General features: G+C 45.6%; 2 pseudogenes; both read left to right on the top strand.

Annotated features, from left to right (window-relative positions):
* The first annotated feature begins 24,990 nt into the window (after positions 1-24,990).
* LOC136499716 (putative disease resistance RPP13-like protein 1) lies at positions 24,991-49,589 on the top strand (annotated as a pseudogene).
* Positions 49,590-55,164: 5,575 nt separating this feature from the next.
* Positions 55,165-55,932, top strand: LOC136499715 (D-amino-acid oxidase-like; annotated as a pseudogene).
* The last annotated feature ends 16,157 nt before the right edge of the window (positions 55,933-72,089 follow it).

Genomic DNA, 72,089 nt, shown 5'->3' with positions numbered 1-72,089 from the left:
TGAGTGACCTCTCTCAAACCCACAAGTTTTTCAAAATATTTTGCCTTAGGCTATAATTCTTTTTAAGAAAATAGGCAATACGAGGGCAATTTGAAGACAAACGACAAAACAACATTCATGCATATGCAATGCAATACTTGTAAGTAAATATAGTTGCTTGTCAAGTTTGATCCAAGGTTAAGCTTCTTCACACGCTTTTCGGCGGTTATCTTAACCATGTTAGACAAGCCCTATATGCATTACAAAACATTAAACATGTTGTATATTACAATGCAATGCAATGGACAACACAAGCTCATTTTTTAGTGAAGTTACTAAAATCAAGCACATTTAGCTCATTTCGCAATCTACAAAATGTTGCCTCATCTAGCGGTTTAGTGAAGATATCCGCCAATTGATCCTCGGTCCTTACACCTTCTAGTGATATATCATTTTTAGCAACATGATCTCTAAGAAAGTGATGGCGGATATCTATGTGCTTGGTGCGAGAGTGTTGAACTGGATTATTTGCAAGTTTTACCGCACTTTCATTGTCGCACAAAAGAGGTACTTTTTCTAGAACTACACCATAGTCTAGCAAAGTTTGTTTCATGTAAAGTATTTGTGCACAACAAGCACCCATGTCAATGTATTCTGCTTCGGCGGTGGACAAAGCCACACTATTTTGTTTCTTGGAGGACCAAGACACAAGTGATCTACCAAGCAAATGGATGTGCTCTTTCTATCAACTTTGCAACCGGCATAATCCAAATCGGAATAGCCAACTAATTCAAATATAGCTCCTTTGGGATACCAAAGGCCAATGCTTGGTGTGTGCTTAAGATACCTAAGGACTCTTTTTATGGCAATCAAATGAGTTTCCTTAGGATTAGCTTGAAATTTAGCACACATACACACACTAAACATGATGTCGGTCCTAGATGCGGTCAAATATAACAAGCTACCAATCATAGAGCGGTAGAGAGTTTGATCAATCAGGTTACCTCCTTCATCTAGGTCGAGATGTCCATTAGTTGCCATTAGTGTCTTGATTGGCTTACATTCATCCATCTTGAATCTCTTGAGAAGATCATTAGTATATTTCTCTTGAGAGATGAAAATCCCTTCTCTCATTTGCTTGACTTGAAAACCAAGAAAGAATGTAAGCTCTCCAATCATTGACATCTCGAACTCCTTTAACATCAATTCACCAAACTCTTTGTAAGACTCTTCATTTGATGATCTAGAGATGATATCATCAACATACACTTGACAAATGAAGATATGCCCATCAAGCTTCTTCATGAATAGTGTGGTGTCGACCTTCCCAATGGTGAAGCCCTTCCCAATGAGGAAGTCCCAAAGACGCTCATACCAAGCTCTTGGGACTTGCTTAAGCCCATATAATGCCTTGGACAACCTATAAACATGATTAGGATATCTAGGGTCTTCAAACCTGCAAGGTTGATCAACATAGACTAGTTCATTAATAAAGCCATTTAAAAATGCACTTTTCACATCCATTTGATAAAGTTTCATTTCATGATGTGATGCATATGCAAGGAGGATACAGATGGCTTCTAGTCTTGCAACCGGTGCAAAGGCCTCTCCAAAATCCAAACCTTCAACTTGAGAGAACCCCTTTGCAACTAATCTTGCCTTGTTCCTTACAACAATGCCTTGATCATCTTGCTTGTTGCGGAACACCCACTTTGTTCTAATGACTCTTGCACCTTGTGGTCGCTCTTCAAGAGTCCAAACTTCATTGCGGGTGAAGTTGTTCAACTCTTCATGTATTGCATTTATCCAATCCGGATGTTGAAGAGCTTCTTCTACCTTAGTAGGCTCAAAGCAAGAGACAAAAGAGTGATAAGCAATAAATGAAGCAAGTTTTTGTGATCGAGTCATTACACCCTTTGATGGACTCCCTATGATGAGATCTTGTGGATGATCTTGAAGTAGAGGTGTATTTCTTCTATTGACCACTTGAGGGGAGGTTGTGGAGCATCAACATCTTGTGTTTGTACCACCATTTGATCATGGGAGACATGAGTGTCTTTATTTTCTACTCTCCCATCTTTTTCACCATCTTGTGGCACACTTGATGAAGAAGGTGGATCAATCACTTATACATCATCTTCATCATCTTTAGGCTTGATGTCTCCAACCAGAATGTTCTTCATAGCCTCCCTCAATGGTTCATCACCTACATTATCAAGATTCTCATGTGCTCCTTGGGAGCCGTTACATTCATCAAATTCCACATCATATGTTTCTTCAACCAAGCCAGTGGCATGATTAAATACTCTATATGCTTTGGACTTTGATGAGTAACCAACAAGAAAACCAATATCACAACGTCTTTGAAACTTTCCTAGGTGTTGGTGCTTCTTGTAGATGTATCATTTGCAACCAAACACCCTAAAGAAGGAGACGTTTGGCTTCTTCCCATTGAGCAACTCATAAGGTGTCTTGCCAAGGAACTTTTGAAGGAATAGGCAGTTTGATGCATAGCATGTGGTGTTGATAGCTTCCACCCATATAGCTTTGGGGGTGTTGTACTCATCAAGCATTGTTCTTGCAAGAGTGATCAATGTCTGCTTTTTCCTCTCAACTACATCATTTTGTTGAGGAGTATATGTTGCAGAGACCTCATGCTTGATCCCAACTTTATCACAATAAGCTTCTATGTTTGTGTTGTCAAATTCCTTCCCATTGTCACTTCTTATCTTCTTAAGCTTCACTTCAAATTCATTTTGTGCTCTCTTAGCAAACTTCTTGAAGCAAGATGCAACTTCGGATTTGTCATGAAGAAAGAATACCCATGTATACCTTGAATAGTCATCAACAATCATAAGACAATAAAGATTTCCTCCCAAACTCTTGTATGTTGTTGGTCCAAATAAGTCCATGTGAAGGAGCTCTAACACTCTTGCGGTTGACATGAAAGCTTTTGTTGGATGAGTATTTGCAACTTGCTTGCCGGCTTGACATGCACTACAAAGCTTGTCCTTCTCAAACTTCACATCCTTCAACCCTCTCACCAAATCATTCTTCATAAGCTTCTTGAGTGAGCTCATCCCAACATGAGCAAGTCTTCTTTGCCATAGCCACCCAAGTGTTGTTTTGGTGAATAGGCATGTCTTCAAGTTTGCATCTTTGGAGGTGAAGTCCACTAGATATAGGTTGTTGTATCTAAATCCTTTGAATATCACATTATCATCATCCTTCTTGGATACAACAACCTTCTTCTCGGTAAACAAGCATTGGAAGCCAAGATCACACAATTGTCCAACGGATAGCAAGTTGAAACTCAATGAAGCAACATATAGCACATTGGAGATGGAATGATCATTTGATATAGCCACTTTGCCCAATCCTTTGACCTTGCCCTTTGAGTAATCTCCAAATGTGATTCTTTCTTGTCCATCTACTTCTTCATCTAGTGAGGTGAACATACGAGGATCACCGGTCATATGTTGTGTGCAACCACTATCAATAACCCAATGACTTCCACCGGTCTTGTAGTTCACCTACACATAAGAGATCAAGCTTTAGGAACCCAAACTTGTTGAGGGCCCTTCACCTTCTCAACAAGTGACTTTGCAACCCAAATTTTCTTTGGCCTATTTTTGTTGGGTGGTCCTAAGAACATCACTTTCATCTTTCCACTAGAATCCTTTCTAAGCATGTAGTGAGCATTGAAGGCAAAAGGTCTAGCATGCTTGGGCAAGGGTTGTGGTGGTGGAGTTTGGCACTCATGAGCAAAGTGGTCTTCTTGTCCACACTCAAAACATCTCTTTGGCTTTAGCTTGGACTTATGTTGTTGTTGAGCTTGAGCCTTCTTCACTTGATTTGCCAAGTACCCAATGCCACTTCTATCCATCTTCATGATGGTGTTCATTAGTAGTTCACTTTGAAGATCCTTGCCTCTAGTGAACTTGCTCAATCCAATCTTAAGATGCTCTTTCTCCAACTTAAGCTTCTTATTTTCTTCCTTAAGAGCATCATTGTTCTTCTCCTCCTTGAGCTTCTTGTTTTCTTCTTTGAGCTTCTCATTTTCAAGCATCAACTCACCATCATGATCAAGAGTTTCTAGCACAATGGTGTTGTGGCTTTTGATCTCTTCAAGTTCTTTCTTGAGCTTTGCATTGTCATTCTTGAGCTTGATAAACTCATCATAATCATTGGCCTCAACCACTTGCTTGCCCATGCTACTAGAACTTTGCTCAATGCTCTCAATAATCAAGTCATCACATGATGTAGCTATATCAATCTTAACAACAATCGTTAGTAGCATCATGTGGCTCATTGGATAAGAATTCTTGAGCAATAACAAGATTATCATGATTAACCTTAAGAGTAGTATATTCTTCTCTTAGCTTGTTGTGGCTAGTGATGAGCTCGTTATGTGTCCTCTCAAGTTTATCATCTTTTTCTTTAAGCTCTTTCTTAGAAGATTTGAGCTCCTTGAGTTTGGATGATATAGCATCATTTGCTTCTTTAAGCTCAACACTAGCCTTTTCCGCTATATCACATTTGGCTAAAAGAGAGTCATTTTTGGCTTCTAGCTTTTCATTTTTAGCTCTAGTTTTTATAATGATCTTAGTGTATTGTTTTAGCAATCTAGCAAGATCATCATAAGAAGGTGATTCATATTCATCATCATCACTATCGCTATCATCATCACTAGCATGCTCATCATCACTACTATCATCATTGTTAGATACCTTGCGATCACCCTTGGCCATAAGGCATAGGTGTGTAGAGGATGATGGCGGTGGTGGCGATGAAGATGATGAAGAGTTGATAACAATTGCGGCCACCTTCTAGTTGTCACTATCATCATCATATGAGGCACTAGATGAATCAATGTCTGTGAGCCAATCACCGACAATGTATGCCTTTCCACTCTTCTTCTTGTGGAAGTCCCTCTTCTTTCCATTTCTCTTCCTGTATGGCTTGTTCTTCTTCTTCTCTTCTTCTTCTTCATTACTTGAGTCATCTTTCTTGCCCTTGTATTTGTTCTTGAACTTGTCTTTCTTGGGCTTAGTGCATTGGTGTGCTAGATGACCAAGTTCTCCACAATTGAAGCAATCCATCTCAGAGATTGGCTTCCTTCTAGAGCTAGTGAAGAACTTTTTCTTCTTGCCATCAAACTTGATGCCACTCTTGTTGAGCTTCTTTAGCATCTTGGCGGTCTTCTTCACCATGAGAGCAAGACTTTCATCATCAACTTCATCACTTGAGCTCCCATACTCAAGTCTTGCTTTGCCCTTCTCTTGGCTAGCTTTGAATGCTAAGTCCTTATCTTTCTTCTTGGTAGAGGATGAGCCATCTTGTGGTGTGATGCGCATGTACATCTCATGAGCATTGATCTTTCCCAAGATTTGTGTCGGTGTAGCGGTGGAAAGATCACCTTGATGTAGCATGGTCATAATATGCCCATATTTGTCAATGGAGAGGACACTCAAGATCTTTCTTACAGCATCAGATGGTTGCATTTGAGTGAGTCCAAGCCCATTGACTTCCTCTACAAGAACATTCAAACGTGAATACGTTTCATTAGCACATTCTTTAGGAAGCATTTCAAAAGAGTTGAGCTTTTTCATGACAAGATGATAGCATTCCTCATGCTCACCCTTAGTTCCCTCATGGAGCGCACAAACGTCCGACCATGGTGCATGGGTGTCTTTGTGGTTCCTCACCCGATTGAACACAACTTTGCAAAGGCCTCTAAAGATGGTGTTTTGAGCCTTTGCATTCCACTTCTTGTAATTCACCTCATCGCCTTGTAGGTGAGTAGCATCCCAAGGTTTTGGGAAGCCTTGTGAGGCGGCTCTAAGAATACCAACATCTAGAGCTTCTAGATACGCCTCCATGCCAATTTTTCAATAAGGAAAATCATCTCTCTCAAAGATAGGAGGAGGTCCATCCTTGTGAGACATCTTGCTCTAGGCGGTTAAGCCTAAATACATGAGCACGAGGCTTCGATACCAATTGAAAGGATCAAGATGCCCAAGAGGGGGGGGGGTGAATTGGGCTAATTCTAAATTTCTTTGCAATAATTAAATCCTATGGTTAGCCCAACTAACCCCTTATGCCTAGAAAGTGTTTCTAATTGTTCTACTGCACAAAAGACTTGCAACCTAAGTTCCAATCCTACTCTAGCATGGCAATTCTATGAATGTAAAGACAAGAATTGAATTGCTCAAATTAAATGCTCAAAGTAAATAGAGAAGGAGGAATGCGGCGATGTTATGCCGAGGTATCGGAGAGTCGCCACTCCCCACTAGTCCTCATTGGAGCACCCGCGCAAGGGTGTAGCTCCCCCTTGATTCGTGCAAGGATCAAGTGCTCTCTATGGGTTGTTTCTTGGACACTCCGTCGCGGTGAATCACCCACAACTGCTCACAACTTGAGTTGGGTCATCCACAAGCTCTCCAGATCATCACCAAGCTCCCAATCACCACCAAGCCATCTAAGTGATGGCGATCACCAAGAGTAACAAGCATGAACTCTCACTTGACCACGACAAGCCTAATGAGAAGGGTGGATGCACACTTTGCTACTCTTGATCTTCACTAATGAGGGCCCTCTGAGCATTGATCTCACTTTCAAATGCTTTCACCTTGGTCAAATGAACTGACCGGACTCTGAGCCAGCGTCCAGTCACACCGGAGCCAACGTCCGGTCAGTATTTGACCATCCATTCACTTCCGACTCTTGATCATATGTGAATTAAGTTTGCTCCATTGGATCTAAGGACTATTTTGGAGCTACCTAGTGCTAGTTTTAGCAAGTGTGCACCACACCTAACTCACTAGACTCACCTAGGTCAAGCTACCCGTTCATACCCCCCTTAATAGTACGGCCAAAGAAAAAACAAAGTCCTAAACTGCTCTAAGTGTCTCTCCATCTCCAATCGACACTTAGAACTAGTCCATCCTTAACCTTGTCGTTCAACCTTTGAAAACCGAAACGATTTCCATCGTAGGGGCATGACAACCATAATTGCCCAATCGATCTCCATTACCGTGACCCAACTTAATTGCCTCTACAAAACACACGTTAGTCACAGTAATCACGTATTGTCATTAATCATTGAAACCCAACTAGGGGCCTAGATTCTTTCACCAAGAACCTGGTATGTTTGTTCCTGAAATAACACCTTTTGTTTGTTGATTTTATATTTGCATAAGGTTGAATGGTTTTTAGGTGAAGTGTGGATTACACTATATTTTTTGTTTTGGTTTTTAGGTTGACAACTTTGCAATTTCTGCTCTTTCAAGTTTTGTCCTCAATTGTGATGTATCAAAATTTAAGTGGAAGTTCCCTACAGATTACCCATGGCAGGATACATTGTATGTTTTTGATGAATGTCTGTTTTGCAAGTTTATTCCCTTGATCCATTTATGTTTTAGCAAGTTCTTTTTGCATAATGCATGTTTGTGTAATGGATGTTTGTTTTGTTTATTTTGTATATGCTTGTTTCATTGGCAGGTTTGATTACGGTCTTTATGCAGTTCTTTATATGGAGTTCTAGGATGGGCAAAAGTTGGGAGTTGAGTTTTCTTCAGTTCGTGATCTCAAAATTTTAGTCATTCATTGATAATTGTGAATTGGTGTGAATTTGTTTTATTTATTTTTTTGTCTTTTTTTAGCACATGATGGCTGATTACAAAAAAAATATGTTGGTGGGATGCTTCTTTTACCTCCCAGAAACAAAGTCTCAATAGAAGAATTTATCAAATAGACTTTTACGAAGATAATGTTTGTACTTTTAATTAGTATTGTGTACATAATTAATGTCTACTAGGCTGCCATGTCTCTAACACTGTACTTGTGCATATAACTGACTATAATGGATGTAATATGCTTATTTTAATAGATGTAATGTAGGTGGAGTTTTGTCTATTTTTTATTTGTGTGTGATTTTTTTCCTTAATTTATTTTTTATGAGAACTTAAAAGATTGTGCTTTCACTATTTCTTATGTGTTGTACATTATTTTGCAACAGTTGCTACAGTCAATTGGTCACTTGTTAGTTTCTCACTTGTATTGTTCAGCCTTGCAGTAGTAACAGCAGCTGTAAATGACTCATGTACTCGTTGTACTACATTAATTCATTTTAACTTTGTAGATCATTTAGTTTTGGTAACTTGTTTGTGTCCATAGAAAGTGATGCCTTTTTTGTCAGTTTCTAACGGTGGCTTGTAACTCGCTATGTTTTTTACTATTAACTGTATGGTTGAATTTGTTTGTACCTCTTTTATTTTTGTACGACATGCCGATTTATTATGTAATTGGTTATCTATTGTTTTTTAACTATATATTACATTCGGTTGTAACTCGTTCGTATCATAGATAACGCAGCATTTGGAAATATCAAAACTGATTGTAACTTTGTTTTTTGAACTGATTGTAACTTGATGTAACTGGATGTAATATTTTTATTTGTGTTGGTAATTGTCCATATTCTGTGTTTGTTGCTGAAATTTTTTCTTAAATTTTTGTTGTTTTGTATGATTTTGTTAACCATTTTTTTCTTTTTTAAGCATATTTTTGTCCACTTTTGAATTACTGTGAGTGGTTGTATTTTTGTGCGTCGTCTTCATTGCTACTTTTACGTGCTTGGGTGGCGCGTCGTAGTCCACGGTTCTTGTTTTGATTGTTTCCCTTTTGTCCCTATGTGTGGTTGGGCTATTTAAGTAGGGTTTGGGTTGCGCAGCTGTTGTTCTTATTCTACTTCACCTTCGTCCAACAACTCTCTTTTGCCATCATCCGTCTTTGTCTCCATGTTTCTTCTTGTTTAGCTTCCCTTGCCGTAGCAGTGGTGCTACGATAAGTGTTTGAAGGTTGGGTTTTTTGGTATATAGGCGTAGCTGTTGCTGCTCGATTTAGCTTGCTAGTAGAAGTTTTGCGATTTAGTTGGGGTGGCCGTTATTGGCAAGCATTGGCTCCTGATTACATTCATGTAGTCGAAGGATATGTGGTTTACAAGTGGTACGCTTCATCGGAGAACCAGGAATGCGGATGACTATGGTACCATCATATGATCAAAGGTGGATCTGATAAGCATGGCAAGATAGTTGTCTCCTAGAACAGCTATTGTGCTCTGTCGCTGCGGTTCACACTCGCTTTGGCTGCATGTCTCATGGTCAAGAGATGCAACGCATCATAAAACTTCCAGCAGCATCTCTGTGGGATTCTTTTTCTCCCATCTCATCGCACTCTTTTGGGGTACATCAGGAAGTTCTGCGAGGTTGTTCTTCGTCCTTGTCTTTTCAGAGTACGTCATGGTACTTTTCGGTGGTCATCAAGGTGCTCAAAACAGGAGAGGCTCTTAATGATTGCTGATCTTTTTGTTTTGCTGTGTACTCGATATGTCTTTGTTATTGTACATGCAGTAGCCTCTTTTTTATTTTGGTTTGTAAGTCGTTGGAATTTTGTAATGTAAATGTTTTGTACTTTCAGTAAAAACTGGTTCGTTTTGCTATGAGATGTAATACATTCGGTTGTAATTTGTAATGCGTTGATGCTGGTAGGGGCCATGTGTGCAGCGATATTTCTCTGCTGTAAAGGCTGTAACTGCGTGTTTTTTGGGCTATAAGCGCTTCTGTAACTCAAAAAAATAAAAACAAGCTGTAAACTGGAATTTTTTTGTGGTTTTTTGTAGCAGAGTTATTGTATGTAATTTTTCATACATTTTTTACTGTGTAGCACTATGTTTTTTTATTGTGATGTTTTGTTTTGTTGAATTGTTTTCTTTTCATTTTTGTATATTTTTTGTAAAGGTTTTTTTGTTGTTGGTTTGCATGTCTTGTTCAGCCTACCAGTAGCAGTAGCATCCATTGATAGTTATCTATTCATGTACTAGTTGTTTTTTATTTTATTTCATTTATTAATGAAAATTGAGATAGTTGCATTACTATTGCTGCATTACTTATTGGAGATTTGAGAAGATCCCCTTTTTGTCGATGTTTCTCATGTGTTATTCAATATTGCAGCATTATGAGCAATCAATGACTATTGCACGAATGTACTAAGTGTGTTTTCTTTTGTTTTTTTTAATTAGTACCAAAAAGTCGAGCTATTTTAAGCAGTGTCTTTGTTCACTATTGTGCCCACTACAATGTTTCTTTGTCCAAATAAAAAAATTTGCTTTCAGTTGTAGTGAAGGAAATGTGTTGAGGTAGTCATCCGTCTTCATTGGCATGGTGCTGCTAGGATCATGTAGGTGCATCGGTTGTTGCTGGATCTAGATGCTAGTTGAAGTTTTGTGATTGAGGTGTGATGGTTGTTGTGGTTTGTCAAAGCTTCTATGCTTTGGCAATTATTTGCTTCATCCGTGGTGCTACGATTTGGATGTGTATGTTACCTGTTATGCATCAATAGCGGTTCTGATGAGCACTGCCTGGAAGACATTTGATGCTAATTCGTACGTCTGATGTCGCAGCAGCTCGGACGGCGTGCCCCTGTTGCCTACTCGTCTCCTAGCAAACACTACACATTTCAACTCACTGTAACTATTGAATTTGTAAGTCTTAATATTTTTTTTAATTTCAACTATGCAGTAATCTCTTTGTAACTATTTTTTTTATTTTTGTTGTAACTTCATATGTAATTTAGAAAATTCAAACAAAAATAATAGAAAGGAAATCAAAATGATATCAATCAAAAAAAAATTAATGGCGCGCGCGTGTCACACCCAATTTTAAGGATAAAATTGAATGCATAAAACTCATGTGTGTCCAGGGATCAGTCACACACATAAGTTGACAAATTACAAAAAGTATCATCACGGTGTATCTTACATCACGATTAATACCATCACATAGTCTTACACAACATAGCGAAAGATAAAAAGGTAGCTCTCTCGTGGTAGCTCCAACACAGGGACGGTCAACTGGTTGACCGCAAGCCTAAAAGTCCTCTGGAAACTCCTCATATCCGTTGACATCTGTTACCCATCTGAGATTTTTATCTAAATATTAAAAGTAAACAAGCGTAAGTACTTCCCGTACTTAACAAGATAACATGGGGTTATGAAAGCTCAAAAAGGGTGACTCTGGTTTACTGCGGTTAGCGCTTTTAGTAAGTCAAGGTTTTATCATCAACTATTACCAGGTTATGCTTAAGCTCCAATTAAACCACATGACCAGATATCATAATCAATTGAATCATATTATCATCGTAGAACATCATAAATGAACAACAATAAATAACCATTTATTCTATGAGTTTTTTAGGCCGCTCATGACTGTGAGCACGACTATTATAACAGTTTGTAACACTCTGCAGAGGCTGTGCACATTCACCATGAGTCGTGATTCCCATATGCCCGGGTTAATTACTCCCATATCACTGCCAAGGTGAGCAGGCGGGGTACACTATAAAGTCATTTCATAGGTTTCGCTGACAAGTTAGGGCCGCTAGGTTTCCTCAGTAGGCAGATGTAGGAACCTCCCTTTCCTATGGCACAAATCCTTCACGGCTATACACATAAGAACAGGGGCAGTCCTATACCCAATGTGGCAAGCCCCTTTTGCGCCATAAAGGTAACCTCTAACAAGCTAGAAAAGGTCCTATTACTGAGCTAAAGTCAGAGCCATGTGACCCTCATGGTTGCACTATTAGTCCCAGCTTTTGCAGACAGATAAGTCCTTATGGAGGGCCGAGAGCATCATGATCAAAAGTCATTTGCTCCTTCGCCCTATAATTCAGTTGTTTAAAAGCAACTTTTACCTTTTCTTTCCATAGAATCATTGTTCAATATGTAGATCATGTATAGTTATGTTGATCACTAGCAACTACCCATATGCATATAACCCGTAGGAGACAAAGAAAACATGATATTCAACCACTAGGATGTCCTTACGGGTATCAAAATTAGACACATGCAAATGAGTAATTAATAAATGGTGAATAGGACATCAAGGTAGATTCCATGCTATACTTGCCTTGATTAACAAACTCCTGCTGGTCTTGCTCCTCGTCGAAGAACTCTTGGTCTCCAACGTTCTCCTCATTGTCTGAACTCGACCAACAAAGCAACATACAAGCATTCCAAAGGCATTCATGCAAAGCAAGCAAACCTATAGTTAGAATAGTACACCAGCAATATAGAAAACAAGATAAAATGTTTATGAAAAGATTCTATGTCTCGCTACGATCACGTCAACGCGAAGATCACAAAAAACGGAGCTAAAACACGAAAGTTATGAATTAAACGGGGTTTCCTATAGCAATTTATTTAATTAAATCTAACCTCAAAATTTAAATGTTGCAAACATGTTTGACAGTGGTATTAACATGTAGAGAACTTTATTACGAATCTAACGCAATTTGAACGGGTCGATTCAGAGCTAAAACGACGATTTTATAAGCAAAACAATGCAGTGGCATTTCTGTAAATAGAATGAACTATTTTTGAAATTAAATAAATCAAATCTAGGATATTTAAACCGGCCGAGGACTACGGGTTCAATTAGGCAAAACTTGGGGGTCTCTTTAGCAAAAAGACCCGCGAAGGGGTATCGGCCATCCTGGGCCATTGGATCACGGATGGACAGCTTAGATTAGAGCTGAGGGGGAGAGAGAGAGAAGGCCGGTGGCCAGAACAGGGCTTCGGCTGGAGGGGCACCATGGCTGGCGACGAGAAACTCACCGGCACACGTGGTTCAGGGTCTACAGGCCACGGTTCGATGAACCAAGGGCACCAGGGGAGAAAGGAGGTGAAAGCAACCTCTCCTAGGCCGAGAATGCTACCGGAGGACACAGTTGGCGAGGTGGTCACCATGGCCGGCGACACGAAGGTCCTTAGCGCACGCGGATTGGGCCCTGGAGGCCACGATTCAAGAAATTGAATGCACTGAGAGGAAAAGGGGATCAAGGCGGAGATCCTTACGGCGTCAATCAAGGCGAGGATGAACCGGGGACGGCGAATGGCGGGGAATGGCGGCTCAAGGACGACAGACCACGCGAAGGAATGGACACCAGTGGTTGCAGCTTTCGTGCGCTCGGGTGAGTGCGAGAGTGGAGCAGGGGAGGCAGTAGGGAGGGCGGTGACGGGGTCTGGACCTCCTTTATAGAGGCCGGGGCGTGGGGGAAGGAGTTCCCATGACGCGAGGTGGGCGCGGGCAGCGGTTCCGCCTTGACCGCGCATGGGACGTGGGAGGTGGGTGACAGCATAGACAAGTGGGCCCAGGCCATCAGTGGCAGAGAGGAGGGAGGGCGCAGCGGCGGTTGTTCGCCCGATTGGGCTGGCCCAAGAGGAAAATGGGAGGAGGGGAAAGGAGGGAGGCAAGCAGGGCAGCGGGAAATGGGCCAGCAGGCCGAAAATGAGGAAGGGAGGGGGAGGGAAAGAATTTCCTTTTCTTTTTTTCCAAATCAATTTCCAAATTCATTTCCAAATGATTTTTGAATCCTATTGAGATTAAATCAAAACCACTCAACATATTAAATAAAATGTTGCAGTATGAGTGCATCAACATGTATATATCCTTATGATTGATTTTAGTTTCACAAAATTATTATTTTCCTATATTTGAATGCACACATAATAACATAAATAAATCAAATTTAACTATTTTAAAAGAAAGTAAATTTTAGGGTGTTATAGCGTGGCCCACATGAGGGGGCTTTAGGATTGTGTGGGTCGCTCTTGCGGCCCACGTGTGTTGGAGGTTGATGTGTGCAGCGCTCGTTCAATGTGTATGCACGTACAGTAGTATATAGTTCCATGTGTTGTAATTGTTGTTTGGTGCCTGGTGTAATTTTTCTATTTTCTGGTTGTAATTGGTTAATTACTATTTTTATTATTATTTATTGTTTATCGAACACTGAGAAGAAAAAACCGTCAACCATTCCATTCACTTTTTGAGTGGTTGTATTTTGTGCCTCGTCTTTTATTGCTCCTGTTATACGCGTTGTGCTCGTATTTTTGTGTATCATGTTCATTGCTCTTGATATTACGCTCCTTGATGCACACATCTGACTGTTCATTTCATTTCCCCTCGTCCGCATAGTTGGGCTATATAAGGAGGGTCTCTGCGTGCTTCTGTTCTCCTCATTCCATCCCTTCTTGGTCCAACAACAACAAAAAATTCTTTGTAGATTCAGAAGTGAAGAAGAGACATAAATCTGTATAGGTAGTCAGCCATTTTTTATCGGCAAGGTTGTGCTAGGATTATGTAGGCGAATCGGTTGCTGCTGGATCTATGTTGAGCGTCTCCCTCGATTCGATTCACTTGCATGTCTCACTGTCAAGAGAGTCATCGCCTCACAAAACTTCTAGTAGCATCTCACTAGGATGCTTTTTCTTCCATTTCCTCACACCTTGCTGAGGTGCTGCTGGAAGTTCTATGATGTGGTGTCTCATGCTTGTTCTTTAGACCATGTCCTTTTTGTTGAGCTGCTTTCTATAGATGGACCAGATCTTCTCTGTTCAATATAGTGGGATTGGGGGTGTGGCCATCTAGATTGCATTCGCGAGTCGGAACTCCTTGTCGCCGAGGTGCTCAGGCCGCTAGCTCTAATAAAACCTCCAGAAGATCCTCTGGCGAATGGGCGAATGAGAAGTACGGTTCCACCATTGACCTCTATTCATCTGTATTGCATTCGCAAGCCAGAACTGCTCATCGTCAAGGTGCCCAGGTCCTTGGTCCAATGAAAGCTCTGGAAGATTCACCGACGCAAGGGCGAACTAGATTTTTGTTCTTGTAACTGGTTTTTTTATGTCGACTTTTAACTGTGTAGCAGTGTCTATTGTAACTGCGTGTTTTGTTGGGATGTAACTCCTGCTGTAACTCTGAATATTCAAACACTCTGTAACTCGATCGGTGTTTTAAATGTTAATTTCATTTTTTTCTTGTATCTGCTTGTTTTGGTGTGTTGTAATTTGATGTGTATCTGTGTTGTATCTCCAAAAGGGGGCCTGAGTGCAGCCATAGTTCTCGCTATAAGCTGATGTGTATCAATTTTTTTCCTTTGGTAACTACCAGCTTTCTTGTATTGTAAGTTGATGTGTATCAGTGCTGTAAGTCTGAATATTCAAACATGTTGCGTACTCGATCGGTGTTTTAAATGTTGATTTCATTTTATCTTGTAAATGCACGCTTTCTTTGTGTTGTAAGTTGCTGTGTATCTATGCGGTAACTTTGGATATTGAAACACACTGTAACTCGATCATTGGTTTAACAGATGATTTGATTTTTTGTTGTAACTACAGCTTTCTTGTGTTGTAAGTTGACGTGTATCTATGTTGTAACTCTAAAAATTGAAACATGTTGTAACTCGATTGACGGATTATAATGTTGTATTCAGTTTTATTATGTAACTGCATGTTTTGCTCCGTTGTGACTTTGTATGTATATGTGTTGTAAGTATGGTTGTAATTTTGGTTGGTAACTCTGAATAATTGAGACATGCTGTAACTGCATCTTTTACTCTGAATATTCAACCATGCTGTAGATTTTATTGTCTGTTAACTATTTGTTTTAATCGGTTTTTTGTAAGTCTATGGGGTGTAGTAATTTGCTTTGTAATTTTGAATTGTATTTTTTTATCCGTTTTGTTCCTCTCTACAACATTAAAAATGCAGGAGTCAATAATAATAATCGCGTGCGCGGTCCATAGGAGGGGGTTTTGATTGCGTGGGCCGCTCCCCCATGGGCCGCACATGAAGTGTTAATCCCACGCGGGCCTCTCTCGCAGCCCGCGACTCGTAAATACACAATGTTCTTGTAAGTGGTAGAGACGTTGTTTGTAACTGCATGTTATACCAAGCTGTAACTAGATATATTTATCTGTTCCCGGCCTGCGACATGCAAATACATAATTTTCTTGTAAGTGCTAGAGACTTTGTTTGTAACTGTATGTTATACACGGTTGTAACTCGGCGTGTTTATCTATGTGCAACTCAAAAAATAAAAACGACGATGTTGTTTTCTTTTCTGTAACTTTCTGTATTTTCAAATTTCTGAGTTGTAATTTGAGCTGTAATTTTGTCGTGTATTCTTTTTTCTTGCGTATCTATGCGCCACACACTAAAACACAAAAAACAAATAGGAAAAAAAGAATGTAGAAGAACATCAGAAGGAACAAAAAAAGAGAACAAAAAAGGCAACAATAGACACACAAATCAGTAATCGCGGACCACGCGAGTTGGTATAGGCGTGCGTGGGCCACTCCCATGGCCCACACGCGCTCGACAAGTCGCGCGCGGGCCGCTCCCGCGTCCCGCACACGCTGTCAGGGGGGTGTGCAGTCGATATATAGTCTGTGCGCACGCACAGAATAGTCACACCCTAGGTGTAGAATATTATTTTACACTGCAAGCCAAAATTGACCAGAAAAAAATACTGAGTACTACTGAATAATGTTTAGTATCATTCAATACTACACCCAGCACCACGAAATACTGAATAATACTAAAACGCAACTACTGAACGATACTGAATTCTGTTCAGTATAGCAGTTTGGTGTAGAATGTGTAGAATACTATTCTACACTAAACTGATACACATCAACTTATAGCGAGAACTATGGTTGTGCTCAGGCCCCCTTTTGAAGACACAACATAGATACACATCAAATTACAACACACCAAAACAAGCAGATACAAGAACAAATAAAATTAACATTTAAAGCACCGATCGAGTTATAGAGTGTTTGAATATTCAGAGTTACAACACGAGTTACATCCCAACAAAACACGCAGTTACAGCAGACACTGCTACATAGTTAAAAGTTGTCATAAAAAACCAGTTACAAAAACAAAAATCTAGTTCCTAGGAAATGATAGAGATACATCAAACATTAAGATCCATCTATAAAAAGCAAGCTACTTGACAAAAAAGGACCTCTCGTTCGCCCTTGCACCGGTGAATCTTCTAGAGCTTTCATTGGACCAAGGACCTAGGCACCTCGATGATGAGTAGTTCTGGCTCGCGAATGCAATACAGATGAATAGAGGTCAATGGTGGAACCGTACCTCTCGCTCGCACATCCGCCAGAGGATCTTCCGAAGCTTTTATTAGAGCCAGCGGCTCGAGCACCTCGGCGACAAGGAGTTCTGACTCGCAAATGCAATCCAAATGGCCACACCCCTAGTCCCGCTGCATTGAACAGAGAAGATGTGGTCCATCTATAGAAAGCATGCTGCTCAACGAAAAGGACCTAGTCCAAAGAACAAGCACGAGACACCATATCGCAGAACTTCCAGCAGCACCTCAGCAAGGTGTGAGGAAATGGAAGAAAAAGCATCCCAGTGAGATGCTACTAGAAGTTTTGCGAGGCGATGAATCTCTTGACAGTAAGACATGCAAGCGAATCGAATCGAGGGAGACGCTCAACATAGATCCAGCAGCAACCGATGCGCCTACATAATCCTAACACAACCTTGCCGATCAAAAACGGTTGACTACCTATACATATTTATGTCTCTTTTTCACTTCTGAATCTACAAGGAATTTTTTTTTGTTATACTGAACATAATTCAGTATCGTTCAGTAGTCGCATTTCAGTATTATTCAGTATTTCATGACGCTGGGTGTAGTATTGAGTGATACTGAACGTTGTTCAGTAGTACTTAGTATTTTTTTCATCTTTTTCAGGTCAATTTTGGCTTGTGGGTGTAGAACAGCGCTGCCGTATAACAACTAGGGTGTAGAATATTATTCTATACCAGGCTGTTAGACTGAATAGAATTAAGTACTATACAGTACTCACATTTCAGTATCGTTCAGTATTTTGTGGTCTTGGTGTAGTACTAAGTCATCCTAAACACTGTTCAGTAGTACTCAGTATTTTTTTCTACTCAGTTTTGGCTTACAGTGTAGAATAATATTCTACACCTAGAGTGTAGAATAGCCAAAACAACCATGATTGTAACCGAACAACCAAAACACGACGTACAAAAATGATTATAACTGCACAAAATTTGGCCAGTAACTACAACATAACACCCGTTGTAACCAGACACACCAAAACAACAATGAAAACAGTATGCGCCCGCGCCACAACCAAAAACATAAAACAAACAGGCACACGTGCGGCCCAACAAACAATGAAAAGCCCAAGTTGGGACGCGCGGGGAGGCGAGAGGCGAAGTGGCCTGCTGGCTCACACAACAGGGGATGTGTGCAGCGGACATACAGTTTGCGCGCGGGTGCAGGATATAATCTATATATATATACATATGCGTTATTCTACACCAAACTGTTATACTGAACAAAATTCAGTATCGTTCAGTGCTTGTGTTTTAGTATTATTCAGTATTTTGTGATCCTGTTGTAGTACTAAGTGATACTGAACATGGTTCAGTAGTACTCAGTATTTTTTCTGCTCAGTTTTGGCTTATGGTGTAGAGTAATATTCTACACCCTAGGTGTAGAATAGCGCTATTCTACACCCTAGGTGTATAATATTATTCTACACCGCAATCCAAAACTGACCTGAAAAAAATACTGAGTAGTACTGAACCGCGTTCAGTACTACACCCAGTACCTTGAAATACTAAAAAATATTGAAATACGACTACTAAATAGTACTGATTTTGTTTAGTATAACAGCTTGACGTAAAATAGTATTCTACACCTAGGGTGTAGAATAGCGCGTGTATATATACAAGGTCCTACTATTGAGAGCCTGGGGCTTCCAATAGCTAATGGAGAGCCCCAGCCAGCCACCCCACCTAGCTCAACTATTCAGGTCCACAAAGCTGACACACATGTGTAGGTGGGGGGCCCTGTGGACCCCGCTGATTCGAATGTATAAAATACCAGGTAAAGCTACGTAGAAAAGTTTTTGTCACAACGTTACATAGAAATCAGTAGATAGATGATTTTAAATTAATTTGTTACCACATATAAACCACTCGCACGAGCAGGACGTTCCAGCGAACACAACCTGACAAAGCTGGCTGACACAACCTGATAAAACTGACGTATGAATGCATGCACGCATCCAATCTAATCTCTTTGTTTTTTCATTATAATTCATCAACGAAGCATCTGATTCAAAAACGATTTTCACCATTGAACTCCTGACATTTTTTGCACTATTGAAGATCCATCCTGAATATTTTTTTAAAAAAGTTTAAAATTCATAAATTTGAAATTTGACTCATGGCACATGATGGCCGATTAGATGCATAGAATTAATGGTCAAGATGCGTAAAAAGGTTTTTGCGCCGACATTGCGTAGAAATTAGTAGTTGGATGAATAAAAATTAATTTTGTTACCGCGTAAAAACCTCTGCGCGAGATGGACATTTCACCTGACACAACCGTGATTGTCTCCACCAATATCATGCTTCCCACTATGGGGTGTATAAATAACATGGGAACAATGCATAAAACATGGACTAATTTGGAAAGTTTTTGGCGCCAATGATGCATAGAAATTAGTGGTTGGATAAATAAAAATTAGTTTTGTTACCATCTAAAAACCTCTCCGCGAGATAGAAATTCCACCTGACACAACCGTAATGCTCCACCAACATCATGCCTCCCACTATGGGGGTGTATAATTAATATTGGAACAATGCATAGAACATGGAGACCACAAACAGAAAACATGGAGACGACCTCACCATTTTCAAAAATTTGAAATTTGAATCATAGCATTACACGTGATGGCCGAGTAGATGCATAGAATCACTACTCAAGATGCGCTGAAAAGTTTTTGGCGGTGACATGCATAGAATTAATGGTTGAATGAATAAAAATTAATTTTGTTACTGTGTAAAAACCTTTTCATGAGATAGACATTCCACCTCACACAATTATAATTGCCTCTACCAACATCATGCTTCTCAATATGAGGATGTATAATTAACATGGGAACAATTCATAGAACATGGAGCTCGCACGCGTAAAACATGGAGACGATCTCGTCTTCTCCAAAATTTGAAATTTGAAAAATTGCACGTGATGGACGATCGGATTCATAGAATCAATGGTCAAGATGCGCAGAAATATTTTTGGCACCGACATTACATAGAAATTAGTAGTTGGATCAATAAAATTAATTTTGTTACCGCATAAAAGCCGCATAAAAATTGCTCCGACAATGTATAGAATTGTGTACTAATAATGTATAGAATTATGTAGATGCGTACAGATGACTGCTATCAAGATGTAGTATACAAATTTGTTGTAACAATGTATAGAATGCGTATCTGTGTAATAGTTTAGCCATGTATAGAAACTTATGCACACAAGCATACAAACACAAAATCAAAAGACAAAAAACAATGAAGAGGCATCGCTGTCGGTCGGGTTCATAAACCCGGGATCCCTCGGGGACCGGCTTCCCCGTAAAAGCTCGTCCCAAATAGACAGCACGCAACTCGTGGGCCGGCCCAAATACCTGAGCGACAGGGCGGAGGAGTGATCCATTCTTCGACCGGAAGGCCAGACAAAGGAGGGACAGCGCCCGTTCACCGACTCCGGCCCAACTCTCCGACCAGAGCACGCGCTTCGGTTTCCAGCCCGCCTCTGGACGGCCTCTCTGACCGGAAGGCCTGGCCAAAAACACCGCTTCCAACTCTAACCCCGCGCTCTTCGACCGGGGGATACACCAAGCACCTGCTCACTGTTCTTCTCCAACTGGCATAATCAGAGCCGACTGGAACCAACCGATCGGGGACGCCCGCTCGGAAGGGACCAGGGAACGAACGGAGAAAGCAAGGCAGGGCGAGCAAGTCAAACCACGATACCGAGACCATACCCTGTACACCTGTAGAAACCGTACTCTGCAGCTTCCCTGACATAAACAGTGTTATAGGCGCCGATATTTCCTCTACAGTATTGTGGGCGCCATTAACTCCCATACGGTAAGGCACCCCCCACATGCCTATGAGCATCGACAGTGTTGTAGGCGCAGGGATTTATCGTACCGAGTAAACATGGTGCAACTCTCCACATGCCTCTAGGCATCAACAGTATATGTAGGTACCGACGTCTACCACACCTGAAGAAGGCAACGCAACCTCCCACATGCATCTGATATTCTACGGTGACATCAACAGTGTTATGGCGCCTACCATTATCTTGTACCCACCGACATGGGCAATAAAGTTCAGTAGCATACGTACCCTCACCCTCTCACTTGTAAAGCCATCCCCTTTATCTATAAAAGGGGATGCGCTCCCTCCAACATAACTCAGTCTCTTTAGATTCATTAGATCGACCAAGTTCACTAGTCCACAACTGTAGAACCGCTAGGTTCAAACCTCAAGCACGCGCTTGAACACTTAGCTCCTAGTGGAGCTCCTGTCGCTCTCAGCCCTTCTGACCGGACACCCCATCTTTCTTCCTCTCATTTATAACCCCACTACAAACTTTGAGCACCTGTACTCAGGAATAAAGTCACCAACCGACTCAAACTGGACGTAGGGCACGTTGTCTGAACCAGTATAAACCCTGTGTCATTGAGTGCTATGCCACCTTCGATCACAACGTATGGCAAAACTACAAATATTTACGTGTTGATCACTTTCTGCACCGACACTGTCGTTGCTAGGGATGTTGGGGAAGGGGTTAGGGCCGGAGGTGCCACCACGGGCTGTGGTGGGGGAGGGGTGCTAGGAGGCCGGAGCTGCCACCGCGGGCTGTGGTGGTGAGGGGGCACTGGGATGCCAGAGCTCGCGCGGGGATACCGTGTCCCATCGCCGATTGTACGTTGCAGATCCGTGTGCAGCAATGAGCTCACCGCCGTCCACACCGCTGACTCATGACCCGTGACGCTGTCAAGGGGAGGGGACCCGCTGTAGGTCGGGAGAGGACCGTGCCACTGTGGGGAGGGCCCGAGAGGAGCTAGAGAGCTAGCGACGCAACCTACAACCAACCAAATCGATGGTGAGGGGCACACACGTGGAGAGAGGGTTGTCGCAGGGGAGGAGCGCATCACCTTGTCACTGGAGGAGGGTCGCGCCGCTATAGGTCGGGGGAGGGCTGAGGCCACGTCGTCGCCGGGCGGGGAGGGGCGGCGCCGCGCAGCCGCTGCTCGGGGAGGGCGCGGGGCCGCACCGTCACCTGACGGGGAGGGGCTTGGCCGCGCCGCCGCTGCTCAGGTAGGGGCGGGGCCGCGTCGTCGCTGGACGGGGGAGGGGTGGGCCGTGCCGTCGCCAGAGGGGAGGGGCGGGGCCACGCCGCCGCTGCTCAGGGAGGAGCGAACGCGACGCTCCAGGGACGGCGATCCGCGCTCTAGGTGTGGGGGCGGCAGGCGGCAGTGAGTGGCGCCCAGGGGAGGGTTGGTGGGGATTAGGGTTTGGGGTAATATATATAGGGCCTGGGTAGATCGGGCCTGGTGAGCCAACGGGTTGATAGGCTAGTTCGGTTGAGCTGATGGAGAGCTGGCTTGGTGAACCCAGACCAATCAGTTCGATGAAGCCCTCATCGAACTGATTGGTCTGGCTCCATCAAGCCGGACCAAAGCTCTCAATAACACACACATATATGTCCGTGGATTTCCTGTTACAGGGTGTAGCTACGCACGCGCTGATCGACGTTGGATGGGCTCCAAGATTCGTTTCCGTGTTTCGTTAAGTTAGGACCCCGCATTCGATAATTATGTAGTAAAGCCAGAGAACCTCTGCAAATCTTCTGGGCACCGTGTCAGCATTTGTACGGTGCTACTGCAAGGAAACAGCACGGAAACCAAATGGAGTGGCCTTCTACAGGAACTTTTAGTTTTTCAAAAAAAACAAATAAAACTACTGTGCGTCACCAAGCATCCGTAGCATTTATATTTTAGGTTAATTGGATATGTTCAATTATAATTTCACCGTTTTTAAACACATCATTACTACTTAAAAAACTATGTCACTGCCATTATAATTATTTTCTACTTTAAAATATGCCGTTATATACGCTGGAAGGTATATTGGGCCCACATTCAAGCGTCTTAAGGCCCACGTACTTTCATATGGGCGCTTTTGCCCCTTGCTAATTTCCCTCTATCCCCTCTATGACGCATCGGACCCACTCGTCATCCCTCTCCCATCTAAAATCGAACGCAGCTCTCTCCCTCTGTTTCTCTGATGCCGCCGCCGCCACTACACGTGTGCGCTGGCCTGCTGCCACAGCCAGCGAGCGCACCCGAGGGCGCTGCCGCGTCGCCACCGGGCGAGCAGGCGGCGACCCACGTCGGGCTAGTCGCACGCGCGGGGGGCTACTGCCGTGCTGCGCTACCGTCAGGCGAGCTGCCGCGTCAACGCCGGGCGAGCTAGCGGTCGGTAGCCGAGGCTAGCCGCACCGGAGCGCGCGGCGGGCCGCTGCGCCGCCGCCGCCAGGCCAAGCAGGCGGTTGGCCGCGAGGGGGTGAGCCGGCGCCGTCGCGAGCCGTCGCGAAGCCTGTGCTGTGCTGGGAACCGAGGCGAAGCCTGTGCGCTCGCGGATGGTGACCAGCGTGCCTGACTCGCTGGAGAAGAGCTCGTAAAGGAGCTCCCTCTCCCGGTACACTACATCGAGCATGTCGAGCAGCTTGCCGCGGCGGCCATGTCGTGCGTTAAGGAGAAGAACACCGCGACGACGATGTCGGAGAGCTAGAGCTTGGCGCGCGGAAGGGCTGCTCCGCGGCTGCGGAGCGTGGCGCGCACGCGGAGGCGGGGGAACCCGCCCGCGCTCTCGGCCGGTGGCGGCGCGGTGGGCTCGACTCGGCGGCCTGCCCGCGCACTCGGCCACCCGCGCGATTGTCTAGCGACGGAGACGGAGAAGATAGAGAGGATGGGAGGCTGTGGTGAAGAAGGCTAACTAGTGGGCCCCATGTGCCAGTGAGTGTGGGAGAGAAGAGGAAGAGGACAGTCTTGTCCATATGTATATACGTTACCCTCCATACACCTGACAGTGGGTCTAAGTCTCCTCGAGACGTATATAAAGGTGTATTTTAAATATGTGTGGTGCTAGCCTGGTTTCTTGAATAGTAATAGCAGTGGCACAGTTCTTAATAGTAATCGCGTGTTTAAAAAACGGTCAAATTATAATGGATCCAATTAACACTTGTATTTTAGTATCACCCATCCTCTTCCTCGATCTCCCAGCGGCTCGACGGCGTGCCCACGCTCACGCTCCGGCCCGCCTCTGACCTACGCCGACGATGACCGAGCTCCTCACCACCACGGCGATCGAGCTCTACCCCTGAGTTCCGGTTGTCGTGCCTCCTCCCCCCAATTCGGCGACCGAGCGGCGCCCCCTCTTCCCCTATGCCGGCTGATCTGGAGGCCGCGCCCGGCACACCTCTCGCACCGGTAGTTGAATGCCGGCGGCCTGCCTCCACCTGCGCGGGCGGCCAGTCGCCCTCTCTCCCTCCCATTCCAACTGCGCGGTTACACCCAGCACCACCCCATCTCCTCACCGCGCCCAGCACCATGCCATCTCCTCGCCTCGCCCAGCCTCTTCTTACGCCGGTCGTGCCCCACCCCGCCTCTTTTTGTCCCGTGCCGGAGGTGTCTCCCCGCCTCCCCTCATCTCGCGCCAGCTGCCCTGGCGCACCGACCCCTATCTCCTCCCGCGCGCTGTGGCCCCACACCACTTCCTCCTCTCATGCTAGATTTGCGCCGCCCTTTCTCTCCACCTCCTTCTCTAGCGGAACCGGCCCGTCTGGTGCAGGGCATCCACCCGGCGTCAAGGTGAGGTGGAGCAGCGGCGGCGGGGGGGGGGAGCTGCAGGCCCGCGGCGGGGGCGAGGAGAGCGGCGCGGATAGGGAAAGGGTGGAATGCGTGGAGGGAAGCCATCACGCGCCGCGCGGGCGGCGAGCCGATCTCTCCAGGCTCCGGTGTAGGGGTGGGCAGACAACGCAGGCGGAGGCTGAAGCGCGCCTGCGCCCGTGCCCCGCGGTAGCGGCCTAGCTGCGGCAGGCTGCGCCCTTGGAGGTCTCCACGACTCCACATCTGTCCATGCCCGCTAACGTGCCGCGCGCTGTCCTTTGCCTCTGCCTCGTTTATGGCACACACCGGCTCAGGCTGCCCGAGCGCCGAGCAGCAAGGAACCGAGGAGGTGCCGCCATGGGGGGCAATACGACGATTCTAGCAAGGGGCCACTCGCGTCGACGGCCACCGCGGAGGAGATTAAGCCGTGGCCAGCACACCTCGTTGGCCCGCCGATTCTGGCAAGGGCCTCTCGCATTGACAGCCAGCGCAGAGGAGATCCGGCGTGTGCCGTGGAGGTGGAGGTTGGATGCGACAAGATCCAAGGTGGTGGAGCAGTGGCGCCCGTATGTTTCTGACGCTTCCTCGACCTCCCCAATCTTCCTCGTCGCGAGGTCAAGTGCTGCACCAGGTCAGTCGCCGTCAGCCACACCCATTTGGAATTTCTCCCACTGCTTCAAATGGCACTGCCATCATCCATGTGTTCGTGTTCGCCCAGATCCGGTCCAAGACGCATCTAGGAGATTCGGGAGATTTAACTTTCTACCTACATTTTTACCAGCAAAGACAAAAAAAACAGATACAAAAATATCACTTTTGCTCACGTGACACGCCAGCCCTCGCGTCAACAGGGATCCAAGTCAGCGTACGGGCGTCAAATGTCTCTCCTACCCCTGCTTCGTCGGGACACACTCCTCAACATTTGACGGTGTCTTCTTCTTCAAGTTGGAGAGGAGCAGAGGATGAACGGGCTCCGACCGATTCCGGCGGCCAGGTGGCCGGCAACGGCGATGGAGGGGCTGCGAGGGCAGGGGCGTCCTGACCCACCCACGCCTGGGGGTGGCTCAGCCGGAGGTGGCCAAGGCGGCCCGGCCACGGCTGCTGGTGGCGGGTGCGGCCACGGCCCAGCGCTGGAAGCACTCTGGCGTGCTATAGCGGTGGTGAGCGTCATCAGCGCACGATGGAGCGGCTGCTAGCAGCCTCAGGGCAGGCGGAGGTGGGTCGCAGGGTAGGCGGAGGTGGGTCAGCTGCCTGTGGATGTGCACGTCGGCAACGACGGGGTCGCGGTGGTTCCCGGCGGCGAGGGCTCAGGCGAGCGTGCGCCATGGCAAGGTGGCTAAGCGGCGAAGCTGGAGGCGTGCTCGGCTCTGCCCGCAAGTGCGTGCAGTAGAGGGAACGGTGGTGGCTGAGCTTGAGGCTCGTGGCCATGGCAGCCGGTCCGCACGCAACCGGCTAGCTACGCACGCACGCAGTGGCAGCGGCGACGGCCCGATTTTGGGGTTGCTTCGGGGGTCTCCAGCTCGGGCGGAGAGGAGGACGAGGTGGAGGCGGTTGGGGTGGAGATGGCGTGGAGGGCGGGGAACGTAGCAGTGTAGCTCGGATGGGCCATGGCCATGGCGACTGTGCGTTCAAGCAGAGAGAGCAGGGGCAGGAGAGACATTTGACGCCCATATGCTGACTTGGATCCCTGCTGGCGCGAGGGCTGGCGTGCCATGTGAGCAAAAGTGGCATTTTTGTATCTGTTTTCCGTCTTTGCTGGTGAAAATATAGCGGCAACCGTTGAGATGCTATCTGAGGAGGTGCCAATCATTATAATGGTAAAAAGTGGAATCTCGCGGGAGATTCCACTACTCATGACTAGCTTGGATTTTGGTCCTAGTTTTTTTTTTTTTTTTTTTTTTTTTTTTTTTTTTTTTGCAGTGCCAATCTTCGTATCCCCACGTCCTTGCTCTCTCTGAACTGGCCATGGACAGGAACTTGTTTCCTCACTAGATCAGACATGGACAGAAGCTCAATCCTTCCATCAATGGTGTCCAAAACAAGAGATATGAGACTGCAGCGATCCAGTATGACGGAGCTCCAATCTACAAATGGTATTGATCTGAACTTTCGTTCTTAGCTGCTACTTCTTTATGATGGCTTCTTTTTTCAACTTTGAAACATGTAATCCACATGGTGTGCTGTGCTTAGTTTCCATCGAAGTAAGTAGCGACCACCATTTTGGTATTAGGAGTTGGTTACTGGTTTGTTTATGTTTTCTTTTTTTAATTCTTGCAAACATGTCCTTCCCAGATTTGTTCATGCAAGCAAGCAGTGGGCTTCATGAAGGCGTCAATTGTAATGTAGACAAGGCCCGATCTTTCGATAGCTACGATAGCGTCGATTGGTGGAGACTCGACGTTCACGATCTAGGCTTTAAACTAAGATTGATTCGGACCCCCGCAACCGTTACACCACTGTTTCGTTGGTTATCAACCACACGAACGCGATTGACCTCGCCGAGAAGGCTTTCCTGCAAGCGAATCGAGAACACAAGCAAGAACGAGATGAACGCAATTTGAAATTACAAATAAATACGAGGCTTATGATAACGAGGAGTTCAAGTCTTTATTCAAAAGAACTAATCACCACAGACGAACAAGATCAAGAACGGGGGGCCTGGTTCACAGCAAGCGGCCTTGGCGGCACAGTTGCAGGAAAACGACATCTGTTTCACGAGGAAATGAAGAATTAAAAAAACCCAAACCCTAAGGAGAGCGACGGCTGCTAATTATAGAGCCCTGGACGTCACCCCCTTGGACGCGCCCTCTAATGGGCTCTAAGACGATACACGGCCCAACGGACCAAAAGACGTTGTCGCAGCACCATGGCAGATTCTGGACGTTGACTTTTTTTTATGATTCATGTTGATTCCGAAGGGCTTTTGACGTGAGACCACTTGCATTGGCTTTCTTATCTAATTAGCTTTCTATCCATACGTGGATCGTTGAAAATGGAGTTCGGACGTGCCCGTGTAACCAGTTTTAAGACAGACTGGTCCTAGAACCCAAGATGGGCTCGAACTTGATTTGGGCCTCCACCTTTGTGACTCGAACTGGATGAGCTTCGGGCCTCCTCGCTGATCTCCTCGTCCTCTATCTCCAATTATGGTCGTATGCATGGAACTCATGTCCTTATCTTCTTGATGAAAAGCCGTCCTCGGTGTCAATTTTGCTTGAAGTCGATCTTGCACAACATGAGGACAAACGAGGTTTCTAAAATAATGGAAATGGACAATGTTGTGAGAAAGAATATGACCACATGTCCAGGTTTATAGCTTGTCTTGTCCAACAGACATATAGTCTGCTCGATTAAAATATATACGATCTTTGCCAATACTATCCTGCAAAAGATTAGTACTAACAAGAAACATATGCTCCCTTTCTTTCTTTGGATTCCACTTGTGTTCGAAAAACAAAACTACAGGAATATGGCATAACAACATTGTTGATTTTATTGTCCTCTAGTTGATCATTACTTTGTACAATAAAAGGAGAATTAGGATTTGTACAAATGTAAACTCGTTGTATCAAATATTGTCCTTGGTTGTTATATTTGCCAAAAAACATGGTATGTATGTCTAGAGAAACATGGCAAATCAGCATATGCATAAAGTTTCTCCTCTAAAGAACTAAGATTACACGGAATATCAAATTCAATATAACCCAAAGTATTTAAAGAAGAGAACAATTTCAGCTCATCAACTTCACTAGCATTATGAATAACAAGTCTATTTTCAGCACAAGTGTTCGATTTCAGCACACATATAGCATGATCATTCTTTAATGATTGCATGGGTATAACATAAATATCATCATGCAAGTCATCTTCATCACAAGGAACATCAAGCAAATCATCTTGTGACAAAGGTAAATCAAGCGAATGCTCCACTAAAATTTGTTCTATCATAACATAATTGGTGGAAAAATTCAGCACATCAAGAGAACTCTCACCTTCCGTGAGTTTAGCATCATGGGCATTACCTTTGCTCTCATGTTCAGCAGGAGTAATAGTTGATGGTTCTGAATTTTCACATGAGGCTATGAGCATCTCATTTTTCTGTCTCGTCATCCTCGCTCTTTTGTACATTGTCCTGCAAAAGGTTAGACATAGTAGGAGGAATAACTAAAGATTGATCTAGTTGATGCACCTTATCATTTGAATTAATTACAAAAGATGGATTAACAAAATTTTCTCTCATAAGATCTTTCATATCATTCCATGTGTGAGGTTTATCTGAAAAACTTAAAGACTCCCACCACGTTGATGTAGAGTGTCTCAAAACACTAGTTGCATTTTTATTTTTCCTCCGTTCGCACATATAACTTTGTGCAAAAATATTATCTATTTTAGTTTTCCACTCAATGTACTCATCAGCACCAATACCATCATAAGTAGGCGGGGAAGAAAGAATAGATTAACCTGCGGGAGGAGGTGTAGCAGCAATAGTGCGTGGCTCATGCATCATTGATGTCTCATATCGGTACGTGTTATAACCTGTCATTGTTAACATCAAACAAGAAAACACACAAGTATGTATTTTCCTATCAGCTACTGTAGAATGTGGTCAAGGAGTAAAGTCACATACTCTCAAGCGTCTTACCATGGTCTTACAAGTGTTCTTACCAAAGCAACAGGTGGTACAATCGGTCGGTGACTGTGATACCGTTGTAGCTTGAGTGTAATAGTTGTAAGACGAACATGTACTTGGTCAGAAGAAAGTGAAGCTTGGACAGGCACAATATAGTAGCAAGAAATAGCAATAATTTAATTCAGAAATTGCAAAACTGAAAAGTAGTCCCAAGCTAGTCTATATCGTCGGCCTAAGCTTGTCCTAGACTTAGTTCAGACAAGCAACAATACTCAAAAGGATGCAAGCACCTCTAAATTTTTTCACACTTTTTTCTCCTTTTTTTCTTTATTTTTGTTTCTATTTTTTTTATTAGGTGCGGCTCATTTTTTTGTGCACCACTTTGCCTTTTACTCTTTCCTCTTTTTTTTGAATTCTCAGAAAAGTGTCGCAATAGATTAATACAGATCAATACATAAGCCAACTCATGAGAAAAAAATAGTGATGAAGAACAATCATGATTTAGGATAATGGCCTAGGCATGGACACCCTAACAGATTCTCAGGTGATAATTTTCGTTCCCTTTTAATGCACCAAACAATTGGAAATTGGCCAAAGGAATATGTGACTGGACAAGCAACAAAAACTGTTGCAGGGAACTTTTCTTTTCCTTCTGATCGGCACAAGGAAAATCTGAATTAGATAGATGCCCAAAAGGGTCACACCTAACCAGCAATAACTTGGACGTATTTCTTTCCAAAGGAAACAAACACTGCAATTAATGCTTTCCTTTCTTTTTCAACTTGCGCAAGAATTAACCTCAACCTAGCGTACTCGACAATAGACTTTCTATTTGCTCCTATGAAAGACACCAATTAGGAGGACGCAAACTCACGCAACCCAAACAAAGAACAAGACCTAAGCACGACAAACTCAAAGACAAAACGAGGGACTAAAATTCAAAAAAGCAAACGGAATCTAAAAAATTGCAGCGGCACAAAGGGGAGGTAGGATAGGGAATATGTGGTAGTGTATATATTTTTTGGCTTTTTGTAGACTATAGGTAATGCAAAAGCAGATTTAGTCTAAAGGAAAAAACAGAGATATACCTAACGGGCAACTAGGTCTTTGATACCACTTGATGTAGACAAGGTCCGATCTCCGATAGGTACGATAGCGTCGATTGGTGGAGACTCGACGTTCATGATCTAGGCTTCAAACTAAGACTGATTTGGACCCCCGCAACCATTACACCATAGCTCCGTTGGTTATCAACCACGCGAACACGATTGACCTCGCCAAAAAGGCTTTCCTGCAAGCGAATCGAGAACACAAGCAAAAACGGGATGAACGCAATCTGAAATTACAAAGAAATATGAGGCTTATGATAACGAGAAGGAGTTCAAGTCTTTATTCGAAAGGACTAATCGCCACAAGTGAACAAGATCAAGAACCGGGGTCCTGGTTCACAGCAAGCAGCCTTGACGGCACAGTTGCAGCAAAACGACGTCTGTTTCACGAGGAAATCAAGAACTAAACAAAACCCAAACCCTAAGGAGACCAACGACTGCTAATTATAGAGCCCCAGACGTCACCCCCCTTGGACGCGCCCCCTAATAGGCTTTAAGACAATACACGGCCCAACGGACCAAAAGACGGTGTCGCAGCACCCTGGCAGATTCTGGACGTTGACTTATTTTGACGATTTCCGTTGATTCCGAAGTGCTTTTGACGTGAGACCACTTGCATTGGCTTCCTTATCTAATTAGCTTTCTATCCATATGTGGATCGTCGAAAACAGAGCCCGGACGTGCCCGTGTGACCAGTTTATAACAGACTGGTCCTGAAACCCGAGATGGGCTCGAACTTAATTTGGGCCTCCACCTTGGTGACTCGAACCGGATGAGCTTCGGGCCTCCTTCTCGGTTAGGACACCCTCGCTGATCTCCTCGTTCTCTATCTCCCAGCATGGTCGTATGCATAGAACTCATGTCCTTATCAAATTGGGTAGGAAACTAATTTCGTGTGTGGTAACTATTTTTATCTCATTAGGTTTTATCCTCTCTGCCTATAGAATGATCATGGATATACAATCATTATATACTATTTTTATATACAATCATTAGAATGGTCGTATGTATGATCATGGATATACTATTGGATCGAGAGGTAATACTTATCATTCTATATCAATTGTTTTCTATGGCTTTACAACTGTTTCTGCTGTTCAGATTAGATCTCAGCAGATAATCACTAGAATGATTGTCTTTTTATTTGACTGCAAACTCTATTGCTCTCTTGTCTGTAACTACAGCAGGGGCAATTAATCCTTTGCCCATTTGATTAGTCGCATCACCAATTGCTGACAACCAAAATATAATCTCGATGAGGTGGTAACTACTAAGGATAGGGTACCAGTCCTCCCTGCAAATTAGATTGTTATAAACAAAGGCTCCTAGTTTTTTTTTATCTCCCACATGATTTTGTTTCCTGAGCTAAAGTGTATCAGTTTAGCTATGAATCTAGACATACAAGGACATAGTATTACATAGAGCACGTACATAGTGTAGGGACTCGTCATCTGCACGTGCGTAATACAAGGACTTGTCATGTGCACGTGCACAATATAGAAGGCACGTGCATGTTATAAGAAGGGATTGGTGGGCAAGACTAAAAATCGACACAGTACTCCGTAGCAATGGTCGAGTGTCTGTTTTCTAATATAGAAGGCACGTGCATGTTATAAGAAGGGATTGGTGGGCAAGACTAAAAATCGACACAGTACTCCGTAGCAATGGTCGAGTGTCTGTTTTCTGGCGCTTGCGGTGCTTGATCTAGCAAGCTGACAAAATTGATGGTAGTAGGCTCAGCCAGTGTAGGAGTATACGTAGAACAAGAGAGGAGGGGTTGTCACTCGAGAGACCACAGGCCTGTAGTCGGCATTTTGAAATGCCTGCCCGCGCCCGGGCATCCTAATTGCTTTTGCGCTTTTTCCCTCTACCGGCAAGGCTGCAACAAATCCTCTCTGTCTAAAGATGGCAAGGGAGCTCTGATACCTGACAGGTATTTGATCCACTAGTAGAGAACAGACCTTTGATCCTCAGGCAAAATGGGCTCTAGTCCCGACATTTTTTACGCCCGGGACTAGAGAGACCATTAGTCCTGGTTGGTGGCTCCAACCGGGACTAAAGGTCCCTGCCCAACGGCTACTGCGCCAGACAGAGGTGGCAGGGACCTTTAGTCCCGGTTGAAACCACCAACCGGGACTAAAGGTAGACTTTTACTCCCGGTTGGTGGCTCCAACCGGGAGTAAAGGTCTACTCTCCGGGCCGTGGCTGCGCCAGGGTTGGAAAGTTACCTTTAGTCCCGGTTGGAGCTACCAACCGGGACTAAAGGTCCCCCTTTATATCCCGGCCGTCTCCTTCTTCCTCCCCGAGCCCAAGCTCAGCACATTTTGAAGCTCACTGCACTAGTGTTCTTGCTTCCTCCCTCCATTGTTCCTCCATCCATTCTTCGATTCCTCCGTCGATTTCTTTGATTCCTCCGTCAATTCTTCAGTTGTAAAGGTTACCAATCTCATACTCTCATTTTTCATCATTGGCTTATCTCATATTGTTCACTATATATATTGTTTTTATTTTGTTTTTTTTATTTGTAAACAATTTGAGCTCAAAATAACTTATAGTTTGCATATTTGGATGAAGAAAGGTTAAAGTAGGTATTTAAAATTAGTATTCACTTTTTATTTCTAGCATGCATAGCACACTTCATTGTTTAGAGATATAGATAATTTTATAGTTTTTTAATTTTAGTTGTTTATAAAATGAGAAATTTATAGTGTATTAAAAAATGAGTATAGAGAGTAGATGGCAACTGCTTTCGGGTCCTCGGCCTCTCATGGGTTTCCAAAGCGACTTAGGCCGGGCCTCCCTCTCATTCCATGCGGCAAGTGTCGTGATGAGACGAAGATTGTGATGGAGTACCGAGTGAAGAAGGAGGGTCCCAACAATGGTTGTATCTTCTACAAGTGTCCGGATCGCAATGTGAGTTATTTTATCATATTTTATGATTATGGTTAGTTTATACCTATTTTCATGATGGTTGTGATTAAAGTTCTAATTTTTTGTTTTAATTTCAGTGGGATGGCAGTGGACGATGTTCAGGCTTCTACTGGGAGGAAGAGTATGTTGAACTCGTGCAAAAATATCTTTCACAACAGGCAGATACGGCGGCTAATGAGGCAGTGATCCAGCCGAAGAAGCCCAAAGATGTTGCACAATCGGGGGATCTGTTTGTTTTAGTTGAGATTGGTCGCGAAATCCTTGTGCTCCTGAAATGTATTTTAGTTTTAGTTCTTTTAGTGGTCGTTGGGATTGTCTACATTGTAGCGATGCTTTCATAAATTTGTACCTTTTGTGGTGGCACGCATGTTGTATAAATAATTAATTATGATCCAGGTTTTAATATAGTATTTATGTCATGTAATGCAGATGAGCCGGCATTAGATGTACAATGCTGATCGCCGCTCCCAAGAGTTCATTGACGGCGTGCATTCTTTGTTACGTGCGGCCGAGGCAAACAAACGCGACGGTTTCATATGCTGCCCATGTGCCATATGTAAGAATACGGTGGAATATCCTTGCTCAAGGACTCTTCATTCACACTTATTCAAGTCGGGTTTTATGCCAAACTATATTTGTTGGACGAAGCACGGAGAAACCGGTGTTGTAATGGAAGAAGGTGAAGAAGAACAATGGGACGACAATGATATTATTCCCGATGGTGCGTGCTTCAATGATACTGCAATGGGAGAAGCTGAAGAAGAGGTAGCCGCAGAAGATGAGCCTGCTGATGATGTTTGTCAGGTCATTCGTGACGCACAAAGAGAATGTGAAAGTGAAAAGGAGAAGATCAAGTTCGAGCGGATGCTAGAAGATCACAAGAAATTGTTGTACCCAACTTGTGATGCAGGGCAGAAAAAGTTGGGAACCACACTAGAATTGCTGCAATGGAAGGCAAAGAATGGTGCATCTGACAAGGAATTTGGAGAGTTACTAAAAATCCAAAAGAAGATGCTTTCGAAGGACAATGAATTGCCCGCCACTACCTACGAAGCAAAACAAGTTATCTGTCCTATGGGGCTAGAAATCGAGAAGATACATGCATGTCCTAATGACTGCATCCTGTACCGTGGCAAAGAGTACGAGAAATTGGATGCATGCCCGGTATGCCATGCATCGCGGTATAAGATCAGGCGAGATGACCCTGGTGATGTTGAGGGCAAACGTCCGCGGAAGAAAATCCTTGCCAAGGTTATGTGGTATGCTCCTATAATACCACGCTTGAAACGTCTGTTCAGAAACAAAGAACATGCAAAATTGTTGCGATGTCACAAAGAAGACCGTAAGGTAGATAATATGTTGAGACACCCTGCTGATGGGTCCCAGTGGAGAGCAATCGACAGAGAATTCCTGGAGTTTGCAAATGACGTAAGAAACATAAGGTTTGCTTTAAGTATAGATGGTATCAATCCTTTTGGAGAGCAGAACAGTAGTCATAGCACTTGGCCTGTTACTCTAAGTATCTACAACCTTCCTCCTTGGTTATGCATGAAGCAGAAGTTCATTATGATGCCTATGCTCATCCAAGGCCCGAAGCAACCTGGCAATGACATCGATGTGTACCTGAGACCACTTATTGACAAACTTCTCATTTTGTGGAATAAAGAAGGTGTACGTGTGTGGGATGAGTACAAATAGGAACACTTTGATCTGCGAGCATTGTTGTTCGTAACAATCAATGATTGGCCTGCTCTAAGTAATCTTTCAGGACAATCAAACAAGGGATATAATGCATGCACACACTGCTTCGGTGATATTAGAGGTGTATTCTTGAAAAAATGTCAAAAGGTCGTGTACCTTGGCCATCGTCGATTTCTTCCTGCAAATCACCCCGTAAGAAAGAAAGGCAAGCATTTTAAAGGAAAGGCAGACCACCTGACCAAGCCTCGCAACCGAACCGGTGAGGATGTACTCGATGTGGTCAATGATGTGAAAGTCGTCTTTGGAAAAGGACATGGCAGCCAACCTATTCTGAATGACGCTAACGGTCACGCACCCATGTAGAAGAAGAAGTCCATATTTTAGGACCTACCCTATTGGCAAGTCCTAGAGGTCCGCAGCTCGATCGACGTGATGCACCTGACGAAGAATCTTTGTGTGAACCTGCTAGGCTTCATGGGTGTGTATGGAAAGCCTAAGGACACATTTGAAGCACGACAGGACCTGCGTTGTTTGAGAGAAAGAGACAACCTGCATCCAGAGAAGACAGATGATGGATGCCATTACTTACGTCCTGCCAGCTACACTCTAAGCAAAGAGGAGAAGGAAATCATGTTTGAATGCTTAAACAACATCAAGGTACCATCTGGATTCTCCTCGAATATAAAGGGTATTATAAATGTGCCAGAGAAGAAATTTTGTAACTTAAAGTCCCATGACTGTCACGTTCTCATGATGCAATTACTTCTAGTTGCATTAAGAGGAATTCTATCTCCAAATGTACGTCTAGCCACCGTGAAGCTATGTGCATTCCTTAATGCAATTTCTCAGAAGGCAATTGATCCAACTGATCTAGCTAAACTATAGAATGATGTGGTTCAATGTCTCGTTAGCTTTGAGTTGGTGTTCCCTCCTTCCTTCTTTGATATCATGACACACCTCCTAGTTCACCTAGTCAAGGAGATTTTCATTCTCGGTCCTATGTTCCTACACAACATGTTCCCCTTAGAGAGATTCATGGGAGTCCTGAAGAAATATGTTCACAACCATGCTCGCCAAGAAGGAAGCATCGCCAAGGGCTATGGAACAGAAGAGGTCATTGAGTTCTGTGTTGACTTTATTCCCGACCTTGACTCAATTGGTGTTCCTGAATCGAGACATGAGGGGAGACTAAGCGGAAAGGGGACACTAGGGAGGAAAACACATATTGGTACGGAGGATGATCATTTCAATAAAGCACACTACACAGTTCTACAGAACTCCTCTTTGGTAGATCCGTATATTGAGACACACAAGGATCTCTTACGATCCGAGTTTCCAGGGAAGACTGAAGCTTGGATTACGCGTAAGCACATGGAAACTTTCGGTGGTTGGTTGCAAAAAAAATGTCAAGGTGATGAGAGCATCCATGAGCAACTGTATTTATTGGCTATGCAACCATCATGGCATATCGTCACATACAAAGGGTACGAGATAAATGGGAACATATTCTACATAGTAGCCCAAGATAAAAGGAGTACCAAACAAAACAGTGGTGTCCGCATAGATGCTACAGACCCGAATGGGAATAAGCAGACATATTATGGCCGCATAGATAAAATATGGGAACTAGAATATGCACCTACTTTGAAGAACCCATTGTTCAAGTGCCAATAGGTCAAGGTGACCGGAGGCGGGGTAACAGTAGACAACGAGTATGGAATGACAATAGTAGACCTTAGTAATATTGGGTACAAAGATGAACCATTCGTCCTTGCCAAGGATGTAAATCAGGTGTTCTATGTCAATGATATGTCTACCAAACCAAAAAGAGGGAAAAACGATAATGACTCAATCAAAAAGCCAAAGCGTCACATAGTTCTTTCAGGGAAAAGAGTCATCGTGGGAATTGAGGACAAGTCGGACATGTCAGAAGATTATGAAAAGGATGACCGAATTCTGCCCTTCAAAATGAACAAAGACCCTAGCATCTTGGTAAATGATGTGGACACTCTATGGTTATGACGCGGTCATAACCAAGGGACATACGTAAAGAAAAAGTTCACTGCTGTGCCCACTTGATGATATAAAGCCTGTTCGCTTGCTCGTAAACGATCATAAATTTTCAGCCAGGAACAGTGTTTTTCTCTCACACCAAACCAGCCAGCAGTAAATAATTCACGATCGTTTACGGTCTCCCGAACAGGCTGATAGTGATTTAATGTAGTGTGTGTTTGAGATATTATATAATAATTATGAATTCAGATGTTTATTATGTCATGTTTCAAATTAAATCAATGTTTGATTTGGTGGGATTTCTCTCTCGAAAAGTTAAATTAGGATATTGAGTGATGAAAAATTAAAATATTAACGTTAAAACGATGTGAAAACAAATTTCCTGTCCAAAACCAATAGTTTTAATAATTTTAATTAAACACTACATTTTTGCATTAACAAAATAATAAATATTAGTTACATTATGTTTTATAATTATAACAAAAAATAAAAAAAAGTTAGGTTATAGATTTTTTCTATGTGCAATAAAGAAAAAGAAAATCCATATTTTTAACAAAATAATTTTATGCCTTTTATTTAATTTACTATGTATTTAACAAGACTATTGCATTTCTATTAAAAAAATTTGCTCAAAACATGCGGGAAACGAAACTGCAGCTCACCTTTACTCTCGGGTGGGAAGCCCACCCGGGAGTAAAGGTGGGCTGTAGTTTCGTGGCCCGCCAAAAAAAAACCTTTGCTCTCGGTGCGTGTTACCAACCGGGACTTTTACTCCCGGTTGGTAACACGCACCGTTAGTAAAGGACCTTTACTCCCGGCTGGTGGCTGGCACCGGGAGTAAATCTCCCTGGTATATAAGCGCCAGTGCCTGGCGCAGATCGATCCCCTCCTCTTCTTCCTCGTCGAACAGCCACCCTTTCTCTCTTCTTCCTCGTGCCGCCGCCGGTCGCCGCCCCACCTCGCGCCGACGACCTCGTGCGGCCCTCCACCGCGCACGCCCACACGACCCCATTGATCTGCCTCCGCATTCATGAGGTGAGTTCTCTCAGCTTTCTCTCTCCTCCAACGCGCGCCGCTGCTCGAGTCCCACGCCGATCCCCGCGCCGACGATCTGCTCCTCCCAGCCCACCCAGGCATCGTAGAACGCCTCCATGTCGTCGAAGTAGTACATGCCGCCGGTGGGAGGGGGAGGACTTGGGCTCATGCCTAACGGCGCTCAGTTGCAGGCGTCCGGCAACATACCGCCCCTGTCAGCCTCACCGAGTTCATGCTTGCCTCCAACCAGGATTTCAATGACGGCAGCCTGGTGGATGTCTTCAACAATTGATTGGTTTTATTTGCAGTGTTCCGCCCAACGATGTTTTTTCACGACATTCATGGTGCTCGGTTGTTCATGGTAGTGGTGGTGGCGATGCTGGTGAGCTCGCACACCATGGTCGTTGTTGGAATCGATCGAGAGCCTCAGCCTTTTTTGGCTATCGGTCGTTACAGAATGCATCATCGTCTCATCGATACCTACCCGGCCGGAAGTTTCGTCAGTAGCTACTTCACCATTCCTGTGGCAGGCAGAGTCCATGGATGCAATAGGCACTATCGCAGATCGAGAGGCGGCCGCCGAATTGACTTTGGCTTTTTTCTCCTGCTGCGTTTAATCTTTGACAAATCGTTGCTTGCAATTATTGAGCCATCCATCCATGTATACATAGTACATCACTGCCGTTGTCACTCGCTAGAGTAACAAGTCCAGGTACGTGTGGCAGTCAAGACATGAACTATCGCGGTAGGCGCTTTTCATTAGTTTTGGCATTAGCATCGCTTTGTCCGCGTAGAAGCCAGCGAAGTCGCCGAAAGCGTAAAGCTCAGATGAGGCCTGCCCAGTTCGATCGCGCACGTCCGTCCGTAGTTGCTTCACTTGCGACCTCGATCGTGACATGGCAGTGTTGCATTACCAACTTGCTTTCTTGCTTTGCTTCTTCGAGTCACCGGGTTCAGACGCGAGCACAAGGAAACACAAGAAACCTGCTGCTTCGATCGTATACGGCGGAGCACCGCTGCCCTCATTCGCCCTAGGCTTTAGGGTTTATACGGCGAAGCACTGTTGCCCTCATTCGCCCTAGGGTTTAGGGTTTATACAGCGGAGCACCGCCGCCCTCGTTCACCCATGTGTATAAACATATATACTGCGGAGCAGAGCACCGCCACTCTCGTCACACTAACCTCTCTCGCAGCCTAGTCGATCAACATTCGTATTATCGTTATCGTTAATGCTAAACAATCACACTAGGGTGAATTGCGTCGGTGACTAGGGCGAACCGCGTTGTTGATGTCACCGACGTGGTTCGCCCTAGTCACCGACGCAATTCGCCCTCAGTCGTTTATGTATAGCCCTAATTTGCCCTAGTACCGACGCAGTTCGCCCTAGTGTGGTGAATTGCATCCGTGACCGAGGGGCAAGATTTAATAATGCATATTGTTTATAGATTTTACGCATGTCAGCAAAGATTTGACGTACTATATATTGGTTTTGTTTTTTGAAGCTAGATGGCTAACCCGAGAAACATGGATGAGGAGGAGTTGATGATGAATTTGATCAACACTGGCACTCAAGTTGTTGGCGATGATGGTGCTAAAAATAACGTGCAAGAGGATGCAGATGACGGGAGTCAGTACTTAGCTCTTGAACAAAATGAGCAACAACATATTGGCCAAATATATATATTTATTATTAGCTATATATATTATCATATGTCTTATATGTGCTCATGACATTAAAAATAATGTTTATGTTTTGTAGCCCTCTGGATCGACATCAACAACTACAACGAAGAGTAAAAATGTTCGAGGTCCCAAAAAGCCATTGGAGGGCCGCTTCATCATCTCGGAGTTCAATGTTGATACAGGCGAACCGGGGGGGGGGCAAATAAAACGAAATTCGTGCACCACTGTGGTTATCTTGTACGGGACCGGCTCCCGGTCAATACCCGTGAATGGAAGAAGAAGACCAATGCTCCTCATATCAGTTTTGTCTCCGATCATGACAAGACATTAATTTGGAATGATGTCTTGGAACATTTCATGCTCCAAACAGATGGTTATGATGATATAATAGATGGTGATGAATTGAAGGAGCGAGTTAGGGATTGGGCAATGAAGAAGATGGCCACCCAGTTTTAGACTTGGAAGAAACACCTATACATGACGTATGTCAAGAAGAACATAGCACCAGATTTCACTGTCCCAGGCCCGATCTCAAAGCAGAGGCCCTATTGGGATGAGTTTGTACAGTACAAGACATCGGAAGAGGGTGTGAGTCGGGTGATAAAGAACCAACATAATGCCCAACAGAAGACATACCACCATAACTTGGGATCAGGTGGCTACCCGACTGCCATTAAGAAGTGGAACAAAATGGAAGCAGACCTTCTTGTCAAGGATATCACACCAGAATCACTCGAGTGGGGAGAGCGTGCAAAGAATTGGTTTTTCGCTCATGGGGGAACACTGAACCAGGAGACAGGGAAGTGTGTTTATGGCGCAAGACTGCAAGAAACAGCAGAAAGATTGTTTTATGCTCAGAGAGCTACTGCTAGTGGTGCGTTGAGGCCCAACAGAGAGAAGGATAAACTGACATACGCCATCAGGACTATTGAACACGGTGGCCGAACTAGAGGCAAAGGAAGTGTCTCGTGGGAGCATGGATTCCCTCAGGACAGACCTTCCTACAGAAGCCACTAGAGAAAGAAGGAAGAAGAGGCACAGCGGCTCCAGAGGTTGGAGGAAGCAGTGCGTGAAGCATAGGAGCGGGAAAAAAACCTTGAAGCGAGAATGCAGGAGGAAATCAGAAGGCAAGTGCAAATAGCAGTGAGTGCAAGCAAGCAGGCATCAGAGCCAGGAATCAACATTAGCCAATCTGTTCAGTTGAAAAGCAGCTGCGCTTCCACGGAGATATCAAATCAAGGGGACACAGGACTGTGCTTCCCTGTGGATGACGTCACTGAACCTTGTACATCGTGTGAGCTACACATTCCGAAGGGGAATTCCACAATCAAGGTGGCTATCGGTCTTGTTAATCCTATCGACCGAACCAAGACACCAAGGATTCATGGGAATATAATCCAAGAAGGATATGCTACCATCTCAGTAGATAAAGTTGAAAAAGGTTTTAGTGATTTGCCTCTTGACATTCCTGGAGGTGATGGCGAGAAGACTCTAGGAGAAGTAGAGAAGACATTCATTCTATGGCGCAAGCGCTACATCATCATTCCCGGGATGTCGCCTCCACCTCCTCCTGAACTACCTCACCATAGGTGCGGATGAAAACACTACATCATTAATTTATATTGGCTTAAATAATTAACAATCTGCTCATAATAATATGTCATTCCTTTTTTTTGTAGCAGATCCTCCCCCAACCTAAGTCCTATTGTTCAATCGCCAGATCATCATAGTGCTCTGTACGATGACAATGTGTTGGAAGGCGAGGCTACATCCACACCATCTCCAAGGAGGTCTCCAACGCCGCAGCCGCCACCTCCAAGGAGGTCTCCAATGCCGCTGCCACCACCTCCAAGGAGGTCTCCAACGCCTCCCCCGCCCCCGCCTACCAAGAAGACAAGTACTAGCAAGAGTCCAGCCCCGCAAACAAAGAACCAGCCTTCGTCGGCAAAGAAAGCCACCGTGAAACTAAGGGCTATTCCCAAAATAATATCTGAAGAGAAGGAAGAAGTAACTAATGCATATAAAAAAGATATGTCCAGATTCTATGTCAAACTTAAAAAGGATCAAGAAGCAAGGAGTAACCCAGAGAAACCGTACTTCTTCGTAGCTCCAGATATTCTAAGAAAAAGGTGGCTTCTTACCAGCAACAACAGCGGGAATCTCGTAAGCCGTCCAAAGCAACATTAACGGACTATGACCGCACTCTCACCAAGTCAATTGAGGCGGCACAAAAAAAGAAGCGGGCAGGGAAAGGAGTTGCACAACTCAGACAACAATCGCACCAATCAGTCCCCCCGCTAGTTGTTGGTAATGAATATGGTTCGAATTTAGGATTAATGCATCAGACAAACATACCTCCGGATGTTGATTTGGATCACCTTGGTGAATTTATTGAAGAGACTAGTCTCGACCTTTACCATATGTTTGGTGATGGAAACATTGAGAGTGCGGCGGAGGTTGATATTTAGAAGAAAAAATTTGTACTAGGCCAGAGTCTATACAACCCTCAAGCCTTAGGTGATCTAGGGACGCAAATGTACCTGCTAAATAAGTGGTACATGCAGGCGTCTACCGGTGGATACTTCTACGTTGGTGTCAAAATTAGAGACGAACATTGGTTCCGTGGCGATGATGTTATGTATGTTGACTTTGTAGAATTTCATCAACTATGCCACCTGACCTCTCTGGACAAAGTTATCATTAGCTGATATTGCCTGTAAGTAATAATTCTTTCGATCTATTATTAAACTCATCATATGTGTGTATATGCATATAAATTATCCTAACAAGTACTATATATATGCAGATTTACAATGACAGAGTGCAGAAAGAAAGACTACAATGAAATTGGTTTTGTTGATCCCCATATAGTATTCAAAGACCTAGTTACTCCAAAGCCTAATTGGAAGTCTGAGTCAGAGAGTAACCTCATGAACTTCTTAGTGAACCAACGCCACAAGAAGGATATACTCTTTCCCTACAACTTGAAGTGAGTGTTAATAATGTCGATCATCCTTAATGGCTCATATGTTGATTCTAGTTAATTAATGAGTGTTATGCGTTATATCCTATTAACACATGCAGCAATCACTGGATATTGATGGACATCGATCTGGTGAAAAGTCACTTGATAATCTATGACTCGATGAGAAAACCACAACAAGACTACCAAGATATGATAAATATTATTCAGATGTAATTTTGGTATCTCTAGCAACTATATATACACACAAACATGATGATTAACTATATCTGATGATGTGGCAAAATTTTTATTGGGCAGTGTTTGGAAAACCTTTATTGAGAAGCAACACATGGGAAAAATGCAAAGCGCCACTGAATGTAATCCCTTTGAAAGTAAGTCCCCTAAATCGCATCATCTTTATTAATTAAACATATAGCTTTCACTGGATCACCAAATTGGATGACAAATCTTTTTCTCGTAAAGTGGTGTCTGAGGCAGGAACAGGGCAACAACTACTGTGGTTACTATGTTTGCAAGTTTATCAAGGAGGTCTCCCAAAGAACTCCTACAGAGAGACTCAAAGTACGTTAAAAATACACTATATATTCATTTAATTATTATTATTGATTATGTTACTATGTCTTTATATATATATATGTATGTACATATATTAATTTATTTTCCTTTAATTCAAACCTGTAGGCTCGATGGTTGGAGGAAAAGGTCATACGACAAGGCCAGATCAAAGCAATTCAAGAGTCTATAGCCGGATTTTTTAATGACCAGGTCATCGATTCCAAGGGCGAGTTCTACTTCGACCCAACACTGCCATGGAAGCCAAGCTAGAGGATGCGAGGAAAATTGTTATATCACAACAACTGTAAAATACACATATGCATGCATGCATGTAAATATATATATGATGCATGCATGCATATATATATATATATAGTTCTATGCTTGAATTGTGTCATTTCATTGTGCTTGAACCAAAACATACTAATACGACTTCGAAAACCTATTTTGAAAAGAAAACAAAAAAATGAAAAGAAAAGAAAAAAGAAAAAAAAACCTTTAGTCCCGGTTGGTATTACCAACCGGGACTAAAGGGTGCCGGCCTCGTGGCATGTCAGGAGGCACTTTTAGTCCCGGTTGGTATTACCCACCGGGACTAAAGGTCCCCCTTTAGTCTCGGTTCCTGACCCGGGACTAAAGGACCTCCCTTTAGTCCCGGATGCTTGCTCCCGGGTGGGGAACCGGGACTGGAGGGGGTTCCCCACCGGAAGTAAAGGTCGTCTCTGTACCAGTGATCCATTAGGGGACGATGATGTGATCATATCTTTACCCGAGGGTATATAAATTGGCAAGAATCCATCCCCGACAGGTATAGCGGGTACGGGAACGTTCTCTGTTTACCCGTCCCCGTTACCCGTTGGGGAACCCGACTATTTGAGCTATCATGCGAGTATTAGACCCAAAGAAGCTCAACATAGGTATTTTGGTCCAAATCTGAACAATCATATATATAGTTTGTGTGTTCTAGGAACCATTGTTCAGTTTTTCCTCACCATCTCCGCCAGCAGCATAAGCATGCCTGCCTCACGAGCGCTCGTGCCCCTCACTTCCTCAGTTCGATCTCTCTGCCACCTTTGCTCGTCCTCCTCGCAACCTTGCTCCTTCTCCTTGGCATCTCCAAGACTCTGACACTTATACCCGGGTGAAAAAGAAACGTCTCCGATTGCAATGCTGCGACCCCAAGTGTCCTTGTTTATCGGATATGCAGTACCCGTCGGGTATCTATTATCCGACCGATGGCCGATGGGTACGGGGATGGGCAATAATCTATACCTAAGACAGTTAACGGGAACGGCGACGGAATGGATTTTTCATAGCGAGAAAGAGAACGTTCCGACGATACCCGACGGGTACATCCCCATTGCCATCCTTATCTCTGCCCTTTTTGCTTCAAAAGGCATACGCCCTCGGTGGCAAAATAAAAGTCGTTCTCGCTTTCCGAAAAGTTAGCATTTTTCAACTTTGACCACTTATGTGTAAAAGAATATTAATATTTATAATACATAATTAATATCATTAGATAGATCGTTGAATATACTTTAATAATAAACTTATTTGAAGATATAAATATTACATGTATTTTCTATAAAGCTAATCAAATATAAGAAAATTTAATCTGCACGTATCTCATAACAACCTTTACTTTAGGACACCGAGAGTATTGCTGCGGCACAAGGACAAGGAGGGGGTCGCCCACGTGCCGTCTTGTACCCAAGGACAAGGAGGGCCAAGGACAAGATGCTTTGGCAGCAGCAGCCGCCTTGCTGCTTCGCTTGTCTGAAGGCATGACTAGCAAATATCCCTATCTTTTTAGAGTCAACGCTACAGAGGCTCACGGCTTCCAAAAAAAAACTAGTAGAATTGTGCCCATGCAAGTCCGGTTCGCTAGTCTCAAATATAGTTGAAACTAGCTGACAATACTGTTTCGGCTGAATTGTTGTGAGAAAAAAACACTGTTCCGACTAAAAAAGAAGCCAAATAAGTCGAATATGAGGTAAGCCGAACAGAGCCAAAAGATTCTTTCTTTTCATCCACTCTCAAAATTTGGTTTGTTGCACGGGGTGTTTGGTTCCTTAGACCCAATTTTAGTCCATGTCCCATCGGATGTTTGGACACATGTATGGAGTATTAAATATAGACTAAAAAAATAACTAATTACACAGATTGTGACTAATTTGCGAGACGATTTTTTAAGCCTAATTAGTCTATGATTTGACAATGCGGTGCTACAGTAAATATATGCTAATGACGGATTAATTAGGCTTAATAAATTTGTCTCGTAAATTAGTCTTCATCTGTGTAATTAGTTTTATAATTAACTCATATTTACTCCTCCTAATTAGCATCCGAATATACGACGTGGCATGGACAAACACCCCCGTAGTCGGAGGGACGATGATAGGATGGCATAGTTTCACGGGGAACACGAGGGACCACTGCACCATGTAGATCTGTAGTTCGCAACATTTTTATCAGTTAGGCCCTGTTCGCGTGCCCTTAAATCTGACTTAATTCGCTTATTTTTTCATCTAGAACCATATTTTTCTCTCACAAATTCATCCAGATTCCTCTAAAATTCAGACAAGCGAACGTGCCCTTAACTCATTTTGAGCTGACCTTTGATTTACATTTTACAATCTTTATCCTCAGAGGGCATCGCGAAGGAGCCACCAGCGATTTCAGTGCAACAAAGAGATTGTCTCCGTGCATGTGAGTAGAGGTTGTTAAGACACTGCAACAAAGAAAATGCATCTTCGTGACTGTACCTGCAAGGGTGTTCAGCACTTTGAGTCTACTTCAGCTTTTATATGTTGTATCTGCAGGTCACATGGATATTTTTGACTGCCTAGAGCAAGGCGTGATCGGTTGGATGTGTGCCTTAGGCCTGGCTAGGACCAGAGCCAGGTTGGATTTGTGACTGTCTCAACTCTCAGAACTAGTGGTGCAGTGGTTTGTTGCGGGTGCGGAGAGCGGTCATTGTCGGGTAAGCCTCCTTCCCCTCTCCATCGCCTCCCTCCCCTTCGTCTCTGTGTATTTGGCCTCATATAATCCATCCTCTCTGCCTTTTTCATGCAGTTCTGTGTCTGATTTGTGCCGTGCGCATGGGAAAGAAAGTTCTGCAGTTCTTGATTTTTGAACGAACATCGTCTCTTGATTTGGCCTTTGAAGGAAGTTCGTTTTTTTTCCTCCAATCCCCCGCTAAATCCTCTCTCTCTTACCAATATCATCCAGATCTGAGTTATCCTACATTTGTTCTCCCCTGAACTTGGTGTTCTGTGCTGCTAACTTGGAAGAATCCCCCTCCACCTCCATTGTCCAGGCTGCAGAGATATATGAGAAGTGCTAGTTCTCTCAGCTTTACTTCAACAGTCAGGGAACCATCAATATCGAAACCTTCATCAGGAGCAAAATGAGTTGTCATTCAGATTAGTTAACAAAAAACAGCACGTCTTCAACCATCTGTTGTCTGCATGCTCGTCCAGTTAGACATGTTTCCAAATTTTGCTTTACAATGTATTGCAGTTGAGATTGACATAAGTGTTATCCAAAAGGGGCTCAAAGCTTGTTTAGTTCCTCCCAAACTCCCAACTTTGGCACCTCCGTCATATTAAACTTGCGGTACATGCATAGAATACTAAAAGTAGACGAAATTAAAAACTAATTACACAGTTTGGTTGTACTTTGCGAGACGAACATTTTGAGCCTAATTAGTCAACGGTTGGACAATTATTACCAAATACAAACGAAATGTTACAGTGACGCTACCGTACATTTTTCCAACTTTGCACATCCAAAGTTTGACAACTAAACAAGGCCTCAATCGGAGGTTTTCATAATCAGGGATTTCGTAAAGTTGATCCAGATAGATGGTTATGGGCCAATGAAGGTTTGGTTAAGGGCCAAATGAAGGTTTTTTAAGGGACAAACAAACACATCTTTTGATGACCATCAAGCGAAAGAAGAAACGCTCTCAGGATGCACATAGTGATCTGCAGGTTGAGGACAGTCATACTAGGAATGTGCAAAAACAGTAGACTTTCTGGGTCATATTTGTGTTGCTGTTTTGTCACTTGCAACAACAGTAAACAGTGCGCAGAAGCAGACAGATGACTGCTATTTCGCTAAACCGAAGCATTGAGTAGTCACAATTCCTACCACATCTAGGCCGATGGTTCACGATTAGTTTCATCAGACACAAAACAGTAGGAAAGGAGCATGTTGTAACATTCATCATGTTGTATTGGATGAACGTAGCATTCACGTGTTAAAATGATGCTGGAATATGTGTATGTTTCCGTGCCTCTCTTTTTTACTCAAAGGACATTTGGCGTGTAAGATTGTCATTCACAAACAGATTATGGAAGCATTGAGGCCTTGTTTAGTTGGGTGAAGTTTGAGATTTTGGCTACTTGTAGCATTTTCATTTTTATTTGGCAATTAGTAATCAATCATGGACTAATTAGGCTCAAAACGTTCATCTCGCGATTTCCAACCAAACTGTGCAATTAGTTTTTTTCATCTACATTTAATGCTCCATGCACGTATCGTAAGATTTGATGTGATAGCTACTGTAGCATTTTTTGGGAAAACTTTTCTAAACTAAACCAAGCCTGAGTAGTATATAGAAAAAATTAAAAAAAAACACAGTACATCTTCAACCATCTGCTGCACCGCTACGGGAACCGGGCAGAAGGGCTGTTGGGCTACCAGAGCTGCAGAGCCAGCACCAGCCGCCGCCGCCGCCGCAAGCCTCTCTCTATCTATAGCTGACCGGGACGGCGGGAACAAGATATCTCTTTTTTTTTCTTTTTTTTTTTGAGAGAATTCTGTATTTGGCACTGAAACAAATTACTCTTTTGTATTTGGCACTGGAAATTTTAAACTTCCTTATCTAGCATCAACTTGAAAATTCTTTCCGTATATGACACTTCCGTCCATTTTGATCATCCATCTATTTGTTGACTTCGTTGACCATGTTAGTTTTTCTTAATAAGTACAAAAATACCCCTATGTTTATTGATCGCACACATATGCTCGGCAGCCGCTACTAGCGAAACTCGCACGCTCGCTCGCCTTCTTCCCCGTCAGTCTTCTCTCCCTGTGAAAAAACACAAAACCCGAAGCCGGAGGTGATGAGGATGGGGCGGAGGAGCCGTCGAACGCCGATGCCCAGGAAGGCAGATCGACGCGCGGGTCCAGCAGGGGTCGCGGCAGCGGGTCGGGCCGAGCTTTCGGCAGGGGACGCGGTGGCGGGGCGGGCTTGCCGACCGGCGCTGGCCCCATCTCGCGGGGTGGGGGCGGTACGAGGAGATCACGAGGCGGCTCCACGGCAAGATCGACGGCATCTGGGCGAGGTACGAGGAGATCGCGTCGGACAAGAAGAAGCTCCGGCTGCGGCCCAGCGACGGCGCGCCCCGGCCCGCGGCGAGCCCGCTCGTGCGAAGCAGCGCGCTTCCCCGTCCCGAGCGCCTCCACGGGCGATAGTGCGACATCGAGAGGGTCGCCGCACTGGTACGCGGGGAGCCGGACGGCGGGAGGACCTACGCTGTTGTGCCCATCGTCGGGATGCCCGGCGTCGGGAAGACGACTCTGATGCAGCACGTCTGCGGCATGGAGGCCGTGAAGTCATGCTTTGAACTAACACACTGGATTTGGGTATCCCAGGAGTTTGACGTCGTCAGCGTGACCCGCAAGATCGTCGAGGCGGTCTCCAGATCGCGCCCGAAGTGCGGCGAGCTGAGCACGCTTCATGAGCTCATAGTCGAGCACCTTGCGGGGAAGAGGTGCTTGATCGTTCTCGACGACGTGTGGGATGACAATCCTAGCCAGTGGAACAGCCTGACGGCCCCGCTGGGCCGTTGCGCTCCGGGGGGGCGCGGTTGCCATGACGACGAGGAGCAACAAGGTTACCAGGATGGTGAGCACCAAGGTGTACCATCTCAGATGCTTGTCAGATGAAGACTGCTGGCGTGTATGCCAGCGACGGGCACTGCCGAATAGTGATGCCAACATCGACCAAGAACTTGTAGAGATCGGTGAGAAGATCGTGAAGAAATGTCAGGGCTTGCCATTGGCGGCAGAGGCAGCCAGTAGTGCCTTGGGTGCTTCAACCAGCTGGAAGCACTGGGATGAAGTCCTGAATAACGACTTATGGGCTGACAATGAGGTGAAGAATCTGGTACTGCCGGTGCTGAAGGTGAGCTACGACCACCTGTCCATGCCGCTGAAGCGTAGCTTTGCGTTTTGTTCATTGTTTCCAAAGGGCTTCGTCTTCGACAAGGATCTGTCCATTTATTCTTTTCCTTATTTGTGATATTCGTGCTTTCCTTATTTGACATTATGTCAATTTATTCTTTTCTTATCTGGCACTACATGTTGCTGGTATATAGAAGGGTATATATGTCATTTTAGGTGGCACTTGACACCGTTACTGTATTAAATGGACGGAAGTGCCATATATGGAAGGAATTTTCAAGTTAATGCTAAATAAGGAAGTTCAAAATTTTTAGTGCCGAATACAGAAGAATGATTTATTTCGCTGCCAAATACGGAATTCTCTCCTCTTTTTTTAGCTGACCGGGATGGCGGGAACAAGAGAATCAAGGCCTTGTTTAGATCACCTCCAAATTCCAAGTTTTTTCACTCTCTCTCCATCACATCAATTTTTAGCCGCTTGCATGGAGCATTAAATATAGGTAAAAAAAATAACTAATTACACAGTTTAGTTCGAAATCACGAGATGAATCTTTTGAGCTTAGTTGGTCCACGATTGGACAATATTTATCAAATAAGACGAAAGTGCTACTATTCATCGGGTTGAAATTTTTTTGCAATCTAAACATGGCCAAGTGGCGTGGTGGCACTGGCACCAGTGCGCCTGGCACATGGAAACAAGACAGAGGGAGTCAAAAGATTTCCGATGTTTTTGCAGCCTGTTCGGGAGGCCGTAAACGATCGTGGATTATTTACTGCTGGCTGGTTTGATGTGAGAGAAAAACACTGTTTCTGGCTGGAAATTTACGATCGTTTACGAGCAAACGAACATGCTGTTGGTTTTTGAATTGCACGCCCGCGCGATTGAAAAAGTACACAGTACCTGTTCGTTTGGCTGTGGCTTGTCATAAACGATCGTAAATTTCTCACACAAACCAGCCAGCAGTACTTCTTCATGAACCAGCAATGATACGAACCAGCCAACCGAACAGGCTGAGGAGTGCGTGTGATGGGCATTTGAAATGCCTGCCCGCGCGATTGAAAGCATCCCCAGGCCCCACGGCGCCTACTAGTCCTGACCACGTGCATCATGTAATGGGTGGAGAATTTGAAATGCCTGCCCTGCTGCTTCGTTTGTCTGAACGAGAGACTTGCAAAGATCCATCTCATGGCTTCCAAAAACAAGAATTAGCCATGTGCCCATGCAATATTCTTCCTTTTGATCCACACTCAAAATTTGGTTGTTGGTCGTGCAAGATTGTTCATTTTGATCCACGCTCAAAATTTGATTCGTTGTAGTTAGAGGGGATGATGATAGGATGGATCATAGTTTCACCGGGAACACAAGAGACCACTGTACCGCATAGAATTCCCTTTATTTTGGGCCATGTTTAGTTCTCTCGGGCTCCTGAATTTGGCACTATGCAAAAAGAAGATTCTCCGTCACATCAAACTTGTGGTACATGCATGAAGTACTAAATGTAGACGAAATAAAAAACTAATTGCACAGTTTGTTTCTACTTTGCGAGACGAACGTTTTGAGCCTAATTAGTTAATGGTTGGACAATTATTACCAAATACAAACGAATGCTACAGTACTCTACCGTGTATTGGGCGGCGCAAAATTCAGCCAACTAAACGTGGCCTTGAAATGAAATAAGCTATGAACAGAACTGGTATTTCCTCGTGAATAGTGTAAACTGAGATCTTGATTCTACAGAGCACCATTCCATTAATGTGTGTGGACAAGTAGAATTCCTGGTTGCATGCAAGTACTGGTGATCAGATTTACATACATATATTTCCTTTGGCCTGTGGCAGCAACTGGTACAATCCAGCCAGGTCCTTTGATCCTCTTCATTAGAAAATGAAAGAAACTAAATTAGTCAAATGCAATAAATTAAATTGGATGGCAATTGAGGAAAATTTGAATAATATAAATCTCGAGAACTATAGAACATACCTCCATCTAAGATAGGCCAACCCAGGCTAGGCCCTGTTTAGTTCCACCAAATTTCCAACTCTGACACTATGCAAAAAGAAGATTTCCCGTCACATCAAATTTGCGATATATGCATGGAGTACTAAATGTTGACGAAATCAAAAACTAATTGCACAGTTTGGTTGTACTTTGCAAGACGAACGTTTTGAGCCTAATTAGTCAACGATTGAACAATTAATACAAAATAAAAACAAAACAGTGCGTTTGTCGGCGCCGATTCGGCGGAACTAAACGTGGCCCTATTCCAATTAACTGCTGTTGCTGCCACAGGAGGGTTGATCAATTGAAGTAGAGGATGCCAAATCACAAACCCGAAATAGTATTTTTCTCTCACAAATTCCTCTAGATTCGTTCGGATTCCTCCAAATTCCTCCAAAATGTTGCCTTAAAGGCAATAATGGATCTCATCTGTAGAGTGTAGACAAAGGAGGTGGAGGGGGATTCTTCCAAGTTAACATAGCAGCACAGCACATTTAGCCGGGATTGGAGAAAAAGAAAAATGTTGCCTTTTCCAAATCCCAGTAGCAATCGAACTTGCTTTAAAGGCAATAATGCATCTCACGAGATTCGCATCCCCTACCGGCCAAATCAAGAGAGACGATGTTCGTTCAAAAATCAAGAACCGCAGAACTTTCCTTCCCATGCGCAAGGCACAAATCAGGTCTTGTTTTAATTCAGGGTATAAAGTTTTGGGTGTCGCATCGAGTTTTACAGAACTGAATTCACACACACACACACAAAAACAGTCACAGAACTGCAAGAAAAAGGAAGAGGGGATGGATTACACGAGGCCAAAATGCCAAATACACAAAAGAGACCAAGGGGAGGGAGGAGATGGAGAGGGGAAGGAGGCTTACCCGACAATGAATGCTCTCCGCACCCGCTACAGTCATGGCCTTTCTCTGTGCCGCCTCCTCACTGTGCCCCTCCGCAACCCACGTCCTTGCCACCGCCATCCTTCGCCAGTGGCGGTGGCTCTGCATCTCGCGGTGGCGGTGGTTCTACATCTCACGGCGACGCTCGTTCTCGGTGGGCACTGGGCAGCGAGGTGGTGCGCAGCAGTAGCAGCCGCGCGAAGGGGTACCCCGGCGTGCCCATGCCGTCGCCAGCGGCTGCACGGAAGACGCACAGGAAGTCTCTGACGCCATCAGGCCCCAAGCTAATGGCCTAGGCGGGTGCGTACAGCTGCTCCCATGCAAGCAAGCAAGGAAGAAGGTTGGGGAAGAATGAATCAAGATGAATCCATGGTGGCACAGCTTGGTTACTCTTCTGAGTTGAGACACCAACGAAAATGCATGCAGAAAACAATCCATCAGAGGAAGGAATATGCTACTCCTAGATTTTGGTAACATTTTTGTTAATTATCAGAACTATATTTCATACGAAGTCGAACCGGAAGTCCCAAATTCGTTTTTCTTGTTTGAGATGACCCAACTAATATGTACTTTCAAATTGCACATTGAGCTCCCTAAACTTTGCTCGTTCAGGTCTGGTACTTTTAAATTGCTTGTTTAGCTCCCTAAGCTTGTCTCAAGTTCAAATCTAGGTCCTGAATTATACATTTAGCTCCCTAAACTTGTTTCAAGTTCTTATCCTGGTCCTAATACATCAAAAATACATGTCCAATTCCCTAAAATTGTATTATTGTATCGTTCCGATCCATCGCCTCCCCACACACTGCGTTGCATGTGCAGAACTAGCTTCCTAGGACCTACTTCGCCGCTTGAGCGTCCTTGTCGAGCTTGCCCTACCACACATCCTGGCCAAGCCTTCGCCGCTATGGCCCTCCTCAATTCCGCTTGACTCGCTCCGGCTCCACCTCACCGTGGCATCTACCCTTGCCTCACGACAATCGCATTCAACACCACCACCGCACTCCTTCTGCTCCCTCGTCGAGTAGGAGTTCATGCTCATTCTCACCACCCCTTCACACTAAGTTCCCCACACTCCTAGCCTTCCTCACCTCCCTCGCAACGATAGGGTTGTTGCTGTAGTGCAGTAGGGTGAGTGGAGCACGCGGCATGGCAGTGTGGCGGGCACGACATGGCCTAGCGTGGCAACATGGGTGCGGCACCGCACTGAAGATGCAACATAGGTAGGTGCGGGGTAGGAGGTCGAGCATGGTGCAGCACTGCGCGACTATGACAGTAAGGCCGGCATGCATGTGTAATTTGGCGAAGGTGAGGACGATGGTGCGAGGGTGGATGGACCATAATGGTACAACAATACTACTTTAGGGGCATGAGTGTGCAATTTAAAAGTATTGGAACCTATATGAGAACCTAGGATAAGTTTAGAGAGCTAAATGCGCAATTTAAAAGTACCGAGACCTGGATGAAAACTTCGGACAAGTTTAAGGAGCTAAACGTACAATTTAAAAGTATCAGGACCCGGATGAGAACTCGGCACAAGTTCGAGGACCGCCAGTAAAATTTACTCTAAACTAAAAATGACGTACCCAGTGCAGAGAACTCCCACTCTGTGCGAAATCTGGAGAAGGGTGTGGCAAGCCTTACCCTCGCTTAAACATACTCTAAACTAAAGAAAGAAGAAAAAGAAAAGATAACAAAACAGATTCCCCCATAATCTGCAGAAAATTGCTTTGCGTGCTGGCTCTGAACTCTGACGACAGCAACATAACGGGAAAGCCCCATCCCAAACGCACGTATGAATCAAGCAGGGCAGCCCACCACACTGTCCCGGAGATTGTTGAAGACAAACCTCGCAACCGCACATCGCAATCCCAATGTACCGAAGATTATTGTGGGTTGGGGAAGCAGAAGAACTATCAAGAAAGTGGCTTCTTGCCAACGGAATGGAGCAAGCAAAGGACAGAAGAAGAAGAAGCAACGAAGCGAGTTAAGAAATTCAAAAAGACAGGGGTGTGTTGCCTCAACACGACATCAAGAAGTCAATCAAGAACCAATGCGTATCAGAGGGAATCAAGGTCATCAGTGAAGCTAGGCTTAGGGATTTGGGGGGAACTGCAAGAGGAAGAGAATGGAGGCCGAAGGGGAACCAGGTGCTCACCAGGTCTGCGCAGCAGTTGGCACTCGGCAGAGAGGGGGTGGCGAGCCGGCAACGGCCGGCCTCTGCAGGCTCCGGTGTAGGAGCGGCCAGACAGCGCAGGCAGAGACCGAAGCGTGGTAGTGGCCCGACTGCGGTAGTGGGGGGCGCCTGGACGGACGCGCCGAGTCGGGCGGCCGCCGGCCGGGCGAAGCGAGTCCCCGCTCACGGAGACGCAGAAGCAAGACGTCGAGTCAGGACGGGAGGAGGTAGCTCCCAAGCTTTGCCACGAGAACGTTCCCGCGCCGAAATTTCTCTCCCGCGCCAGGGCATCTCGGCATTTGGGAAGGCAACCTCCTGGTGGTTGCTGGCATCGTTGACCACGGCCCGGCACTCGTGCGCCTGCACACGCGCCACGGCCATCATCGGCGCGCCTAGGAGGAGGTACCTCCAGCACGACGTGCTGCCTCGGACGGCCACTGAAGCGGCAGTCCCAGAGAGGATTTTTAACTTTTTTGCCATCCGTACATATGACACTGCTTCGTTTGCCACTTTTATACGTGCTCCTATACAATTGCCATCACAAATAGTAAACCTCCTATGTATTTGTTATTTTTACTGACATGGCACGCCAGCGTGGCAATGAGCCTGAGAAGACCAACAGAGCATGCGAAATGACCTATTTACCCCTATTGCTTCTCTCCCTCTACTCGCTGACTCATGGGCCCCACACGTCAGCTTTGTCTTCAACCTGCAGCCATCTGGCGGTTTCCTGGCGCTCGACTGGTGCGACTCCACCCCGGCGCTATCTAGGCTCACGCGGGCCTCCTTCGCGCTGCACCGTCACCTTGCCGACGCCCTCGGCGACGCCGATGCCTACGCTTCCGCCCCGTCCACATGCTCTCCGTCCTACTACCCACGTACCCAGGCTTGCCCTCGTCTCGCTGCACCCATGGCTCCCACCCTGGGTTGACCCCTCCGCGTCCGCCGCGCCGCCGAGGGAGCTCAGGACACCACCGTGCATGTCCACCCAGGCCTCTTCACCAAGGCCATCCTCGCCGCGTCAGGCGCCGAGGTCATCATCGGCGAGGTGGAGCGCGTCGTGGCCCGGGACGGCCGCGTCACCGGCGTCGTGGTGAAGGGGCGCGACGCCATGGTGGACGTCAACGCCGTCGTGCTCGCGCTTGGCCCCTGGTCTGGCCGCCTCAAGGTCGTCAGCGAGGTGTTCGACGTGTCCGGGCTCAAGGCGCACAGCATCGTGCTCCCGCTGCGCGAGACCAAGAAGATCACACCGCACAACCCCTTCCTTACCTACCAGCTAGAGCCCGGTGCCAAGATGCTTGCCCTCGAAGTGTACTCACGGCCCACTGGTACGCTATTGTTGCCTGTCACGAGTTCCCCCTTCCCTCTCTGCCTGGTGATGGTTGGAGGTTGAAGACAAAGCTGACGTGTGGGGCACACACGTCAGCGAGTAGAGGGAGAGAAGCAATAGGGGTAAATAGGTCATTTCGCATGCTATGTAGGCCTTCTTAGACTCAATGCCACGCTGGCGTGCCCACCTGGCATGCCATGTTAGCAAAATTGGCAAAAACATAGGAGGTTCACTGCTTGCAATAGCAATTGTGTAGGAGCGCGTATAAAAGTGGAAAATGAAGGAGTGTCATCCGTAAGGATGGCAAAAAGTTAAAAATCTTGTCCCAGAGCCGCACGTCCTCCGTCCTAGCCCCCGCTCCAAGGAAGGAGGGGGTCGGCGACCTCACCGGGCCATGCGACCACGGTGGGGGCTGTGGCCCGTGCGACACGCAGGAGCGAGCTTGGCACCCACGGTGACGGTCTGGGGGCGAGCACGACCAACCAAGGCGATGACACGACGCACGCATTGGCGCGTGGTGGCAACCTCGGCCACTCGCGGGTGGATCTAGATCAAGCGCGAGCAGCGAGATCGGCGGCTGGCGACGTCGGGAAGCGTGGTGCTTGCCACGACGGAGCTCGTAGCGCGTCTTGCTCCCAGCTGCGCCTCAGCCACCGGTGGGTGAATCCACGGTAAGACTGTCTCCAACAACCACTACCCAAAATACAAGACTAGCGCTACAGGTAAAAGATTCAATATATATTTTTGGTCTTTTCTAGTAACAAGACCCAAAAGAGAATCATTTTTTATAAATTGGTCTTTAAGAAAGAGGATACTCAAATTTAGGTTATACCTCTCCTGACACCCAAAATAAATCTTTTTATATAGATACTCTATTGAAGGCTATATGAAGGCTATAAATATTCTATTAGAGATTTATTTTAGGTTTGAATCCTAATAATAGGTATTCCGTTGAAGATAGCATGAATAGGCGACCGGCGAGCGAGCACTAGCAGGTATAGATGTGCAACGAGCCAGCCCAGCCCAGCACGGCACGGCAACGGGCCGGCATGACCTAATGGGGGTCGAGCCGACAAGGCACAACGTGCCCTATGGGCCGTACCGCCATGGGCTTTGTGCCTGGCTGATGGCGTAGGCACGGCCTGCTGGGCCGTTTTTCATGCCGGGCTAGCCCAAGAAGCATGGCTAATCCAGCGTGCCAGGCTGGCCCAAGGCCCACTACACCGAGAGAGAGAGAGAGAGAGAGAGAGGGGAAGGCTAGGGCTCTAGGCTACTGTCGTTGCTTTGGAAGGCCATGGACGATGCGACCTCTCCATCCACGAAGGATGAGCGATGAGGAGGCCGAATCCACGGAGGATGAGCGATGAGGAGGCTGGATCCACTAAGAACAAGGCTAGATCCGTGCAGAGGAGGCATGTGGAGGAGCAGCGGCACATGGCGGTGAGGAGGAGGTGGCCACTGTCGACGGAGGTGGGTTGGAGTGGAGGTGGGATTCAGCGAGCCGCAGGGAAGCAGGAGCTTGAGGCGTCGGTGGCCGGTGGGGCGGAGCTCGTGCACGCCGCGCTCACACCCAAGGCACGGCCTCATGGAGGGATGGGAGGAGAGGAGCCCGAGGCAGGTCACGGATGGCCACCGTGGCATTCTGCAGCTTGTGCGCAAGGAGGAGGCGGGCAGCTGTAGGGCGGAGAAGCAGGTGAACGGCAGGGAAGGAGAAGGCCGCGTCTAGGCCACGCGTGTGTGGAGTCGAGTTGCGTCCGTGCGTGTGCGGTGTGGGGAACGGGAGGTGGCGGCGGGGAGGGGGAGGCGAAGGCCGGAAGGGAGTTAGGGTTCGGTCGGGGGTGGGAGCGTGCCAGTGTGGGGCTACATCTGCGCGATTCGTGGGGCCATATGAGGAGGGGGGAGGCGGGGACACTAGGCCGACCGTGCTGGGCCACGGGGAGAGGAGGAGGAGTGAGGAGGGAGAGGGGGGCGGCCGGGCCGCTGCCGGGCCGACCGACGTAGGCTGGGCCGTGCCGTGCCAGCCCATGGACCTAAGCAGCGGCCTAGGCATGGCCTGCTCCCTTAGGTTGGGCTAGCCTGGGCCCGCATGTCACCGGACCGAGCCGTGCTCGTGTTGGGCTAAAAAACGGTCTTTGTACCGTGCTATCGTGCCTCGGGCTACATGGACATTTATACCGGCAGGGGGCAGGGAGCAGTAGCCTCCCTCTCGTTCTCTCGTTTCTCCCTGCTCTAGTTAGGAGGGACCATCCTATACTAGTACTAGTCTGGGTTCCACCCCACGCCTCGGTGAACATTTTTTTAACGTAAACACCTCACTGAACAAGATGCCTTGACAAAGGGTGCTGCTTTGCTCCTACTCGGGCAGAGTGCTGCAGTGTTTCAGTGTCAGAAAAGGAACGCCATGCGCGGTGGATCAGCAAATATAGGCCTGGTTTAAATCTATGGTTAGGTTCGGCTACCATTATAAGCCGGCTTAAGCCGGTTTATCGGTCATGATACAATATTTTTCTCTCCCAACAAATTAGTCGTACAAATTTATATAGGCAGCTTATAGACCAGCCGAACAGAGCCTAAAGCCTCACATTTTAGGTGTCACACTAGGTGTCACATGAGAGTGTCACATGGAGTGTTCGAACACTGATAAAAAAACAAATTACAGAATCCGACAGTAATCCACGAGATGAATTTATTAAGCCTAATTAATCCATCATTAGCACATGTGTGCTGTAGCACCACATTATCAAATCATAGACTAATTAGGCTTAAAAGATTCGTCTCATAAATTAGTCACAAACTATGCAATTAGTTATTTTTAGACTATATTTAATACTCCATACATATGTCCAAACATGCAATACGATAGGAAATAAACTTTAGGAGATGAACTAAACAAGGCCACACTTCGAAACTGGTGAAAGCTCTAGTTTGGTTTTGGTGAATTGATGAAACCCTAAGTGCTAACCTAGTTTATCAAAGTGATCACGAGATAGGTAGCACATTTCAAGTGGTGAAGCAAATGAAGATCATGACATGATGATGGTGATGCCATGATGATGATCAAGTGCTTGGACTTGAAAAGAAGAAAGAGAAAAACAAAGGGCTCAAGGCAAAGGTATAAGTGGTAGGAGCCATTTTGTTTTGGTGATCAAGACACTTAGCAAGTGTAATCACATTTAGGTTCGATAGCCATACTATTAAGAGGGGTGAAACTCATATCGAAATACGGTTATCAAAGTATCACTAGATGCTCTAACTCATTGCATATACATTTAGGATCTAGTGGAGTGCTAACATCCTTGAAAATATTTGTGAAAAATATGCTAACACACATGCACAAAGGTGATACACATTGTGTTTAGCACTTGGGAGCAAGGGTAAGAAACTTCACCGGCGGAGTGTCCACCCGTAGAGTGCGGACAGTCCGATGGTGAAAGCTCGAGTTTGGTTTTGGTGAATTGATGAAACCCTAAGTGCTAACCTAGTTTATCAAAGTGATTATGAAATAGGTAGCACATTCCAAGTGGTGAAGCAAATGAAGATCATGACATGATGATGGTAATGCCATGATGATGATCAAGTGCTTGGACTTGGAAAAGGAGAAAGAGAAACAAAAGGCTCAAGGCAAATGTATAAATGGTATGAGCCTTTTCATTTCGGTGATCAAGACACTTAGCGAGCGTGATCACATTTAGGTTCAATAGCCGTACTATTAAGAGGGATGAAACTCGTATCAAAATATGGTTACCAAAGTGCCACTAGATGCTCTAACTCATTGCATTTGCATTTAGGATCTAGTGGAGTGCTAACACCCTTGAAAATGTTTTGTGAAAATATGCTAACACACATGTGCACAAGGTGATACACTTGGTGTTTGGTACATTTGAGCAAGGGTAAGAAACTTCACCGGTGGAGTGTCCGCCCGTAGAGTGCAGATAGTCTGATGGTGCCATCGGCGCTCTGTACAGAAAAGACAGGGTTTCACAGAGTAGACTGGACGCTGGCCTTAACTAGACCGGTGCGTCTGGTCAGTAGAAGCAGTGAAGACGCTAGCGTCGGTCTTCGAGGCGGCCTCAAATATGTGTTGATGCACCCCCACTCATGTGACATGCCTCTCCTTTGAGCAATTCAAGGTAAAAGTTGATTGGGATGGCATACATCCTTGCTAAGGACATGTTTAGTGCTTCTAGTCATCTATCATATTTAATAGGCTCATTCATGAAAATCAAATGAGTTTGATGTTTGTATGGTATCACTATTGCTTCTATGCTTGACTTGATCTAGTGGTAGCATATGACATGTTTGTGGGCTTGTAAACCTAGTGTTTGATCTAGAAAATGAGCTCTAAGTGTTTAACTCAACATGGTACAAGATAACCCTTACTTGGAGGTGTGAAGAAGCTTGTCCTTGGATCAAACCGAGTTAAATGTCTTTGGCAAGTATTCTAGATTAAACCAAATTTAGGAAAATGATCCTCACCCCATTGATTGACATTGATAATCTCAACCTATCTACATTTTAAACTTTTGTAGTCATTGATGACAAAGGGAGAGAGAAACAAAGATATTAGTGATATTAGTACATGGAGAGAAAAACAAAGATATTAGTGTACTAAGATAGTGAAAAGACAACAAAAAGGGAAAGAAATAAAGATATAAGTGATAGAGGGAGAGATATGACAAAGGAAGGGGATCAATTAAAATTTTGAGCACACAAGTAGGGGAAGCAAGCTCATGAACTTGTATGGTGTATTTAAATATGCATTTCATCTGTTTGCTTGCATGGCACAAGTTTTAAATTTTAATATCCATGTTTGTGTGTTGTATGCTAGTTGTAGATTTGAATGATGAAATGGAAAACTAGCTTGCATAGGTTAAGTAACTAGACTCATGCTCACATAATGAAAACTAGACCCTTACTTGTAATGTTGATCTCATAGGGTATTCTAGTTGTTGTGTATGTTTAGTTACTAATGGTGCTAAGGATGATATATTGGTGCACTCCAATTGGTATCACGCTTCAAAGGTTCATCCTTTATACCTTAACATCATTTGGTAGACATTGTCTCCTATATTTCAATCTAAGCATATGTGCAAGCTACAATACAAACTCTTAGCACATATGTAGGGGGATAAATTGCTACCATTTTGAGTTCATGAAACTTGTCCATATCTTTTTACACATGGTAAATATGCTTGGGCAAGCAACATGGATTCAATTGAATTTTAATTCATATCTTTGTATAAGGGTTGTCATCAATTACAAAAAAGGGAGAGATTGAAAGCTCGAGTTTGGTTTTGGTGAATTGATGAAACCCTAAGTGCTAACCTAGTTTATCAAAGTGATTATGAGAAAGGTAGCACATTCCACATGGTGAAGCAAATGAAGATCATGACATCATGATGGTGATGCCATGGTGATGATCAAGTGATTGGACTTCGAAAAGGAGAAAGAGAAACAAAAGGCTCAAAGCAAATGTATAAATGGTAGGAGCCTTTTTTGTTTCGGTGATCAAGACACTTAGCGAGTGTGATCACATTTAGGTTCGATAGCCATACTATTAAGAGGGGTGAAACTCGTATTGAAATATGATTACCAAAGTGCCACTAGATGCTCTAACTCATTGCATTTGCATTTAGGATCTAGTGGAGTGCTAACACCCTTGAAAATGTTTTGTGAAAACATGCTAACACACATGTGCACAAGGTGATATACTTGGTGGTTGGTACATTTGAGCAAGGGTAAGAAACTTCACCGGCAGAGTGTCCGCCCATAGAGTGCGGATAGTCTGACGGTGCCACCGGTGCCCTGTACAGAAAACACAGGGTTTCACAGAGTGGACCGGACGCTGGCCTCAACTGGACCAGCACGTCCGGTCACTAGAAGCAGTGAAGACACTGGCGTCGGTCTTCGACCGGATGCTAGGTCACTTCATGACCGAATGCTGGCGGGGTGTGTCCGGTCCCGCTGATGTGGCAGCACATAGAGGAGAAACTGTGTGACCGGACGTTGGGTGAGTCCGGTCAGGCATGACCGGACGCGTCTGGTCGCGAGTGGAACCTTACTGGAAACAACCGAATGCTGGGGTTCTGTGTCCGGTCACTTTGAGCAGCACGTCCGGTCACTACTTAAATGTACCAATGACCGTTGAGATCGGGCGATCAGCATTTGAAGCCATTGACATGTGGCAAGCATCGGGCGACCGGACACTAGGGTCCTACATTCGGTCGATCTGACCAGAGCATCCGGTCACCCTGAGTTGTGCCCAGTGAAGGGGTACAATAGCTCTATTTCGTGGGGGCTTCTATTTAAGTCCCATGGCCAGCTCTAGCTCACTCTCTTGGCTATTTGCATTGACATAGCAACCTTGTGAGCTTAGCCAAAGCCCTCCCACTCATCTCTATCATAGATTCAACATCTATGTGAGATTGGGAGTGAATCCATGTGCATTGCTTAAGTGTTTGCATCTAGAGGCACTTGGTGTTCTGTTTTGCTATGGGATTCGCTTGTTACTCTTGGTGGTTGCCACCACCTAGACGGCTTGGAGCAGTGAGGATCGTCGAGCGGAGGTTGGTGATTGTCTCCGGCTCCGATCGTGGTGATTGTGAGGGGTTCTTGACCTTTCCCCGACAGAGAGCCAAAAGGTACTCTAGTGAATTATTCGTGGCTTGTGTGATCCTCATCTTGTGTTGGTTGTGCAGCACCCTATTGAGGGTTTGGTGTGTGATGCCAATTAGCGCGTGAACCTCCAAGTGAGTGTATCGCCACAACGAGGACTAGCTTGCCGGCAAGCAATTGAACCTCTATAAAAATCATTGTTTCATCATTTGATTATGAGGTGATTGGTCTTCAATGGTATTCATTCTTGTGATTGATTGGTTCACTCCTCGACTCGGTGGTATAACCATCTTGCTCACTTTCTTTACATTACCGCAAACTAGTTATCAAGCTCTTTAGTGTAGCTAGTTGTGAGAGCTTGTTAGTTTGGTTAGTGTGGCTCTTTAGTTAGCTCTTTGAGAGCACACTAACTTAGTATAGTGACATAGCCATTGTGTGGTTAGAAACTATAGAAACTAGAATTATGGTAGGTGTAACAACCCAAAAACCCACACACCAAAAATCACAACTACAAAATTTTTGTTTTTGCCTTATGTGATGTTGAGTGACACATGTAGAAGCCCAACCCTAGTTTTGGATTGGATGTGACCTAACTAGGTTAAAATCATAAGCATAGTTTGGTTTTATGCCACATGTGTAATTAAATTCCTAAATAAATAAATCATGCATGCATCCTTAAACCCACTTGTGATTTGGATTCTTTTGCCTTATGTGATGTTTAACTAACTTACTTAACATTTATGACAAACCCTAACCAAATTGGCAACAAACAAAAGAGAAAGGAAAGAAGAGGGAGCAGCAGCAGCCTAGGCCTGCTTGGCCTTGCGAACCAGCCCACCTGCCCTTCCACGCGCGTAGCCCATGAAGCCAGCCCAGCATCACCCTACCGCCCGCGTGCGCACAAGCTGCTGACAAGCCAGACCCGCCCATCAGCCGTCACGCACTGCATGCCGCCGCATCAGGACAAGCTGACAAATGGGCCCCCTCTGACAGCCGCACAGCAATAGGGTCTTCTTCCTCCCCACGCCAACCTCTCCCACGCGACCGAGAGCCGACCAGTGTGGTAGACGTGGGCCCAGGTTCACGCAAATCACATGACCTTGTTCCCCCTTGCGCCACGCCTATGCTACCGCACACGAGCCATTGGATGCGCCGCACGCATCACCACCGCCCGATCGCCGTCCGCCATTGGAGCCCTTGGAGCTCAGCTATAAAAGCCAACGTCCGTGAGCCCTAACCCTCAGCCTGTTCACTGCCACCGCTGGTGGCACAGCACCACACAGCGTCAAGCCAAGAGAGAGGGAGGAGGGAGAAGCAAGGAGGAGGAGGAAGCCGCTACGGGGAGGACCTCGCCGAGAGCCAGGAGCGCCGCCCCGATCAGCTATAGCGACGTAGCTGCTCGGCATGGCACTGCATCGCCTCATCATGGCCCCGCCTCACCACTGCACCACCATCCTACCGCCACGAACCCTACGGTGAGCCATCTTGCTGAGACCACCTCCCTAGCCAAATGGAACGTGCACCGCCATGATCAAAACTTGCTGAAGTTTCAAGCTCCGACCTAGCCCAACTGGTCAGCTAGGGAGACCGCCATGGCCATGCTTGCCGAGACCCAGGACGCGCCATGCGCGCTGCCATCAGCCAAAAGGAGGACCTAGCCATGACGTTGTACATCGGAGCAGGAGCGCATATGCACGGGCACGCTCACCATGGCCGAGAGCACAACCATGGCAGGACCACCGCATCTTCTATGTTGCGGTAAAGGCGACGTTGACACCTCGACTAGATCCGCCATGACAAGAGACACACCGCGCTCACCTTAGCCAAGGAAGAAGCCCATCGGAGCCCTGCGTTGCCGCACCGCACCTCATCGGAGCGCCACTGCCTCTGTTTTGCCCCCACCACCATTGCTGGAGCCACTAGGAGCACTAGGAGCTCCTTCAACACGCCCACCATGGCTGTAGAAGCACCGAGGAGCTTACACGCTCCTCCAACTAGGCTCTCGCTACCACTGCAGCCCTGTCGATGCATGCCGACGAACCCACGCCGCCGTTCACTATGGCCAGAGCCCTAGGAAGCCCTAGCCACCACCTTGACCCCACCACTGCACTCGCCAAGGCTTGGCGACGCCTTTGCCTACCTTAATCGCGCACCAGTACCACCCGAGAGGCTCGCCAGTGACCTTACCATCGGCGGGAGCCTCGTTGGGGAAGAGCAGGGGATTTTTCCCTCGACGACCACGCTGACCACACGACCCGAGCAGCTCCACCGAGCTCCGACCACGATCACACCGACCACGATCATGTCGACCACGTCCCGAGCAGCTCCGCCGAGCTCCGACCATGACCTCACCGACCACGTTTCGAGCAGCTCCACCAAGCTCCGACCACGATCACGTCATGCACATGAACCGAACCCTAGGAAGGAGTAAGAGGACCAAGTCCATCATAGACCGACTCTGCGGTCTCTGGACTAATGCAGGCGGGTTCACCATGAACCACGCCTCACCTGCGCCCGTGGATCATGGCCCATTAGTGGACCATTAAGACGACATGGCCGCACCAGCGCACGCCACGTGGCGGGCCAAAGCCTAGCCCGTATCTAGGTCCAGCCGGCCCAGTTTGGGCCCCGCCTGTATTGACCATTGACCGGTCATGTTGACCGTTGATCGGGGCCACATGTCAGTAACACCGCCATGCGGGACCCCACCTGTCAGCTCAGAACCGAGATGATGACGCCATGCTGATGTCAGCATGCCACATGGACCAGTCACAGGGTGACACGTGTTAGCCCAGGATTAATTCAGCCTTTTCCATTTTTTAGAAATGATTGAAACTTCAGAAATTCATAACTAATTCATACGAACTCAGAAAAATACAAGACCAGGAACCAAATTCATCTCAAATCAAGCTCTACGCAATGAACCCATGTTTGAGTGCATTTGGCTCTTTTGAATTTTCATTGCTTTTTGTGCTATTCTATAGACGTCGCTAACGCGACTATAATGCGATCGCTTGCAGACTCGGAGGAGAACCTGATAGACGAGGACCGAGAGTACCGTGAGGAGTACGGAAATGACTTCACTGAAGGTGCCACATCCCACCCAACCTCGTAGCACCTATTATGCATGGCTAAAATAGAACTGCTATTGCTTTACTTTATTGTTATATTCACACTATGATAGGACTTGCATAGTAGTATGCTTACTTGATGGCCTTTACCTTGATGCAACCTTACCCCTACTCACCCTACTGTTAGGCTAGTCACACGATCGCTGCTATATTTCACTGCTTATTATTTTTACTATGCTTATATATACTATATTGATGCATGGTGGAAACTGGAGTTATCTGGACTTTGGGGAGAGTGCTGCGTGTGTGACTTGGGTGTGTGGAGGGTGAGGGTTGTGTCGACCAAGTTGGAGTATACGACAAGCCTAGGGCAAGTCTTGCCGTGAGGTGCTACCTGGGCACCCCTGGAATGGATACCTGTGGTGGGTAAATGGTATATGAGGTGGACCTAGGTGTGAACCTATGATGGGAGGAGCCCAGGGTGGAGGTGCTGTGGTGGCACGATAAATGGAAACCCTAATGAAGACATTCTGGCTTGGTCATCCCTAAGGACTTACTAGTACTCAGATTCACCTAGAAGCCTTACGTACCACTCGCCCTATATGGTGCGGGACGGTCAGACTACTTGGTAGGATATTGCCACTACTGCTAGGTTGATAGCGGATAGTGTAAGGAGGTATGGGGCACGGAGGATTTCCCCCACACCCTTCCAAGACTTTATGGAGGCCTTGTGGACCCGGCTCATGACTCATAGTTTCAGCAACCCCAAATTAGACTTGGGGTGTACCAGGGCTGAATGGTAGAGTGGCATATCCTAGGCTAGCAAGCGGCCAGAATTAGCCCAGTTGACGATGGTCAGCGAAGAAGGCAGATCTTGTGGTTATATAAAACCTTTGCAGAGTGTATGGTTGATTGATCGATACATGTGCCGACTTGTCGGCTATGGACCTTTCCTAGGTTTTGCTTAAACTAGATAGCGAGATGAGTCCTTCTCTTCTTCCCCCGTGAGAGAGTGTCGGACGTAGCCAGGGGCTACGGGCCATGAGACAGTGCTGAGAGGGAGTTGGCCTATCAACTGATCAATGGTATGGTGATGATATAGAGATGGTGGTATATCGATCCCTGGATTGAAACCTGGCTCTGGACGGAAATGGTGTGGAATGTGTGTGGGAATGGTGTTAAACTTGACTATACTATTAAATATTTGATATGCTAATATATAGGAAACCCTAGCCTTATAGGTTCCTTTTTTATTATATCCAACTTGCATCCAATTTCCACAAAGCATAGCTCATAGGGTGGGAGTGGCTAGTACAAATTGTACTGATAAATTTTGGCACACAGGTTCTGCTGAGGAGTATAGCTCCAAGGAGTTTGACGGTTGAGGGGTTCATTCCTATGCTCGAGTTTGGCGATCTTATCTTCAAGCTGTTCTGAATGAATGCTACTTTTGATTCCGGCAATGCGGCGATGTAATAATTTATGTAATTCCGCACTATTTGTACTCTGATATTACGTGGTATGGATGTGATATTCGACTCGAATTTGGGTAATATGATCTACAATGGTCTTATTATAGTTCGACTCTATGGATTTTCCTTCGTGGGAAATCAGGTTGTTTCAGTTGGTATCAGAGCCATACTTGACCCGAGGACAAAACCCTCAGAAATGGACGATAGAATAGGACGTGAACAACCCTTCTTTCGGTTATATACTGACCCTGCATTTACTTTTATGCAAGGCTTATCTATTTATTGACCTGCTAACACCTGTTTCCTTAAAACGTGCAGATGGCAACGAACGTCGAATGGCCGCCTCTAGGACCGCTACCTTTGGACCACGCTAAGCTTACCTTCGACCTACGTGAGCTCGAGGGTTTTGCACAGACCCTCTGCCAAATTCTCGCCACATTAGGAGTCCCTGATGAGCGCATCAAGATCACCTGCACTGGGAAGTCAGCTCAGGAAGGTGGAATCGAAGGACCGGTTGTCACCTCAGTCGAGTTCCCAGCTAGAACTACCTTACCTTCTGTCCCAACTTTCACCGAGTTGACTATAGAGGACACAGTTGAGGAGGGACTATGAGCTGTCTCACACAAGGCACTTCGTAGAGTGATGAGGGACCACTACGAGCACCTGAAGATGATAGAGTTCTATCTACTTCCCTAGGCCCTCAACCTCAGCCTTACCCCTAGTGAGCAGAGTTTTGCAGCCGGTAGGGTTATCTTTGCCGAGGAGGATAGATGCCTACATGTCTCGGCTATCCACCTACTAGAGCAGGACAGGTACGTGACCCAACTAGAGCAGAGAAGACGTCAGGACCAGGCCCTACTGTGGGAGTACCAGGAGCGAGACTCGCAGGGAGCACAGGAGCGAGCTAGTCTACTTGAGATAGTTGCCAAGCTACAGGACGAGCTCAACCGTCGTGAAGGAGTCCACAGAGCCGAGGTCGATGACTTATAGGATAAAGCCGCTAACCTAGGCAACAAGAACTGCTACCTTGACAGCAAGGTCTTGGAGTTGCAGAGAGAGTTAGACAACAAGAAGGCCGCGTTCAACCGTAGAGGAGATAGAGAGAAGTCTAAGGGGATTGATATGCTAAAAATCCAATCTAAGAACAAGACCATGACTTAGGAGCTAGAGGAGTTTAGGAAGAAGGCTGTTCGCAACCAGGCACACTTGATCGAGGCACTCAGGCAGAACAAGTACCTACAGGACAAGTGTGAGAGGACTTGGCAGGCTTGGCAGAAGTCTGACAAGAAGCGCCTTAGGGAGATGAAGGGTATGTGGGATCAACTACCCAAGGAGATTCATAGCAAGACGAAGCCTAGGATAGAGGAGTTTGAGTTAGCCCCGACTCACCTCAACCTAGATGCCTGCCCTACCCTACCTGGAGCCAAGCCTACTGAGGAGCTCGCCGAGGCCTTGAAGTACGTGTCCCAACTTCACAAGTCTAACGAGGAGATTGAGATCGAGAACAATCGTATCCTAGCTGCGGTGTACGAGTTAGAATCAATGATCCTGCATGGTCATGAGTCATGTCAGTGGCTTCCATAAGTTGTACCCCATGATGTACCCCTTATGAGATGTAATATTAGACACTATGCGTAGTACGATTCTTGCGAGTCTTCAAGTGTAGCTACTGGAGATGATGCTATGTAATAAAACCCATGTAATGAATGTTTTGGATCTTATTGCATTTTATGGACCTTATTGCTTCTTTGTAATGAGTGTTGGATAGAATAAATGTTTTTCTTTAAATCATTAAAATCATGTAATCATACTGAATTATAAGCACTTATGGCACAAACACTAAAATTCCTATGATCCGTGTTGCAGATGTCGAACCGCCGATCTGATCGCCTAATGAACCATAGACGTGCGCCCACCCCCGAGCCAGTTGAACCTAACGGGGGGCATGATGGCAACAACCATGGCCGTGGCCGTAGCCGTGGATGTGGAGGGATACCCTTCAACCTAGAGAATACCCTGTCGCTTGATGAGGAGAACATTCCGCCACCACCACCACCGACCCTGGCAGAGGTGATGGCGCAATAGACCCAGCTTCTTACAGCTCTTGTTGATGGGGCAAACCGTTGCTAGGGAGGTCAGCAGAATGACTTCCAAAGAAAGCTGGAGGGATTGCTGAAGCTGAGGCCACCTACCTATGATGGCACCGACCCTGACCCGCTAGTAGCCGATGACTGGCTCAAGGAGATGGAGAAGAAGCTTGACCTCACTACTTTCACCAACGAGGAGTGTGTTGGAGCTGCCACACACCAGCTCACCGGTGTAGCACATGCCTGGTGGGATAGTTTCAGTGATTCCCATGAGGACCCTGCCAACATCTCGTGGGATGAGTTCACCGAAGCATTCCACAACATTAAGATGGGAAAGGATAGGGTGACTGAGTACACTACTCGTTTCACCAACCTGCTATGCTACGCACCTTCCTATGTTGTGAACTCTGAGAAGGAGAAGCTGTACTATTACCGCAAGGGACTTAACCCGCACATCAAGCTGAAGTTTGGCGGTATTGAGAGTAGCACGCTACGTGCTCTGGTGGATCGCTGCATCTAGATGGAGAAGGACCATGCTGAAGCTGGAGAGGAGTATAGGGAGAGGACGCGTAAGCCAGAGGAGTCCTTCTGTGGCCGTGATCACAAGAGGTTCCACAGGGATGCACCATCCAGGGAACGCTCTCGCCACAACAGGGATGACAACCCTAGATTGAGTAGGGGTGGTAGAGGCTACACCAACAAATACTCCCACCCTGCTCAGGATCGTTACACCCGGGACCGTTATGCTCAAGACCACAACACTCAGGACCATTTCAACCGTTCCCGCTCAGCGAATGAACGCCCAGCACAGAACTGCTCTGCACCGAGCACTAGAAACTAGAAGGCACCCACGCCAACCCCTACAGGCGGTACGCCTTTCACCTGCTTCGCTTATGGCCAACCAGGTCACAAAGCCGCTAAGTGCCCTTAGAACTCAGCCGCTTAGAAGTCTTAGTTGAAGGGATCTGCTACCCGTGGACGTCTCAACCATCTGGATGCCGAGGAAGCATAGGCTGCCCCTGATGTTATGTATGGTATGTTTTTAGTTAATGGCAATACTACATCAGTTCTATTTGACTCTAGAGCAACTTGTTCTTACATATCATCCAAGTTCGCATGAGAACATGACCTGCCTGTAACCCCACATGTAGAGCCTATCATCACTAGCTCACCTTTAGGAGACCTAAAGTGCACCCACATCTGTATGAGAGTGAGTCTTACTATTGAGGGTCTTATCTTTGAAGCCAACCTAACCCTGTTACCTTCCACGGGCCTAGATGTCATCTTAGGTATGGACTAGCTAACCATTCACTGAGGTATCATATCATGTTCACCAAGATACATCCAAGTGACCCAACCATCAGGCCAAGTTATTAGGTGTGAACCTCAGTCCAAAAAGTCCACTTCTATCCTATGTGCCCTTAAAGCCAGTTCAGAATCACAAAAAGAGGAGAAGACAGTTCATGATGTGCCTGTGGTTAGAGACTATCCCGATGTATTCCCTGAAGAATTACCGGGTATGCCACCAGATCGTGATGTAGAGTTCATCATTGATCTTTTGCTGGGAACAGGACCCATTGCCAAGAGACCCTATCGCATGTCAGTTGACGAACTAGCCGAGCTCAAGAAAAAGCTTGATGAGCTCATCTCGAAGGGGTATATTAGACCCAGTGCTTCACCCTGGGGATCCCCTATTCTGTTTGTTAAGAAGAAGGATGGCTCAATGAGAATGTGCATTGATTATCGGAACTTGAATGTAGTCACCATCAAGAACAAGTACCCCCTGCCAAGGATTAATGATTTGCTTGATTAGCTTCGAGGTGCCAAGTATTTCTCCAAGATTGATCTCAGATCTAGCTATCATCAGATGAAGATTCGAGAGAGTGACATTCCGAAGACAACTTTTGTGACTAGGTATGGGCAGTTTGTGTTCACTATGGTGTCCTTTGGACTCATGAATGCTCCCGCCTACTTCATGAACATGATTAATAAGGTTTTCATGGATGATCTGGATAAGTTTGTGGTAGTATTCATTGATGACATCCTTGTTTATTCACCCACCGCCAAAGAACATGAACATCATCCGAGAACTGTGCTTGAGAAATTAGCACAACATCAGCTCTACGCAAAGTTCAGCAAATGCGAATTTTGGCTGCAGGAAGTTGCCTTCCTAGGCCATGTACTATCAGCTGAAGGTGTCGCAGTTGACCCAGCCAAGATTGAAGCTGTGAAAGGGTGGGATCAACCCCGTAATGTGACAGAAGTCAGAAGTTTCTTGGGATTGGCTGGATATTACCATCGGTTCGTTGAGAACTTCTCCAAGATAGCCCGTCCGATGACCAACCTTCTGAAGAAGACTAAGGAGTTTGAATGGACGCCCGAGTGCGAACAAAGCTTCCATAAATTAAAATAGAAGCTTACCACAACTCCTATGCTAGCATTGCCTAATATTAGCAAAGACTTTGTGGTCTATTGTGATGCATCTCGTCAAGGACTTGGTTGTGTATTGATGCAAGGTGGAAGAGTGATAGCATATGCTTCTCGACAGTTGAAAGAACACGAGAACCGTTACCCAACTCATGATCTTGAGTTAGCAGCAGTTGTGCATGCCTTGAAGATCTGGAGGCACTACTTGATAGGGAACAAGTGTGATATCTATACCGATCACAAGAGCTTGAAGTACTTTTTCACTCAGGAAGATCTAAATATGAGGCAACGCCGATGGCTAGAATTGATCAAGGACTATGACTTGGAAATTCACTATCATCTGGGAAAAGCTAATGTAGTCGCATATGCTCTCAGTCGCAAGAGTTATTGTCACACCTTGATCACAGAATCCATACCACCTGAGCTCAAGGAAGAGACTGACGATTTCTAGCTTGAGATGCTACCGCATGGCTTGTTGAATGAGCTCCATATACAGTATGATCTCACAGATCGCATTCGTTAAGCTCAGAAAAATTGTGAAGAGATCG

The sequence above is a fragment of the Miscanthus floridulus genome, chromosome 13, assembly GCF_019320115.1.
Source record: "Miscanthus floridulus cultivar M001 chromosome 13, ASM1932011v1, whole genome shotgun sequence".
NCBI classification, from domain to species: domain Eukaryota; kingdom Viridiplantae; phylum Streptophyta; class Magnoliopsida; order Poales; family Poaceae; genus Miscanthus; species Miscanthus floridulus.
The sequence above is the reverse complement of the archived record's forward strand: the minus strand, read 5'-3'. Positions and strand labels throughout refer to the sequence as shown.